This window comes from Chelmon rostratus, chromosome 16 (assembly GCF_017976325.1).
Source record: "Chelmon rostratus isolate fCheRos1 chromosome 16, fCheRos1.pri, whole genome shotgun sequence".
Lineage (NCBI taxonomy): Eukaryota > Metazoa > Chordata > Actinopteri > Chaetodontiformes > Chaetodontidae > Chelmon > Chelmon rostratus.
In genome coordinates, this window is record NC_055673.1 from 19,122,701 (window position 1) to 19,194,789 (window position 72,089).

At 44.5% G+C, this 72,089-nt stretch overlaps 1 protein-coding gene across 1 annotated transcript; it reads right to left on the reverse strand.

The window, feature by feature from the left end:
- Positions 1 to 46,326: 46,326 nt before the first annotated feature.
- sox4a (SRY-box transcription factor 4a) lies at positions 46,327 to 49,836 on the reverse strand. Its single transcript, XM_041955554.1, has one exon. The coding sequence runs from the start codon at positions 49,373 to 49,375 to the stop codon at positions 48,275 to 48,277; it is 1,101 nt and encodes a 366-aa protein (XP_041811488.1). The 5' UTR covers positions 49,376 to 49,836; the 3' UTR covers positions 46,327 to 48,274.
- Between the last annotated feature and the right edge of the window lie 22,253 nt (positions 49,837 to 72,089).

The window sequence follows — 72,089 nt, forward strand, 5'->3', positions numbered from 1 at the left end:
AAGGCCCAGAACGAACCTCCATAATCAAGTGAACAACATTAACACTATGTTCTGTTCATTTATTTAACTTTAATTAGAAATTCTTGTGTGTGCAGGAATATCTTTTCCCTCCTGACACTTACTGGACTCCATAGCCGTCAGTGTCCTCTGATTCATTTTCAAATGAAAACTACAAAATAAATGTTTTTTTTTCTATCAAATAATGCATTATCAAACCAATTTAAACCAAATTAATCTACATTGTCAAGCCTATGTTACCCAAATAGTGAGTCTCCTGCCATGAGGAAATTTGCATTTAAATTGGACAGCATCCTTTCATGTGCACAAGGGCGGCCGGGCTGCGGAGAGCAACGTTACCCCGAGAAGAAGAAACGGAATGTACATGCACACCCACTGGCAACCAGCAGAGTAATCCCAACATTTTGGTCATAAATGGAACAGTGCGCACGACCTTGTTGCCGGCAGCCAATGATGTGAGCTCCGGACAACATGACACCAAACTGTCTGTGCCACTTCTCACCACACTACAAGCCAGATCCCAGGAGCAGGTGAGGCATCTAATGGGGGCAAAGACTGTTGACAGTGAGTCAAAGTGACAGACAGATCACACTTTACATCAGCAGCAATCCCAAACCACAGAGCGCCAGTCCTCTGCACCAACACCTTCAGTTTCACTCTGGTGTCATCACCCTGCCTGCCCCTCCTCCCCTCACCTAAACTAACCCCTCGCCCTCTATCGCTCCTGCTTCTGCCTCCCAACCCAGGCTCCACGCACAACAGAGGGGGTCCGGGACGGGGGAGCACGTTCAAGAAGAACAGCATTTCAATGTTCAAATGCTCATGAATGTTCAAACACCAGGTCACCCGGGGCGGCGTTCTATCGATCGCTCATGATCAATGTCTTTTATTTCTTTTGTGCTTGAAAAAGCAGTATTAGGAGCGCACATTAGGTGGGAGAGTAATTAAACGTTCCAGCAAAATGATCTCGGTCTAATCACTGGCCCGACGCAGCCTCTTGGTATGAATACATCTGAAATAGTTTGTATTCATAAAATCATCCTAATGACCTCAACTGACTTCACACTGCGGTGAGGGGAGCCTCTGGGTGTTGCCTTCACTTTCTGCTTCAGCATTTTTGTGTGTTTGCTGCATGCTTTTGTAATCAAGTGCCCTGAAAAAGGATTCATCTTAAGTCTTGTCATGTTTCTGCTACAGTGGTGTGCTTTCTTTTGTTCCATTCTTGGTCTAGAAAAACATTCCCTGCTTCATATATATTGATAATCTATTCATATGCATGGTGCAGTGATGTAAAACTGAGTAAAATATCTGCATCCTCTTAAGAGTATTCATCACCTTATCTGGTTGTACCTGCCTTGGCTGGCGGTGCCAATAACATATGTTCAAAACAGAGCCGGTGCACTGGAGGTGACACATTCTACTCCATTTCACACGTCAGATCAGCAGCATAAGCCCGGAAATATCACACTTTGTCAGACTTCACATCTTTCAAGTTGTGCAATGGCTGATTCAAATAAACAGGCTTCCACACAGCCTTCAACAACAAGTCTGCCCTCTCATCTGTAGTCCTAACCTAATTTCTCTCACCTCTTCAAGCTCAAAAGGCAGCAGTGTTTTGATTTAAGAAAAATACATGTTCACAGCTGCGTATGCTGCTAAAAACTTAATAATAGAGGTATTTTTTTGTAGTGTACTTGAGAGTTTGCATTTTGCAACTGCTGTGTGAGCAACCTTGTCTCTGATTTGCAGTAGTAAACATAATACCGCCCAAATCATGTTTTTGTAACCAACATAATTAAAAACATTTTTTAAAGATGGGGTTGGTAACAATGGAGAAATTACGGTAAGCCCAATTTTAAGAGGATACAAGCGAAACTGCCATCCCTGCCCTCCAAAACCACCGCCCCAGGACACATGACCTGACGACTGCTGGAGGACGAGTCCACCAGAGAGCTTTCAGGAAAGGAGCAGTGATGAGAAGACCAGTTCTTTTAATAAATACATCAATAAACAACTTTATTAAATACCACAATCATTCAAACACTTGCAAAATCCTCATCACAAACGCACCTTAATTCTTTCAGCCCGGATAGGCAACCTGGCCTGGCTGTTGCTGCTCATTGCTGCGGGCTTGTGCTTTGTGCTACTGCGTTAGCTGTTGAACGGGTCTGCCGGCTCAGGGTGCGTGTACTGACTGCAGATGAGACTGGAGTTGTACTGGGCAGCTTCCAGGTGTGAATGTGCGTAACTGTGCAAATGTGATCAGTGAAACGTCCCTGAAGGAACACAAAGGTTATTTACTGATGGCTACCGGTCTGTGTGTGCGACCCCGAGGTTTTCAGCAGCCACACCTGGCCACCCCCCTGGAAAAACTCTGGGTCGGCACCGGCCCTCCACTGGACGGCCAGAAAGAACTCCAAAGGAACGTTTCGCCATATCAGTGTAAAAGGTGAGGTGAATATGTCGGGTTGTGTTTACAGCTGGTTTCTGCTCCCCCCAGAGTGACCAGCTAACGTGGGTTTAAGTTTGTGTGGTTTTGGTCAAATATCAAAAAAAGCTATTGACACAGGCTGTGTTTAGTTTTCCAATATTCAACTGAAACCATTTTTTCCCCCTAACTTTAATCAAAGTGCCTTTGTTACCTAAAGCTAAGGATGCCAGTCCTGGTGTGTGGTGCAAGAGCTTCCTGGACTGCAACAGAAGTTGCCACAGAACATAATCCAGGTGAGCCTGGTCTCATTCCCAGAGCGTCAAATACCTCTATGCACTTTGTCATGCCCCCTCATACAGATGCACATTTTACCCTTTAACGTCTTTATGAGGCGCACCAGGCTTTCAACTAACTCCACTGTAAATCCATCCACAGTGATATTAGATGCCCAGAACAAGGTGATGCACTATAAAGAGCAAAAAGTCCACAAATTGAAGGAGGTGGGGTGGTTGGATGGATCAAACTGACACATGACTTTCACCCAAGAGACCAGCGTTCATGTTCCATGAGGTTCCCCTCAGCGCCTGTATGAGACGCAGAGGGGCGTGACAAAGCGTTGGTATTTGACGCTCAGAGAGTGAGGATGGGTTGTCCAGCCAGCGTTCACGTGAACTTTAACATGTTTGTCTAACTATGGTTTGCGTGCTCATGTGGTTTCACTGTAAGAGAATGTCTGCGCAAGCAACTGCTAGCCTTCCATTTGGGCAGAGCCTAAATGTTGCATACCGTTATCTTGCAGCCATATCTGGTCAGCTGCAGTGTACGAACGCAGCAGTGCGGTTTATTTACACCTGGGATGAAAATGTTTGGAGGGGCTGTCATTTCAGAGATGCTCCCATGTAACGACAAGGCGAACCTAGGGTGCTGCTGATTTTTTCTGCAGCCAAGACACACATTTAGCTTTTGATTAACGCCGAAGAGTGATAGATGGGTGAATTGTCCCTGGCGTATGTCACCATAGCCTCCCTGCCTCCTGTCTTTCCATTCATCTCACCCTCCTTCCCCTCGCTTTTCTCTCCCACCCCTCTCTCCAGCAGCAGTAGGGAAACTGGGGATGTGAACACACACCTCTTTGCCAAGCCTCACAGCTCCCCTGGCACCACGCTGCAACATAACACCTTCCAAACCCTCCTCTTCCCTCCCTCGCGCTGCTCCCCTTTTCCTCTCTCAGCATGGCAGAACAGCATGTTTGATTTTACAGGAGCTAACTCTGCTCGGGTTTGACCTTTACGGGTCTTCAAGGCCGATACTGACATTTTTGGACGCAAGCTACTGATAGCAAAAAGTGAAGCACTTTCAGTTGCTGCCTCACCGTTTGTTGAGAGTGAAAAAACCTTTGAAATGGCATCAGACCATGAGAGAAGAGAACGCTCCACTAAAACTAATGGCATTCCCGTAGTGGATTCAGCAGCATAAACACCGCTCAAGGCATAGTGAGATACTTCAGTGATTCATTACAACTTTGATCAGATTTCTGAAGTTCTGTCCATCATTTCTGTCTGTGGACTTTCAGCTAAGACTGACGCTAAAACTTTCATAAAATCCAGACATATATGTGGTCAACTGGACAGGAAAGCCAACAAAAAAGCAAAGTCATGTCCGGGAAGAACATAACAATGGAAATAGTCAAGATGAGAACTTCCTAAAGAAGTAGTTGGATCCCCTTGATCCTAACTGACCTATCAAGATCTGATGGGAGGAACCTCTAATATCAGAGCCATGACTGGCCAATATCAGCCCAGGATATTGGTCTACACACCAAAGGTCTTCAAGCCAGCCGCCCTGACAGGATGTGCTCTCTCACTCATATTTTTCTCTCACTCCTCTCTCGCCCTTGCACCTCGCCAGCTGCCTTCAACAAGGTAATGACAGTTTTATCAGTTTAACCACGTTTGCCATCTCCAGGATTGGACTGCTCTCCGGTCCTGTCTGCTGTGCACTCAGGCTTGCTCAGCTAAAACCAGACGCTTACAAGAGCCCCTTGTATATCCATTATATCCATTATGCAGATTTACCGTAGCTCCCACTGTTGGCGTGCATGTGCTGCTGTGCTGTATATGTGTTGAAACCTGTCCAGGTTTTAACATATGGAACCCGCCTGCCAACACCTATTTCACTGACACCTAGTCTCTTCCAACTACAACCTGACGGTGATGTGTTCGGGGACATGGAAGCTAGGTAGAGGTTTAAATTAAATAGGGGGGGAAAAAATCACAATATAAATCATACAAATGAGCAGCACATTCGCCAGTTCTGCCAAATTGATTTTCAAGAAAATTCCAAGAAATATGAGAGGTTTGACGGTATTGCGTCATTGTAACAGAAAATTAACATTGCCTTAAAACCCACAGTAAACATTTTGCTCTGAGAGTAGGAGGCTGAATACCAAGTATAGTCCAGGCCAATGAAGTCTAAACCCTAATACTGTCTTATTACGTCTAGAAGTCATCACTAGATCTGAACCAGCATTCACACCGCAGCACTAAATCTAACCTCCCTCCCACCTAAAGATAGACTCCAGCACTTTTTATAGCGGGCCGAGCTGCAGAATTGCATATTCTATTTTAGACGGCCCAGGCTCACATCATTGTTTGTTTTAGCAGGCCAACCTTCCCCATGTATTTATAGGTGTCGAGGCCAGGAGAAAGACCACAGTAGCTCCATAAATAAGCTGCCGGGCCTCCAGCGAGCCTCCCGACCAACAAAAGCCCAGTCATTTCACAGGCCATTACCTGGACCTGCCTCGCGGGGAGGCTGGCCCGGCCTCCGAGGCGAGGGAGGGTCTCACGGCTTTGAGGGTGAGGTGCCCCGGTGGGAGGAAGGGAGATGTTTGGATTAATAATAAATATGGTGATTGGTTTTCTGTGACCGGAGTCTATGAAAATGCGACGGGAGTAAATGGAAAATAACCAGCTACGATGCGCTGCATCTGAGGCCGTTCGGCGCTGCGGCTCACGCCATTTTCACGTGTCTTTCATCCGCTTCCCTTTGCTTTCATCCATAAGCTGCCACTCTCTCTCTCTCTCTCTCTCTCGCAGTCTGTCTTTCTCTGAACTTTCGGCCCCAGGATCCTGCTGGAACCTCACCCAGATGCCCCTGGCTCTTAAAAACAGATTAACTAAAAAACATCACACACTTACACAGACACACCAAATCCACCCATGACGTCATACGTCGACAGAGTGTGTGCGTACCGTGTGTGTGTGTCACTGCTTATCTCTGCCTCCACAGACGCTGTGCAGAAAGCCAGTCAGCAGAGGCCACAGCCAGCGCGCTCTACAGCCTCTCTGGCAGGCAGACCTCGCCGCGCTGAGGAAACTGCACCCTGCAACACAAACAACCCATCAGCCACAGCAGCGCTTCAGTGCCGACTGCTAATCCTGGTACCTCCCTGCAAGGTACAGCGCTGAAACACCCACACAGCTTTAGGAAATGGATGTCACCCCCCCCCCCCCTCCGGCTTTAATAAGGCTTTTCAGAGTGATGAAATATTCAAAAGCATTGTTTCGCAGGGCTATTCGACAGTGGCATTTGTCCTAAATATTGCTGCGCTCATTTGCTGGGTGGCGACAGTGATGATTCCATAAAACATATGAATGGAGAGAGTTGTCACGCGGATGTGGCTGAACACTGAAGGCTCATGATCTTAAATCAGAGGGGAGCGCCGCTGACTGGCACAGTGGGGGCTCCAGCGGAGCGACTACAACTGCTAATTTGTCTCAGAATGGCCCTTTACAATTTCAAGGGCACCATAACTGTTAGATGAAGAGATGTTTTTTATTTTCCGATCGTGTCCCCGCAGCGTGCCGTGTGTGTGGTGAGGGAAGATAGCGGCACGACAGCCGTATCTTTGCTTGTTCTGGTAATATCTTCAGGAATACCTGCAATTCAAATATACTGCCTTTCTATGAGTGCACTGTTAATGTCATTGCCACTGTGATAGTCATGTGGCTAAGAAGACTGGCACTGCGCGTCTCCTTGCAGGGGACCATCCTTCATTAACCAGCTATGTAATGACCGCAGTCTTTGCCGTAATGTGACTCAAAAGATCACCTGGAAGAATGTAATTGAAAGCAGGACAAAGAACTACAAAAACAAGACACAGCTGTGGGTGCAGAATGAGAGGGCAGCCTTCAATGATTCATGGGGTCCAGAGCCGATGGAAGAGCAAAGGGGGGAGGCCAGTGGTCACCCTGGTAGTAACAAGCCTATCTACTGTGGGTTTTATAGTCAGCCCTTTTATATATGGCTCCTGTTGGTGTCTTTAGCTGCAGTACTGGGCAGTGATTTCTTTTTTTTTTTTTTTTTTTGGAATGTACAGTCTAAGGGATAACAATTTACTACTACTAGTAGTAATTTAACTATTTACCAGTCATGTTGCCTGAGGAAGTCACCTGATATAAAAGATATTCTGCCTAATGTGCAATGTCGTGCTGAAAGTAGCTGAAACAGATCTGTCTCAATCCCTTTCTGACAATATCATGATTGCTTGGACCAGCCAGCGGCAGGCTGTGGCACAGGCCGGGGGAATAAATGTGTTGTCAGAGACACACAACTCCCTGCGCTGCACTTGGATTGGTGTAAACTTCATCCGCTGCAAGAGGACGTCATGCATAACTCAATAATCACCATCCCATGGTTAGTAATGCCAGCTAATGTAGTAGAATGTGATGAAAATCAGCTTACACTTCAGAAAACTTGATATTATCAATTTAATTTTAGACCAAAAAGACTAAATTTTTGGTATGGCTAATCTGGAGTTGCAGGAAAGCTGAAGGCAATCAATGTGGGAAGAGATCCAATGCGGAGCAATCCTAATTCTTTCAGTTTAAAACAATAAAATGAGGAACTAGTGACCCACAGCGATCAGAAAAGTATTTTTCTGGCTGTAATTTGTGGCATTAAGAATCTTCTCATGGCTGTGACTTCTCTGTGGACATACTGAACCTACATTATATAGGATATGGCTTCACGGAGAAGATGGAGAGGTGATAGCTACCAGCACACACACACACACACACACACACACACACGCGCACACACACACACACAAGGCTTCAGAAATGCCAATACGCCCCACACTTTTCTTTATAGAGCGAAACAACAGCCATTAGAAGATGTAATGGATTAGCAACGGATAGAGTGAAGGGAGACAGAGAAGTGAGGGAAGAGGGGACAAACCAAGATCGAAATGATGGAGATTGGCAGATGGGTAAAATGGATTGGATAGACCGCTCTACGGATGAGAAGACAGGACGGGGAGCTGATGCCTACCGCCGCGGCGAGAGATAATGGAAACTGATTACAGAAAAAATCAACAAGGTTTCTCTCATTCCAGGAGCACTGCTCGAAAACGTGGCTGTAATATGATTGGCGAGGTCCCAGATCCTGGTTAAAACTGATTGTCACTGAGTTTGGTCCACGGCATCAACAAGTTCTAAATATAGCAAGAAAGAACCACAGGAGTGAGCAAGGTGACGGGGGAGTATAAATGTGAGCCAAAGACCCGAATGACAGGAACTGCGGCTGTTTTTAGGAGTTCTTTGTGCTTCTGTGCCGCCTTCTCCTCAGAAACTGCTCCTCTGTTTACCGCGCGCCTCCCTGGCTTATGTTCATCCAAGGGAGCAGAGGAGCTGCAGGAGACAAACAGGATGTCTGTGGGAGGACGAATGAGAGGGGGTAAATCTGACGAGGAAGTCTGTGTATGTGCCTGTGTCTCCGTGTGTGCATTAATCCCAGGAAGGACTTCCTCTGAATGGGAGCTGCTTGGGAGTTCTGTGGGAGTTCCAGACGTTGACACGGGAAACAGCAGAGGAAGAGAGAAAGAAGAAAAGAAGGAGGGAGGGAGAGAGAGAGAGGTACAAGGGAGTGAGAGGGATCAAGGGCAGCAACACTATAGAGTCCCACATACACACACACTCACGCAGAGGGAAACCACCCACAGAGAGAGCTTGCGATAACAGTGGCGGTACTGGCGTCAGTATGAGTTGATGATGATGAACACAGGCCCACCTCAATGACACGCAGCCTGAACCCACTCCAAACGCTTTTCCTCAATCAAAGCCACTCACAGACCTCTGACTGAACAAACACACCATCTGACCCGGACCCAACCGTGTGTGCAATTAACCCCCGACGTTTGTTTTCATCTTCTGGGTGTGCCAGGCGGGTGGGGATCATGGCGCAAGCAAGATGCTTCTAGTTAGAAAAATTACAGCACCAGTCGTGACGGTGAAATGTCCCAGAGCTGAAACGAATGAGATCCAAAAGATGTTTCGCCGCACTACAAGCGTGGCTCTCTGGATTTTGGCACACATGTTCATGTCCCCTTCAGGAGGAATTTTAGTAACTTTGGAGATCACCTGACTTTAAATGTAACATCATCATCAGGTCAGAATTTTGATGTCCAATACTTTTTATTACTAAATACCTGCAACCAATGCTGGTACCATCAGCCTGTACTTTATGTTTAGTGCTAATTAGCGACTATTAGCAAGCTAACTTAGATAGTGAGCATGGTAAGCATTACGTACTAAAATTCAGCATATTAGCATTGTCAGTGTGTGCATGTTAGCACACTGGTGTAAGCATTTGGCTCACAGCCTTGTTTATAAAGCATTCATGAGTTCACCTCATAATAAAATGAATGGAGTACATCGTCCTCTACCATTGGCTGCTTTCTTGTTTTAACTTGAAAGCATTAATGAAATAGTTATGAAGCTTCAATAAACCCATTAGTTACAACTTAGAAACCCAATATAAACTATGCATTATTGGACCATAATGTACATGCATTGTTCTCAGTGTAGGGGTTGGGGCCCTGGAGGGGTTTTAAAAATAAAATCAGTGGGTCACGAGATGATTCACATGATTTCAAAGAAGGAAAACATTCTGCAGTACATTTTTTTTGTGGAGAGTTTTGCCTCTTCACAATTCTAAAAACTATTAAAAGGGACACCGATTTTACATAGAAAGGTCAATTTGACTGGTCATAACCCTGATGACATCATGTTGACGTCATCAGGGCTTTCTTGAGTGAGGCCTGAGGCTTCAAACTTGTGATAGAAAACCTGCATTATAAACATGGAGGTTGACAAATGAGGGCAGTTAAGAATGAGGGAAGGCTCCGACTGACTCATAGTCAGGATTGAAAGTCGGGATATTTCAGCCTTCTTTTTTTTATTTATCTGTCTCCCATGAGTTCCCCTTTAAAATCAACAACCTGAGAAAGGTGTGGATTCCTGTGACAAAGGTGTGAGGGCAGGCAATGCTTACATATAACCAGCGATATATACCATAAGTGTCTGTCTTAAATATTATTTGATGCAGATAAGGAATATGTAGGAAAGTTCAGGTGAGTTCATCCTCCACTCTGTTCTTGAACTGTAATCATACCTATGAATTATCTGCCCAGATGTGTAACGCTGATTGTATCACTTCTTCACCAGGAAGTCTTTAGAGGTTACGTAACCGACAGAACCCACAGCTTGTCCTCTAATTAGACAGGGGGAAAAGTTTGGCCTGTAAAACGCTGTGTAATATATATTCCAAACTCCCTCATGAATCCCGCCTCTCAATTTCCTCATGGCCATGTGTCAGGCAGAGCTCTGGATACCACACACATACCCACGCCATCATATGTGTGCTTACTCATCATCACACCGCCACATCAGAGAGGTCTCATGCACAATACACTTGTCTGCCAGCCAAATGTGGAGAAACCACAGCGAGGAGACCAAAGAGACCAGAGAGGCCGACCCCCCCCTGCCATCCCAACACCCCCCTCCTTCCTCCTGAGTCATAAACTATCACTGCCTCAGAAGTTTGGGCTCAGAAACTAACCCTCTCGGTCTCTAACCCCGCTTAAAAGAATAGTGTCGCCACTCTGAATGAATCTGTCAGGGCAAAAACAATGATAAAGAAAAACACTAATTTAACACTTATCCTTGACACGCAGGGTGGGGGGGAGAGCGACATCAGATGGTGGAAAGCGCGTCGAATGTAAGAGCTGCGCGGTTGTGAGATGTCAAGAAGTATGACAAGGTTAATCAACGGCCGCTACTTTCTCTCCCAAAACGTTTCAGGGCCTGCGTGAACAACATTTTACAAAACCAATTATCTCTTTTGAATAAAGGGTGTTGGACTATCAAGAGTGAGCCCACTTAAACAGGGTCAAATACAATTCGCTATCACGCCACTTTCAAACAACATATCAAATTGTTGTCACTTCCATTTACGACAGTAATGTGTACCTAGTAAATTGCACTACTGCCTCTGACTGCTGACAACAGCTAATTGTAAATGTCAGAGTTATTCATGCGTGTCTCACCATGGTACGTGATTAAAAATCACCTATAGTTCTTTTCAAACGTGCGATCGAGAACATCTCATATAAAAGCTGTAAACATATATTTGAGGGGGAGATAGCGTGCCTGGGAAGAATCCCTCGTTAATTGCTGTGATGTAAAAAAAAAAAAAAAAACAAAAAAAAACAAAGCGGGAGGCAGCGTGGAGACTGGTGAGGATCCAACGGCGAGATAAAAGAAGACAAAGTTGCTCCCTTGTTACTCATTCTCCTCATTTAGTAGAAAGTGCTAGCCTTGCTACAGGCAAACACACTCAAAGAGAGGGAACGCGCAAGATTTGTGTTTTTGTATTCAGATTTTTGTTCTGTCGCCTCTGGTCACCCGATATCTGTCCTGACCAGGAGAGAGTGTGTGTGTGTGTGTGTGTGTGTGTGTGTGTGCCCACATGTGACAATGATTTGTTTTCTCTCATGACCGTGATTACAGGTTGTCAGCCATGCTTTTACTAGAGCTGATGGGTAATTTCACTCTTTAACATGGTTTAGAGTTGATGGCTAGATTGGCACACACGAACACACGCGACATATACCATACACACATGCGCACACACTCGAGCACCCAAGGGTACGCACGCAGCACACATACATACACACCGAAAGACAAACAAATCAAGTGCCATGTCTATTAGAGTGGACTAATCAGGCCTACATGGCCTGTCACAACTCACACAACAACATTATGGATAATTTGTGTCTATAACATTGCATACAATTATTCCTGCATACATTCCTGTGTGCATGGCGTTTAATGAGCCCGGCTAATTAAATATGGAAATTAATGAGATACAAAGGAAATAGGAAAAAGCCCAGTCCTGATGCATTTGAAGGAGTTGCTAAAAGGCTTTTATTACATTAGGGACTGGGAGGGAAATATGCCTTCCTCTAAGGAGACTATTAACAAACACAGTGATTAGCCAATGCCAGAACACCGCAAACTACTGCACTGTATGTTATTCTCAATACGGTGCACAGACATCATTTTGCACATTCCAAACATGAAATATTAAAAGTAAACTGCTTTTGCGCTCTTATGTTTCCTATTCATACAGTTTTCGGGGTTTTTTTTGATAATGAATCACCTCGCAGCTGGAAAATCAACATGAATCACCTTAATTACACCGTTTTCTTGTTTGGAAACAGGAGAAAAAAATATATTTCTTGGAGATCCACAACAAAGCCCAGCGAGATTGTTGTATGTGCTGCGGCAGATTCATTGTCAGTCGCGCAGTGAATCAAAAGCTTAGGCGGTGTGAATTGCTATTGTACGCTCGCCTCTTTTCACACGCCATTTCCTTCTGCGAGCGTTGCATGAGACGATGTGAAGCTCACCCTTCCGCCCCCCCCAATCAAAGAGGCCTTTCACTGAGAGGCAAGTCATCACATCATGCTGCAAGCAGTGTGTACCCCACTAGGGAAGCATTCTTGTGTGTGTCTGTGTGTGCGTGCAGTTTGCGAGGGGAGAGTCCTCCAGATACACAGGGTCAGACACAGTTTACAGACGGGCTGACTCCATCCCAAAAAAACACACGCCGTGGGACACGAGCCGGCCCCGAGGGCGCGTAAGCTCAGCTCGAAGCAAAAAAGGGGGTAACGGGAGGGCAGAGGGAGGCCAAAGTTCATTTCAAAAGGGGCTCACCCCTGGGGAAGCATCTGGCGGCGATGGGATGCAAGAAGTCGGTCAGAGTTAGGGGCTCTGACAGAAAGTCGCTCTTTATGATGACGTCATACTGAATGCTGCAAGGCACTCTGGGATTGTGCATTCATTTGAACGGCCTGCATCGTTTGCATGTAGTAGTTACTCACTACTAACAGACAACAACCAGCTCTATTCTACTGTATAATGGGGAGCTTGAACCAGATCTGAACCTGTTGTACAGCGTCAGTGTGCAGCGGCAGTAATTACAGCTCACATCCAGCTGTAGCTGACTGGACTGGACACTCTCCAGGAGTCTGTCTGACAGGACGATCGGTGCCCTGACATCTTTACTTACTTTGAATCATTCGAAAAACCCTCAACTCTCCTGAACACCATCAATGTGCTCCGACCCGCTGTGAGTCACATCACTTTGCAGGAATTATCAGAAATGGATTAAAGCATAACGATCATTTTCAAGATCCAATACAGCTCAGGTTTTTATTATGCCTGATTATACAGCGTGCTGCAGCCCTCTCAGCATCCGACCTTCCCAGTGCCCACGGGTGACCCACGGGCACAGGTCAAAGCAAACGAAGCAGAACGTCTTCACCTCTCAGGTCTTCAGTCAATTCCAAAGACATCGACTCTTGTTCCTTTCTATGAAAACAAACAGTCATCTGTTTAACCCCTGACCTCTCTTTCTCCTGATGCCACCCCTTCCCCTCTCACACTCGCTCCTCTTTTCTAATCTCTCCTCTCGTCGCCTCTCCCTGGAAAGAGAAGCGATGGAGGAAAGAAGTGAGGAGGAGGTGGAGGAGGTTGGAGGGGTTTAGCAAGTCGGCGCAGGCCTCTCCCATAGGGCTTACCTCATCCTTCTTTCCGTTCCCATCCCTCCCACCTCTTTCTCTCTGTCTTTCTTTATTTATACTGCACTTTTTTTTTTCCATTGCTATCCTTTTTCTTTCCCTTGCAGCAGAACTCTTGGCTGCATAGCTGACAGCAGCGATGTAGTGGTGCATAAAAAAAGAATAATCTCTGACCTTCTTCACCAGGACATCCTGAAGACCTGATCACGCCATGCAGCATTTAAAATGAAATCAATTCATTCCAGTGGAATCACCGCAATTAATGGATTTGGTCATGGGCCGGACTAAATCAGAGCTCAACTCTGGTGAACTCTGACCCACAAATTTGCACCGCTGACCAACAGCACTGACCTCTGAGGGAAGAGAGAGCCGGAGAGTCTAAAACGGAGGAAGCTATCACAGCTTATTAGCTGTGTGTCACTATCTAATTTATTTAACCTCCTCTGTCGGCGCATAAACTGTTGCACAGCAGAGATACATACAGCCCTGAGGCAGGAGTTGATGGCATGCATACGTCCTTTCCATGAACCGTATGACCCTATTGTTCCATTTGTGACCCAGCAAATGAGCTTGCTAAGTAGTCAGCAAACATATTTGAACTAATTGGTTTTAACTACTGCTTGAAGTTCAGAGAAGCTAATGTGGGTGATACACCGGCGCTAGCATGTTTTGACTTTGACTTGCAAGCATGTTGGCGGTTAGCTTGTAAATTGAACCAAATGTTTTGCAGATTGCTTTTGCCATGCCACTCTCTGGTGTGACAAGGCCTTTGCCACATAAACTGCAGCATAAGTCCATAACACGCTCAAAAAACTGGCATTTGTATTTGCTTTCCCCATGCTGACTCACTCCTTCTGCAAATGAACAAACTCGTGCACACAAAGAAGTGGCCTAAATCCGAGTTCAGGTGGGTTTATCCTGCGCTACATTCCTGGGTGACATTAATAACAATGATAGTAAGAGGAGAACTGCTCGGATAAGTTTGGCTGTGGTTGCACCTCTCTGAGGAGCTTCATTATCGGTCTTCAAAGAAAATGTCAACTACAAACAAAAAAAAGCATCATTAGTCTCTTTTTCTTTCTGTGGCAGGAAAAAACACAATCATTAGTGTGTTTCTCTATCTCTCGCTTTCACCATGCCTGCAAGACAGCTTTTCTTCTCAGCCTCTACTGTTAAAGGTATGTTGAACAACTCTCCCTGAGTCTCGCTTTTCGCTCACAAACACACACACACACACAAACACACACACACACACACACACACTAACGGATTATAACCATCACAAACTGCTCACATTTGCATAGATAGCAAAAACAAGTGATATGAAAGGAAAAGTTATTGCTGCTATAGCTTTCACCCTGACAAAACACAGAACGCTATATATGCTAATTAGCCATTTAATATGAATGTCTAATTAATAGTATGCAAATGAGACACCGCCATTATTGGACCTGTTTGATATGGGGATGGACGCGGTATTGAAAATCCTTGGGAAAACAGACATCCAACGCTGTCGCTCAACACACACAGGAAATCAATTTGGCTAATTGTCAAATATGCAAACATGTAAATTGAAGTCATGCATCGCCATGGCCGAGGCGCCTAACCATTGTCCCTGGAGCATGAGTGTTAGCGCGGGAGCAGGAACACACACAGCCGCGAGCACAAACACACAAGCACACACTCCTCTTATCTCATCAGCCCTTTAATGTCGTTGGTATTCAGTGCTCTGTCCTCTGACACAATGCATGCCACTAATTACCAATTCCCATGATAAGAGCATTGCCCATAGAATACATGATGGAAGATGAAGGGTCTGCCTGCTTGGCCACAGCTATTGAACATTCTGACTACACACCACTTTGAAAATTGGCTTTCAATCAACATAGTGAGGGCTGCTTAATTCCAGTTAGGAGCCCATGCTGTCCTCCCACAATGGCCCGCTGAAACAGCTGCCATCCAGGCTGCACAGACAGCTAATGGCATTGGACAAATACCTGACAGTCTCCTTCATAAAGTGTGAGGGCAAAACATTCTCATTCCCCCTGCGCAAGGATGTCTGGCTGCGCTCTGAACTACATCACCTTGCAAAACACCATAAAGCATTCATCAACAAGCCCGAAACAGAGAAAGCCACCGCATCGTTGGCATTCTCCTCCACTCACTGTGACTAAAATGAAGATAAAATGCAAGAAGAGTAGACATCACACTAAAGATTTGTTTTCTTTCCCTCTTTTTTTTTTCTTTGCAGTGAAAGTTAATTGAATTTGTATGTTAATGAGGGCTGTGCATAGCTAACGAGCTCAGTGTGCGACCCATTAACACGTTGAATGATTGTTATGCCCGGGGCTAAAATCACCTATAGGAGCTCAAACACGAAGACAAAGAGCCAGTCTGAATACATTATGGATGCATTTACATGTTCATCTACATTACATACATGATGCAGAGATATTTGTTCCTCAGTTCAATTATTGAGACCTGACATAAAAGATGTTGGCTCGGATGGGACGGCAGAAGGAAATGAAAGGAAAGAAAATAAACAAGGAAAGAAGGGCGAGAAGGCACAGCGGCCATTCAGAAATCCACTGAATTGTTTGTTCCTTACTCATTGAGTGTTTTAGCTCAATGACGACAAGTTCTCACCTTGTTCGAGATGAGGATTTGGTGTGATTCAGTCGCCCCTCTCATCACCATGACAATGTGTGAAGCACAGTGAGATCTCTCAGATATCATTACAATGAAAGCAACACTTCTTTAAATAGCCTCTCGCTGCAGAAAAACAAACGCATTTCTGTCTATGCAAAATCACAACCGCATATTACCACCACTGCCCTAATAAATATCAGGAAGTCTAGTAGCAGAGGTGTTATTTTGTTATCTAACATGTCATCAGTGTGGAGTGTAAAAAAACTAGCAGGGCTCACCTTAAGGTGGCTGGCAAAAGCAGGCTTAGATTTTGGCATATTTAACAAGAGGACCCTGCATTAGATGGGTTATTCAGGTGAGTGGATCGCTACGATATTCATGGTCAGATATTCATTGTCACCAGAGGATGAAGTGGAATAACTTTGCCGATTCCCTGACTTTTCCTCCAACGCCACCACGAGGTTGACAGTTTTGGTTTTCAAATGTTTCTACACCTGTTTGACAGAGTGCCATGAAATTTGCAAGAGATTTCCACAGACCCCAGAGGATGATCCAAGTGACTTTGTTGAAACCCTGACTTTTCATCTCTCAGCACCATCAGGCCAAATTACAGTTTGTTCAATACATTCAAACTAATAGCATTCCCATCAACTCAGCTGTAGCCTACATTGTATTTAATTCTAATTTACAATGCTAACAAGCCAGACTAAGTTGCACATTATTCCTTAACATCATTACATTAGCATGCTGATGTTAGACGTTAGTTCAAAACACTGCTGTGGAGTGTCTCTACAGACTCTTACTGTTGTACGAAAGCAAGACATTTCTGTATGTCAAAAAAGTTAACGGTCACTTGACTGGAAGAGACAAACAAGTCATTTTCATCAGACTTTACGTGTTTTGCCACTGAGTCACTGCATCACAGTCATTCTGTTTAAATCAAAGACCAGCACTTACAGCATAGCTGTCTTGTTTGTAAAGAAATCTTTACGTGATAAAAAGAAAATAAAAAATGAAGCAGTATCTGTCACTCTATTTACTCTACCCTCTCGTGTCCACTCTCGTATGTGATGACTTAACTGGGATTTGGCTCCTGGACTCCTGGACTGTTGCGTAAGGCCACTGCAGCAGTTGGATTGCAAAGTGAATATGAGCCTCTTCATAGTTGCTGTACTGCAGATAATAAGGCTTCCTCTCTGAATAAGTCTAGACATCTTTGCTCCCCTGGGGTCTTATTCATATCGTGGAGACATAGACAGGCTAATCACCACAGGCTTTCATAATGCACACACTCAAAGCACATCAAAAGGAATGGAGTACATGGAAAGTTCAGATCAACCTGGATGTATCATTCATTCCTCTCCCTTTCTCTCACACTCTCCTCCCTCGCTGCCTCAGCTGTTATATAAATTTGCTGTACATCTACCGGCTCTGCCTCCCTCCCTCCCAGCTCTCGCTTTTCCATCTTAATGGCCAAGTGTGTATGTATTGACACAACTCCTCAAAGCCACACAGCAGTGTGAGGGCAGTGCAGTCCAGCTGGGGGTCAGCTTAATGATAAGGTTAATGAGGGTAGCCAGGACTCAGGCATGCCTCCTTGAGCTATTACAGGAAGGAGAGAAGAGGAGAGGAAATGTGACAAGGAAAGGAAAGGAAAGGAAAGGAAAGGAAAGGAAAGGAAAGGAAAGGAAAGGAAATCAGAAGAGAAGGAGGAAAGGAGAGGGAAGAGTGTGAACACAGGGAAAGGAGAGGAAAGGAGTGGGGAGTAGAGGGAAGGAGAGGGGAAGAAGAGGAACATGAAGACAAGAAGAGGAAAAGGATGGTGAAGCAAAGGAACATTAATAGTGGAGGAGAAGACAGGGCTAGAAGAAAAGGCAAGGCAAGGTGAGGAAAGATAAGGAAAGGAAAGGAAAGACATGGAAAGACATGGAAAGAGAGGAAAGAAGGGGCAGGAGAGGGAAGGAAGAGGAAGGAGAGCGAGATGAGCAAGAATAGGACTGGAAATGAGACAACAGAGAAGAGATAAACAGAATGAATGGAAAGAGAAGTAGTGGAAGGAGGGCAGAGGAGGAGAGGAAAGAAAAGAAGAGGACAAGGAAGGAGAGAGAATGGAATGGAGAAGAGAAGGAAGGACAGGAAAGGAAATGAGAGGTAAGGAAAGAAAATGTGGGATGGGAGAGGGATGGAGAAAAGAGAAACAAAGGAAAGGAAAGGAGGTAGGATAAAAGCAAAGGAAATGTAGGGTATGTACAGGGAAGGTAGGACAGGGACTGATTAATGGTAGGGAGGGAGGAAAGGAAAGAAGACATCAGGGAAGGAAAGAGGATGGAAAGGAGAAAAAAAATTGAAAATGAAGGAAAGAAAAGGAAATGAAAGTAGAGAGTAAAAGGAGAGGTTGACGAAGTAAGGAAAGGGAAGGAGACAGGATGACAGGGAAGGACAGGGAAGGAGAGAAGAGGACAGAGTGGTCAAGTAAGGAAGAAAGGAAACAAAATTGGTGGAGATTAATAAAATGTAGAAGAGATGATGGGACAGAGGAGAAAAGAGAAACAAAGGAAAGAAAAAGAGAGGGAAAGAGATGTGAGAGGAAGAGAGAAAAGGAAAGGAAAAGACATGTAGGGTAGCAGAAAAGGGAAAGGAAGAAGAGAAAAGGACCGAGAAATGACGGAATGGGAGATGGGATGACAGGGAAGGAGGAAAGAGAGTTGATGAAAAGGAGAGAGGAAAGGAAAGAAGACAGCCGAGGAGGAAAGGGAATGGAAACAAGAGGACGCACACAGGCTTAATCATTCACCGATAGTAAATTCCCCCCACTATGCATGCCTTCCTGCTCTCTGCTTGTGGTTTATCTTACTGGATGGACAATAGAAGCCACTTAATGAGCACATGTGTTACTTAATCATCAGCCCAGTTGCTGGTAAAGAAGCTGTCATGCTTCCAGCAAAACGCTGGCAATCACAGCCTCAAGCTGACCGACACACACACACACACACACACGACCATTCAGTGAACATGCTCCTCTCCTTACAGAGCATATGCCCCTGCCCAGACAGCCCTGTAGGTGTAAATCCTCAACTGACAGACATATTGTAGGTGTGCGGGCAGAGATTAGCCCATTTCCTTCTTTAGTCTGGAAAAAATCCTGAATCAGCTTTAGAATACTGCTGATGCTCATCTCTAATAGCCTAATCTGCACTAAACGCATTCTGTGCATGTGTGTGTAAGCCCGTGTGTGTGTGTGAGCCTAAAGCTCCCCCTCTTTTTTTGAGATTAACCCCAAGGTGTCGGTGACGAGTTGTGGACGTGCGCTTCAGCTTTTAGCAAAAAGTATCTCATAGCGGCTTACTCTGTGGATCAGACCCGTGGAAAGAGTTCAGGGATTTCCTGTTTTTCATTTATTCACTTACGTTTACATTTAGGTATCTGGCTGATGCTCTTACCCGGGGTGACACAAAACGGGCAAAATCAGATTGGCAGAAAAGTTATAAGCAAACAAAAAGTACAAACGGCAAAGTTCAGGACATGAGTGGCATTGTAATATTCCACAATTCAGAAAAAGGATGACTTACAGGAAAAGAACTACTGTTGAATAAACTCTAGTAAAAATCTTGAATTTCATTTAAGCCGGGAAAGGGAACAGAGCTGATGTGAGGTACGTCCTGATAAGATTTTGTAGCCGATGTGGAATCTTGGGAGTAAAAGCTGCTTTTACTGGTGTACACATTAACAAGACAGCTATGTACCCAATCACAAACAGGAAACAGTTAATTAAGAATGTCCAGTTATTTCTAATAAATGGTTAACAAACTCACTGGCTGTGGCTGCCCTTCCTTGTCTTACAGCCAAGATGAGTCAAGCTTGTCCATGACCCCAAGAGCCACAAATGACACTTGACTTCCCATTGAATGAAGCACAGCATGCGGGTGTGTCACACTGTTTCTATTCGCTCACTGTTGCTCCTTCGCCTGTATTATGTGATGAAGATAAATGACTCAAAATTTGGAAATCTATTTTAAAGGCATGGTATTCAATTCATTATTTACCGACAGACAGAACAGGCTTATCTGTAAGTTTACAGGGCTGATAAGGTTAATGGTTTTCCAGCTGAGTCAATTGGGAAAGAACCCACTCTGATAAACAAAAGTATGATAGTGTTACCGACATTTCAATTATGTCGGGGTAAGAGAGTGAATCATCTGTTTATTTCTACATTGTCATTGCTGTTCCTCGTTTCCCTTTTTCATCCATCTGTCATGCAATGTCTGAAACTGCTGCCCAAAAGGGTCCCCTACAATTACAGGTCAGTTCAAGGTGACATATTGCTAACTGACTGACACAGAGAGGGATTGCATCACACATGGGGGATGACGTGCTTGATGAATGTGTCAGTCACGCATGTGACTCATACACAGCACCAAGTTCGAAGCTTATTTGGGTATGAAGGCTGAAAACATGAAATCTGGTTCACATAGTCAGTCTTAGAGGAATCCGTGCAGGATGTTCATGAGACTTGAGTTCTCACAGGCACGCTGAACTGTCCTTGCCTTCGGTACATCGTATCTGGGTTGTCAAGTCGACACCTCGTAGCTCCACGTTTGGTGTTTTTCCTAATCATAATGTCAGATAAGGGACTGCATGGCCATAATGTGAAACACTTTCATCATAGTTCTTGAAAACAGTGATAAAAAAGAGGCTTCAAAGTCAAACTGACATTTGACTTTTCCTCACTTTTTGTGTGAGGAAGTTACACGATTGGCTATATGCCAATATTTTTTCAGTTTTCAAAAGAGGATGCTGTCATTCTTGGACATATCTGTAGAACCAATGTCTGAGTTCAAGCCTGGGAGGGTGTTTCCCATGGCAGCGATTGTGACTGACAGCTAGAGTTGCTAGGAGATGCACCATCAACTTGGTAGCTAGGCTTTATAGCTAGCTTGCCTACATTAGCACATTTTACCGCATTACTCTGACATTAAAGGAGGGGTCTAGTTAAGCTGGCAGATGTGGTGATGGCGAATGACTCGTCTGTCAAAGCTCCCAGCAAGGCATAGTCCTGTAAATACAGCATGTCCATGACCTGACACTTGTGAATGTGTCCTTGAGCAAGGCACTTAACCCCGGATCACTTAGCTGCTCAGGGCCCAGAAATGAAATGCACCAGGAAGCTGCCATGTGTGAAACATGGCGTGGCTAAAATAATAATAATAATAATAACACTCATGTCCAATTCACTTGGAAAAACTTTGATCGGACCATTCACCATGCTACCAAATGTGTGCACAAGCCTGAGTGACCAGTCTTAATGCCCAGGCGCACTGGATTACACACATCACTGGTCTGCTGGCTCCACAGCATTGAAGAGATAATTGAGTGTGCGTACATGGACCCGTATATGGTGACACTTCATATGAGCAAACATAAAGCCTGATCAAACACATGAACATGGCTACACAGAATGCTGAATGGCTTTCTATTTGTGATCTTCTGTGTGTGTGAAAGCTCTGCGTACCATGGCGCTTTAAGCTTTGCAGGTGTTATGGGACTTGCTGATTAAATATCCTCTGATCGCTGGTTGGGATATGAGAGCGATGTGAAGTCGGGTGACCCTCGTGCATCACAGTGTTCACTGCCATCTGTGTCTGCAGGGAGGAAACACGTGCAAATTTGTTTTTAGCTTTATCTAATGAGGGTGGATTGCCTCCTCTGACATGTGCTGCTACACTGAGAGCTGCCCAGGACGATCGCAATCCTCGTCCAGTACCCAGAGCATCTGCCCTTAGAGCTGAACTGAGTTTTGACAATAATGTGACAGCAAATGACCAGACGGTCAAAATTCACAGCAAAGGTTATTCCTACCTCAGCGCTTGTGATCGTAGTCACAACACAGAGTCGTGTGGGGAGTTCTCAAAATCGGATGGAACAATTAATTAACAATTAACAGTGTGGGCCCCATGGCTGGTTAACTTCCTGTGTGGCCGTTGTAATTTAAGAGATGTTTTTAGCGACCACCCACACATATACTACATCAATCATATTACTAACGCTGTCAGTCCAAACCAAAATTCACCCCTACTGGAGAATGCAGGGGGCGCTAACGTGGCACAGAAATAAACAGAAGTTAAATTTCTTCTTCTTTCTTTTTTGTTGTCACAGTTTGACCAAACATAAGTCAAAAACATACATTCATTGATTTTTTAGCAAAAAAATGTACGTTAGTGCACGACCCCCATGTACAGTAAGTTCATGTAGCACAATCCGATGAGAAATAGGAAAAGACGGTCTGGGTTACAGAAAAAAAATAAAGGAAGAATTCAAATATCCTTCCTGGGTTGGAGCTTCTTGTTTGTCCGCTACTGTCAGCGACAGGATATGACAACATAAACCTGATGTGTGAAACCGATCCTGCCTCATCACACCGCTGCTGAGCTGCAAGAGCTGGATGAGTGAGCTGGATAAATATTTTTGGCTCCATGACAGGGCCCATCCTGCTCACCGGCCACCGGCTAACGGGGGTGTGAGGGTTTAACGTGGGAGGAAAAGGAAGTAAGAATAATTAGTGTTCCCAGTCAAAAACTGGATGAGGGGACCAATCGAGACAAATTACATCCTCAGGGATTATTTCACCCCAGCCTGGACGTGGTGGCATCAATTTAAGCTGTTATATAGACTGAGAGGAGGTAATTCAGTCTGACCCGGGCAGCCAGAGGATGTGGAGTGGCTTCAAAACCTTCAGAAGGACAAAGACAGAAGCATAACAACACAGCATAACACAGCCTAAACACAGGGCGAGAGATAGATGAGGAGAGACGGCGAGAGAGAAGGAGGTGATGAATGGTGTTGTTTTTCTCTGTAAGGAGGATAACTGTATCCTCCTCTGGGAGCAGCGGAGACGGAGAGCGTCTGTGAGCACCAGTCATGTGTCTCGGAGACAGCCAATGGAAATGTGGGGATTTGGTTCATGCGCGAGTTTACTGGGTCAGAGTCAGAGCAGCGGAGGAGGCAACAGCCAATCGAAATACATAGCAGCGTCTGAAGGATTAGCCAATGAGGTTGGAGTCTGGTGTCTGGTACCAGTTGATGTCTGACAGTTAGACAGACTGTATCTAATTACCACAGCCAAGGCTCAGCATGGGTCTGTGTGCACGTACGTGTGTGTGTGTGTGTGTGTGTGTGTGTGTGGGTGGGTGTAACTGAGGAGAGAGGGAGTGAAAATTAGAATTAGAAAGGAGGAAGGTGGTTTGGAGGTTTTGGCAAAAGTTGAAAACAAGATATCATATCTGGAAAGCTGCCACGGGAAAATTAAATTGTGCCAAAAGACAGTTTGAATATAAATATACAAGCCCTGAATTCAGAAATGACTTATTAAATTAGCCATATTAGGTAGTGATACATCCCATTGCTCTACATGCCTATTATTAAATAAACTCATATCTGGTACAGTGTGTGAACAAAGGAAATGTGTAAAGGCTGGGTGTGTGTGTGTGTGTTAAAGTGTGTGGCTTTCTGTATATTTCTCCATTTCCTGTATGAATGAATAGACCATGAAAAGAGAGTCCAGTTTCCCACAGTGTAATGTCTATTATTGTCTGTAACACATTGTTCTTCTCACTGCAGGCAGCTTCACCCCATTCACCCACTCTATTAGTGACTGGACAAGACAGAGACTGCCAGGTGTTAATGGCACACACACACGCAATGTACACACGTATATGCACAGACACACACACACTCACACATACTGTACGCACATATATGCATACGCACACTCATGTACTCAACCTCAGCCAGAGGTGAGCGGGGGTGACAGACAAGGGCAGCTGGTTGGTGGGTTTTTCCTGTTTTTCCTGTTTTGACTGCTTCTGTCTGAGCACAAAATACTTTATACACACACACACACACACACACACACACACACATACACACGTTACTGTCACACAATGGCATTGTCTGGAGGCTGCCTTGGCCTGTTTTTCCCTTCTGCTCACTTGCAGGTTTTTATATCTGGCTCCTCAGGAAATGACGCTTCATCAAGATAGAATGAGCTTGCTCCACATACCCTGCAGTGGAACTACTAACCTAAAGGAGTTGGGGATACGCTAAGTTCATACAACAGTATCTCATCTGCTTAAACCACACCAACCACTGAACCTTTGCGGCCTTTATGTTCCAGGCTGTTTCTTAGCTGACAGAGGCAGCCCGAGATGTCAGTGGGCTGATTTTCTGTAGCCTCTCTACTGTAAAAGAAGGGAAAAGAGAAGAGGCGCATAACACAAAATTGATAAAACTCCGAACAGCAATGGAAAAAACACAGAAACGTGGTGTTTGCCTGCTAAGAATCTTTATTCTTTCACCAAACTGTGAGCTGAACAATGCAAACATTTTCAAATGTGGCAGCAATAATAATGAGAGAATCAAACTAATGATTTGTAGTAAGCCGACCTCCCTCCAAAGTATGACATTATATCCCCAGTGAACATGAATACAAACATAAGTTCAGGCTAATCAGAACCACATTTAAGTATTCCTTCAATATAAATGCCGTTTACGTTCTAATGTCTGTATTTCAGTTCTGTTATATCAGTTTTCCTTCAAATTCTTGTAAGTGTTGGTGATCGTCTCTTTGGAGTAATAGCAGATGACGACATAACTCAATGTACCGTAACAACAAGCGTATTCTTCAGTGATCAGTTTCTATTGAAATGTATTAATGGACAGCCAGTGTGGTCTATTGGATAATGTAGCAGCTGGCACAGCTAACAGCGGTCACCCGGCCCAAAACATGCAGATTAGCTTGTAGCGGCTCGCTAAGACTCTCCTGTTTCCAGTCTGAAGCTAACTGGCTGCTGGTTGTAGTCATATCTAACACACACGAGAGTGGTATCAATCTTCTCAACTAACTCTGAGTGAGAAAGCGATTAAGTGCATCTCCCAAAATGTCAAACGATTGAGCCTCCATTTGGGAAAAGCTAATCTGATGCCTCCGGGCAGTTATGACAGTGACTGGTGTAACTATCCGAGGCACTAACTAAGAGGGGCGTGTTCAAACGAGGAGGAAAAAAAAGAAAAGGCCATGTGCGAGCGCACATTCATGCGCTTAGGAGCATGTGTTCGTTTGTGTGTTCTGACTTTGATCGCTGACAGTGTACAGAACAACCACATCCTACCGTGACAATGCTCAATTTGTTTTGGTGAAGTATAATTAATACCAGCTTGTCTTTTGCACATGCTGTCCAGTATTGGCATCAGCACACAAGGGTTCGAATCCATCTGGCCAAAGACCTTCGTGTAACTCATCTCTCCTCTCTTCCTCTCTCTAGGATCTCTCTCTTCCTGAATAGAAACTTGGACCATTGCACTAAGCAGCTAAAAACCCTGATCGAGGACCAGTATTAGAGAGATGAAATAACAATCCTGTGTTATCCATTCAGTGGAGAGCATCAGTACTGGTAGTGCTCCAACCCGGCAAAGGGCTGTTGTTGTTATTCTTTGATCAGACCAGCAGGAATAACAATCTATAATTCATAATGCTCAGTCTAGTCTGGGAACACTAGGCACTGCACCTTTAATTATTGATCAAACAGAACAGATTTAATATCAATCACTGAAGCATAGGCAGAAGTCTGCAAAGTAGCAGAAATGGGGGGGATCTCTCGGGCGCTGCCGTCTAACCCTCTAATGAAAACAAAAAAGAAATACAGTACAGCTAATGCTGTGGTGGTGGTGTGCAAACAGGAACTCAGGCTTAGCTCGGACACTGATTCCCTGAGACTACAACTCACAGGACTTTGAAGGCTGATACTGATGGTCTGGGATCTGAAGCTGCCAATACTCAGTACTTTTACAAATCATTCTACATCATTCTTCAATATCTTCCATGAATTTTATTCCAAGAGAAGTGTAAAAACCTCTGAGGCAACACCGGCTCCTTCCACTGAAAACATAGTAGCACTGCTAATACTATTACTACTACAATTACAACCACTACTTGCCTATGACTTAAACTACTAAAGCAACGGTTAGTAATAGTACTAGTACTATTACTAACCGTTGCTTCTACAACTACCACTACTTCTTTTACCACCATTGCTACTTTTGCAGTGGTGCTATTAAAAATATTCAATGTGCTACTAGTGCTACTCATAGTACTAGTAATTATTGCCATTAATGCTATTTCCTTTGCAACAACTATTATGACTACTAGTACTAGTATTAGGAGTATTACCATTACTGCTATTACAATTACTAGAGTCCAACAAGGGGGCATCAATTATATTAGGTTGCAGTGGTGATGATGATGATGATGATGATGATTATGATGATGATGATGATGCTACTTGCAGCTGGTTTCACAGGTTTGGGTCAGTCAGTCTTTAGCAGAACTGAATCTTTGCAAGAGTCAGTTTTGAAAAGTGCTGCTCACAGTAGCAGGTTGTTGCTTTGCAGCAACCTGCTATGCATGTGTTGCATTCAGGGACTGCTCAGAAATACATGTTAGTCCACTATTTTGTCTTTTTCTTTGTGGAAAAGGCCTGAAATACAAACATGCACACACAGGAAGTGCAATGCAATTGTGGGGAGAGAGTTGCATGTCTACAACTGCAACTACTGCAGTTACCAATGCTACTACAAGAATAATCTCTACTGCCATTACTACAATTACTGCTACAACCTCTGCCGCAACCACAATAACTACTACAACTACATTTACTACTAGAATTATTCTTACTGCTATTATTACAACTATTACACCATTACTAATACTACTACTATGCCACTGCATCTGCAACAACTATTACCTCTACAAGAAGCACTAACAGAGCTTCTATTATCACTATCACTGCACAACTACTACTTCTCCTCATATTACTATATTGGTAGCAGGACTAATGCTACAATTACCACTTGAAGTAGTATTACATTACTACTATTACTATCCAAATAAAACAGTTGCAACTGCTGTTGTGGTATTACAGTATTACAACAGCCACAATCGCTACTGTTACCTCTACTTGACTCACACTAGTGTGACAACTTCTAGTATTGCTTCTTTACTGGTACTACTACTACTACTACTACTACTACTACTACTACTACTACTACTACTACTACTGTCTCTGTTCATGTACCTAATTACTACTACTACATGGACTGTACATGCACTACTACCTCCATGTGTACCTTTGCAGAATCCAAAGAATGTTAGTTCACATTGAGAGCTGCCACAGTCAACCAGATCAATTACTCCATAACGTATTCTGTAATATATACTGTGGGTAAGAGATATAATGTAAACCTTCATTTCAGCCAACAGTACTCCAGTGTACTGCTTTAACTCTAAATTGAGACATCAGGAGGGAGAGTAGCAAGGCAAAATGGCTTTAGTCCACTGAGTGGGAGAAATGTGCAGCTGAAGTATACTGATTACACTGGGCCTGTAAGGGGCTTGCAGCTGTAGAAGCAATTGAACACACGCACGCACACACACACGCACACACACAACGCAAAAGCCCAACATACTTGCAGCTTCCTGCCTTTTACTGTCTATTGTTATATTTAGTGACACAGCTCTCACAGACCACTTTCAACACTCAGGGTGCAATTAGAAACGGGCAGACATTTTCTTACACTTGCACACAGTTTGACACACACACACAAACACAGGAGAATTCCTGCAGCGTGAAGGGGCCCTCGCCTTCCACTCAGTGCAGGAATGCAAGGAGAGAGAAAGAGAGCGACTGGGACTTTCCCCAGGATCTCAGAAAAAAGGAGGGAGAGAGGAAGCAGACAGTGGGAGCGACGGAGGACAGGAACAAATACAGGAGGAGGGAAAATGGATGGGTTGTCTTGTGTATGGGCTCGTTTCTGTTTCCCACAGTGGAAATGACCCACTTATTACTGCACACTGTGTGAAAAAGGCCTTACAGCATGAAACAGAAGAAGATAAAAAACCATGAGAAATGAAACGAGAGATTGTGTGACAACTTTCCGTCCACTGTACTGAAAAGCTGGGAGGTTGGAGGAAGTTGTCAGGAGCTGCAGAAATGTGTCTCTCTCTGTCTCTCCCTCTGCTGTCTCTCTCCCTCTGTCAAGGTTAATGGTGTGTCTCCAGAGCTTACTGCAGTTGCCACTGGTGTTCCCATTGATCCCACACACAGCCACCAACGCTGCTCCCCATATGGCACCGCTGAGGGTGTGTGCATGTGTGTGCGATAGGGATCAGTAGTCTTGATTGTGACTCAGTTTGTGGCATGTGTGTATGAGTGAGTGTGTGTGGTCTTCTCGGCGAGCCAGCTGCTGGCATTCAGGGTGTGTGTGTGTAAGAGTAGAAGAAAACCTCTCTGACATTAGCAAACTTGCCATGTCATCTCAATCCAGGGAGGCCTCACTATGATAAAAGAACAAGGAATCCTTTCACCCCAGTGTGTGTGTGTGTGTGTGTGTGTGTGTGTCCACATTCTTGCATAAAGATGTGTGCATCTCAGTACATCTGTCTGCCCTTAATTATGTGTATGTGCGCACATTTTTGTGTCTATGCATGTGCATATCTACTGTACGTCCAGGTGCTTTTGAGTGTGTGTGTGCGTGCAGGTAAGTCTGTCCATGTATGCGTTTGCCTGCATGTAAGTACGTGTGTCTGCCTTCATTGAGGGTGGTCTCCACCTGTGGAATACACTGCATAGGCCTGCGTGTAGTTGCAGAGGCACTAGAGGCTTCATTTCTGTGCAGAACACATCCTTCCCCTGACTAAATAAAAGTCCAAACACTGCAAGTATGTTTAAACTAAGGTATAGCAGCTCAAATGTCAGAGAAGGACACAGAGAAAGTGAAAAGGAAAGGAAAGCCCCTCATTCTGCACATACTAGTATATCAGTTTTAATCCTGTTTGACAACTTTAACTGATTATAAATCAACTGATTCACATAGGAATGTGTGGGTTAGCTAGCGGTAGCTAGTGGTTTGTGTCTTGGGTGTTCTGCAAAGATGCAATATGAGAACTGGATACTATGTCCATTCATTCCAGTTAAATTTGATCACCCACTTTCCGCCACTCATGACATATGCTCATTAGTGTCTTCCCCTGGCCCCACTGGCACGTCCCATAGAATTGCATTGTCATGATGTCATAAACAAAGAGAAGACTTTTCTAGGCGCTATGGAAATCTTGCTATGTAAGTTTTAAATCTTGGTTAAATGGCCTAATTTCCACAGTGATATTCAACCTTGTCTGCCCTTCAAGGTGTCCTGTCAACAGACTTTTATAATGTCTGTCTATGTGGAAAAAGCTGTGGGGGCCAAAAGAGATTGGTCCTCTTTTTAAACTAGAATCTGTTCTACTTGCCTTTATAGAATGACAGATTCCTTCCTAATAAAACCTCCACAATGCATATTTTAAATTAGACATTGTTGACATCCATGTTTTTTCTAGCTTGCCTTTGTTGGTGCTTTAGTACATATCCATGTTCCTACATTGGGGATCTATTGATCTGGTCATCTATTGACCTTTACTCAAGGTCCACTTGAGTAAAGATAATTTTTCTTACTATAATTAATTAATTTATTACTTTAGCTAGCTAACTACCAAGGCTTTCAAGCTTCTGAAGTGGACCTCGACATTAGATTGCTTTGTCAAACTGAATAAAACTTTCACAATCAAAATTCAGTCTTTTATTTTGTTAAAAATATAAGGTTTTCTTTTTCTTTTTTTTTTTTTTTTACCAGCCATTAGAGATACCAGATTAGCTCAGACAATAAAATCCAAGAATCACAGTTCTGCTTTTTGTAAACCATGATGGAAGAGACCGTCTAAGAGAAATTACATGAAGCAATAAAAGCAATAATAACAGAGACTGACTGAGAAGCTTAGGCTTTCTGTAGAGCTTGACTGAGAAAACCACCATCATTATCATAATGAGGGTATCATCCCTGGCCATGGGGTATATATTTTCGCATTATTTTATATTATTTTCATGATAAACCATGTCAAACAGTGTCAGAAATAACTAGTGTGGTGTGGGAGCATTTACCCTGCCTTAAGAGAAGGCTAATCCACCTATAAAACTGCATTAGGAATATAGTTGTACAGGAAATTTTCTTGACATTGAATATGTTACATCAAAAACTGAAAAATGTCAAACCAAAAATATCAGTATTGGCCTTCGAAAACCCATATCAGTCTAACCGCAGCTGGCGTGTGAGAGAGAAAAAGAGGGAGACTGCAAACCACATCTTAGCCTGCCAAAAATCACATTTCCCCTCTACAGTATGGCTGGTTTACATTAAATCTCACACATGCATGGCGGAGATCGAGTCCGCCCACTTCACATTTCATTACCAAGAAAAGCTCAAACTGTTACACAAGCCCCTCCAATACAGCAGAAATCTCTAATGTGATTTCATCAGAACGTATGATGAAAAAGAACTGTAAAAAGTGGTAGTTACATTGTGGGGAGAAGGTATAGGAGGGGAGTGAACCACTATAAATTCATCCCATGGGATTAGGAGCTATGGAAACCAGAGAATCTGGGGTCAAACATGGCCCCTACATGTGTGATCTATTGGCCAGAGTAGTACAATACTAATGGCAAGGGAACAGCCACATATCACATGTCCCTACTGCTGAATGTTCACTTAATGAAAGTTGTTCTTTAGACTTGCAGACAGCAGAAACCCTCTCTAAAGCTTTGGTAAATTTTCTAGCTGCACTTCTACATTTTAGTGATGTGAATGCTTTGGGAAAGTAGAAACTCCACAACGGTGCCTTTTGCATTCAGCAATGTTAAAGGGGCAACGTACCCTATGACCAAAAACCAAAACCCCTCAGAGATAACCATGATGACGTCATAAGGGAAATAACCCCAGATAATATCATCAAAGTTGTCTGAACTCAGGTTTCAGACTTAAACTATACAAACCTGAGGTAGGAGTTTGACAGAAGTGAACATTTACCAGACACGCAGAGTCTAACAAAAGACACTATTGAGTTGCATTAGGGGAATTGTAGGATCCAATTTTTTTTGGACTTTGACCCATATAGCTGAGTAAAAATCATGGTATCTCATCTTCTGCAGCTTCAATTATGAGCATTCATTTTTAAATCTGTCTCTCACAAGTATCCCCAACTTAAAGACACCTCCACTCAAAGGAGTGCTCCACTTATTGTTGCTTCACTCAATGTTTGACCCTCACTGTGCAGAGTTCGACATCTTTGGTTTCAGGTTCATCCTCCGAACGTTTCTCTGTGTTCACTTTAAATAAGTTGAAGACGCTCATATGTGCATGATTTTGTAACATCACATCTAGCTTGGAGCCAGCTGTATATGCAACTTGCACAAGTGTGATGTGGAAACGTCTTGCATTCATACCATTCTCTCACTGTCAGCAATGTTATCTGATGTTACTGGTTCTGAAGAAAAAAACATACTTAGGACTAAATTCATCTCCAATTCACTGAGAATTTATTTCATACATACTGTAGGTGCGGAAGTGAGTGAATCCAACTTCTGAGTGATTTGTTGCTGCGGTAATGCTAGTGCTAATGCTGGATGAGCAGGAGCAACAGAATGAGCTAGAACTAGACTGAGATGGGGAACCTCCGGCCTTCGGGCCGTATAAGACAGTTTGATCCGGCCCGTGAGGCAGTTCACAAACAGAAAGAAAAGTGATGTCTTTTTAGGGATAAAGACAACCTACAATAAAATGGTAGACTTAACACGTTCTTTCGAGCAGTCCCTGAACGCAACACACACGTTGTGTTGATACCATGTCAACACATCATGCTGACTGTCAACAAAACAAAAGTAGTTTTGTTGAAGTAAAAGGCAAACTAAGTTAGTTTGCGGGGATGTGTTCATAATGATGATAAAAGCTAATCTCAGCATCGTTTGATCTGAAAACGTGCTAAACTGGATGAGCTGCAAGGACAAATGCACTTGAAGTTGATGCTTTTCGGTGGAGTTTGGATGTCCATCAAGCAGCTTTCACAAGACTAAGAAGCAAGCTAAGAAGCTAAAACCTCATTCAGAAGGAGAGACTTGTTGCTGCTGGAGAGCTGTTAGCACCAGACAAAGTAAAATTGTTCTAAAGTGTCAGTTTGTCAGGAATAACTCATAGAGATGAATGAAAGCCTATTGTGGAAACTCAGTGACAGCAAGTGTCTGTGTGCTTTGTCCTTCATGGTGCACATTAACCAAGATCATCTCAGAGCTGAACTTCAAGCAGCAGCTTCTCAGCTTTCTGCTTTCAGATGATGAATTGTTCGAAGGGAAATTTAAGCTGTGGCAACTGGAAAGAGGAAACACTGCATGTTCCTGCTCTGCAAGAGCAAAAGCTGCTGTGACGTCTGAATATGAGTGTGAAGACTCCTTCAGGCATTTGGTGAGAGGTTTCAGGACATGAACAGTAAACAAAAGGAACTGAATATATTTGCTGTTTAATGTGGAACCAGCTGATGTTTCTGACAACCTACAACATGAAATCACTGAGCTGCAAAGCAACAACCTGCAATCTGACTCTCGCAAAGACTCAGTTCTGCTCTAGACTGACTGACCCAAACCTGGAAAACCAGCTGCGAGGAGCACCATCATCATCACATCTGACATCAGACACCTCACCTGCTAAGTACTGGTACTGCTAAGGGGGGCAAGGTGGGCTTAAGCGAGCACCCCCACTCCCCCCGTCGTATATGCATAATAAGCCTTTCAGGTGCAGCCCAGACCAAACAAACATCACACACTACGTGAAAAGAGGTGCCTATTTGCTTTTGGCACTATTTTGTATATGTTGTTTGGAGTGATCCGAAAAGCCCTCTCTTGTTCAGTCTTCTGTCTGTTGTATGAATGTAGTCATGTCCTATATTGGCCTATGTTTTAATCAGAAACACTACTGCCAAGACAGTGGGCGAAACCTAATATTCCAAAGCCAGCGTACACCAGCTAATACTGTACTGCAATATTTCAAACTGTATTAAGACGATAAAGTCTGTTTCTGGAGCTCCATATGGATCAGTTTAAACACACCCTGGTTTGGCCCACTTTCAGAATGTCACAGGACATTTATCTTTATTCCCTTCTTCCTTTCCATACCTTATAGAGAAATGGCTTTTACAGATGTGCTCTCTGCACACTCATCTACCTCTCTTTCTCTCTCTCTCTAGCACTTTGCTTACATGGTTTTCTGCCTTGTGCCTCACACTGTGCCTGTGTACACTTATAGAGCTTTCCATCTGGAAAATATATCCTTCCACTCGACGTATAGAAGCACAGGAGGAGAGGGCTTTTGTCATCTTCATCCTTTCATCTCAGTGCCTTCTCTTCCTCTCCTAATCAGAGATGTAGTTGAGGGAAAAGCGACTAAAACCCACTTGCCAACATGTGAGTTTTAATGGGTGTACCCAGCTATGATATGATGATAAAAAACATGGTGTAAAATGGTTTGTAGTGTGAAACTGATATACAGGTATCAGGATTTGCAATGCAAGCAAGCATTAATTAATCATTTTCTGATGGAGGAAAGGGTATTTAGCGTAATACTATTATTACACGGTTAATAATAATACATGGAAATATAATAATTAGAATTGTCTTATAATAGAGCTTGAAGAAAAGAAGAAAACACCATACTTTCTATGAATAAAGTACTATTTTTCCTCCAATCTCTCACAGCAAGTGGTGACTCAACCTGTAGCCAGTTCATGAAAGCTTTTTGATGAAAACACCTCTGGCTCACATAAAGCGATGTGTTTTGCTCGAGTAGAGGCAGCGACAACGGGGCGTTGAAAATGAGAGCACCACCTCCAGAAATGAAGGGCTCATCAACAGGAAACACAGAAAAGATGTGAAAATGCTGCTTCATTGATCAACCGTCCCTCATAAGGCCACTGCAAATGCACCATTGCCACTTTAGCAACAGAGAGGTTGTAGAAGTTGCTCTTTTGCTTTTAATTTCAGTATGTACCATTGGTATTCTAGGATAGATTCCCAGAAGATATGAATGGGTTCTGGGGGAAAATTCTCACCATTAAGGTTCATCCAAGCTAAATAAATCTAACACCGTTGTCCATTAGAATCTTTTATTTTCACAGTCATTTTCCTTTAATGAAATCCAATCAATGCACAACAGGATGAGTGTGGCCTTTCTTGACCTCATCTGATATTTTCCTTTGCATAATATCGTGCTAATCTCATGTCACAGTTTTGCATTGATTATTTTTCACACAATTTAATTTATCACGCCACACACACTTTGCTGAAGGCCTCTTTGCCACACAATTAGCATTTCACTAGCAACGGTCAATAAAATAAGTAGTTTAAGAGTGAATGTTCTCAAAGCTGATGTTCAGATTTTACTTCAATGAACAAACAGGACATTTTCGGTAAGCCTATTAGGTGTGAGGGTCACAGATTTTATGTTTTATGATTATTTTTTTAACTACACCCCAGTTTTTAGATTACAAAATTAGCACCCACTTAGCAAGGCCTATGATGACAACTTTACCAAAGGATTAAACCCACCAAGATAGAAGTTAATCTCATTTTCTGTTACCCACAGATATACTTTCACAAGAACATTGAATTTAAGACAACTCTGAAGTGAAACAGTAGATCTTCTGATGTAGCCTACAGGCCAAAGACATTTCAAGCAGCGCAACAAGGCCCTAATGACCAATGTCTAAGCCATGAAAGCACATGGAGATGCTGGTGAGAACAGTTCAACACAGCTGAATTGTGTTTTATTACCAGCTGTACGCCTCACAGTGACCCTTCTGAACTGGAGGTCACAGTCTGGCCTTTTTCTTTATCAGCTACATCCTGCTCATACCCAACCTGAACGCCCCTGCTTCTGCTCCCAAACTCATCTCTAAAAACAAGAGAAATTCTGAAGAGAATCTGTGTCAAGTCTCGTAAGTTTGCCAATATTCGACCTTGATCAGCGTCTAGACGCGCCGTGACACACAAACAAAACCTGAGCGCTTCTCCTGAGTGCACTGTTTCAGATGCAATGACCCCACCTGACTCTGGTCCACTTATATAAGGAAGGATTACACAAGCAAAAAAACACCGCGAGGAGCAGACGAATATAGCTCAGTGAGGCTCCGTGTATATTTGATCAAGCGTGTGAGCTACAGTATATGTGAGGGGAGCAGTGGAGTGTGTTTGAAAGAAAGAAGGATGTGCATGAGTCTGTATGTCAGAGAGGGGTGGAGGCAGACAGACAGCGATGGAGGGGAAGGCGGCAGGGGGGCTAGCACACATTTTCTGGGGTTTGGGAGTAAGAGAGCAATTTATCATCTCAGCGCAGTTTGAATGTATAAACTGTTTGGACTGTTGGAAATTTACATTCTATACAACTACTTTGACAGTATTGTTTCTGATGAGAGCCACAGCAGTCAAGTTAATGCGCTGAATTAGTGTGAGAACAAAAAGGGAGTTGGGAGGAACAGGAGACAGGAGGAGGAGGAGGAGGAGGTGGTGGTGTGGGAAGTGGAGGTGTGGGTTTGACTTAAACAGCAGAAGGACTGCTGGAGCTGCTTCCACACTTCAAGGGCTTCAGTGACAGGGAAGCTGCTCTGTTCAGCACCGTCAGCAGTTTTGTACACGTGTGTGTGTGTATGTGTGTGTGTGCGTGTGGTACATGTGTGCCTATCCACAGGGAATGAAAACTCGCCGTGTTGTTCTTCCATTAAAGCAAGGACACTTTCCTACACAGGCGCAGAGGACGTGTATACACACACACTGCACAGCCACATACTGCTCAGTACACTGATGCATGGCTGAGCTCATCCACTGCACTGATACGGGCCCCTTTCTCAAATTCAGCCGCTCATTTTCATTCAGCTAAATATTTCATGTGATATTATTCAATACTTCATCGGTTTAATGAACTCTCATGTGGCATTTTGATTGGATTCCACACAAGTATGCATGAATACTGTATGTACTGCTAGACCTGCAGTGTTAGGCTGGTTACTTGAAACATTTAATGGATTTCAAATGACACTGACTCATTGAAGACATCACTTATTTACTTAACAGCAAAAGCAATAAGTTACGTTACTCGTTACTCTACTTTCGGTACTCAGCCCAGCTCCATCCAAACACCATCTAAACTGCCGTTTAGTTTTCTATGTGCAAAAATAGAAAACATGACATTGTGGTTTGACAGCCGGGTATTTCCTCGCCATCAAGCTTAGCCCTGATGACTGACCGCTTGCTGACTCCAGAGAAGCTAAAATGACACAACAAGTAAATAACACAACTTCTAAGTTACAGGCAGTTGCAGTTCTCCACTTTTGGTCGTTGTTAACTGATTCGCCCCACAACTCCAGCCCCTAAGCAAGAGACAGGATTAAATCAACCCTCAAAATGGTCAACTCATGAAGGAGAATGAGGAGATAATTGTGGGGTGTAGCCAAATAAGTGTCATCTTCTTTTTTCAAATTCGGGTTTCATCACACAGAAAAGATTTAAATGAATACATAGTAAAAATCTGTTGGCTCCAATCCAGAAGAACCACGCTGGTTTAACTTTACCTCGTGCTCTATGCGAGTACACATGCTGCAAGAGACAAACAGCCACCAGGAGAAAATCCCCACTGTGCACTGTGTTGTCAGACCCACACCGACTGTTACTAAATGATAGCAAAGGACCCATAAAAGAGCACTTTGTATCATTCAGGAGGCTGTGATGAGTGAAGAAAAATGAACGTCAAAGCACACACTCGAGTCCGTAGTAGGATGGCACGGTGGCACCCAGCAGTAAAGTGCACCCATCCCTGGCTGGCACATAGGACACCCATTCACTCAGTGACAGGGTGTCACACCACATGATTTATGATGGGTAATTATGGTTATGGAGGTGACATCATATCCTACTCGCTGGCTCCCGCATGTATCCGTGCTGTGTATATGTGTGTCTGTGCATGTGTGTGCGCTCGCATGTGTGTTCGTGACTAATTAGTTATGCTGTCTGGATCCAGCAGCGACTGTCTTTGTTTTTCTACAGAACGGAAGACAAGGCATGTCACAACAACACATCTCGCAGCTCCTCCAGACGTGCAGCAATGCACACGCGTAAACGCACAACGTTCGCACACATGGGTCCACCAGAGACCGCCGCTACCCCGCTTTCATGTTCAAATTTAAATGTTTTGCTCGATCCAAGAACAGGCTGGACTTTTTTTTTTTTTTTTCACCGAAAGGTGGGCCAAAAGTAGCAGGAGAACAGGAGCGATCACTCACATTTCTTGACAGAGCTAACCATCAGTTTACCACGGTCTGAAATTGGCGGCAGTGAGAAGCATACAATTAGAAATCATTACTCTGCACCTAACTGCTGCTGACAGGCATGGGCACGACAAATGAGAAAATGGAAAGATTATAACACAATTTCTCTCTCCTGTGCACATCTGCTAATTCACTTGCCAGTTCTAAATAAATGCATTCATTTAAAAATGATTTGACAAACCATGCCTACCTCTTGGATTACTGAGAAAAAACGCTATATATTTACAGGGGGGGCTTTGCACAGTTAAATTAAATCCATCACCAACCTGGAAGGTATTTTTTAACACACATTTTTCATGTTTTCCTCAGTCTTGACAGAGCACTTTCATGTTGTTTGTGGAGTTTGGAGGCTAACAAACTCTGCACAGGTCACTTCCTGCACTTAACGTGCAGGGGTCACTGCGGGACACACGTGTGTCCTTAATAAGCCAATTTGGTGGAAACAAAATAATGCAAAAAAAAAAAAAAAAAAAAATAGATTAGACTCTCTGCCTTGAGTCACCATAATGAGTAGCATTACTTTTTTTTTTTTTTGTGCTGTTGAGTGGGCTCATTTCAGTATTCACTCAGAAGCATGGTCATAGCCACAGGGGCCTCATTTAGGAATGGGCTTCAAAAGTCCATATTTGAACTTTAAACTGCTATTACGGCAGCGCCAGAAAATCAAAACAACCTATTCCTTTTGAAAGTCACCACAGATCAACATTTAGATTCTGTGTTAAAAAAAAGAAAGAAAGAAAGAAAAAAAAAATCTCTTTGCTCCCTGACCCTGCAAATATTTGAACAAAAGTGACCTTTTGCAGCGTTTCACCCTTGGCTCAAGCACTGATGAAAACTTCACAAACTCCCTGGCCCTCACTACTTTTGTTTTTTTTTTCAGCCAGGGCAAGTTAAACAACGCACTGTCCTGAATTTAAATTCACAAGGTCATAAAGAAATATTATTCATATAGCACCAGCTAGGCTGATGTCCAAAAACCTTCTTTTCCCTCCCCTACATTACCATAGATAAGTTGAATATTATAATTACATCACACACCGTAAGAACCACTCCACTGTACCTGATCTCGTCTGGTCCGTCTGTAGGCGGGCAGTGTGGCTCCTGGTATAAAGTCGGCACTTTGTATGCTTGGCTCTCCACTCTCCTGCCCTCTCGCTTTTGCGCTCGCACAAAACGCTCTGCTCTTTCCCTTCCTCTGCTGCCTGAGCATCAGACTGTGCCTCCCGCAATGCTCCCGTCAGGCTGCGTAGTTTTGTGGACGGCACAAACACTGAACGGTTACTGGAGCGTATAACACCTCGCTTGAAGCCGGGCTCCCAAGCCATCACAAGGCATGAGCAGACAATCATGGAGAGCACACAGCTGCAAGAGCACACAATTAACAGCATCTTATTTATCTAAACGCACGCCTGACGTGTATCTGATTACTGCATTGAAGGAAAGAGACACCACATATGCTTTCAAGGGCCGTCCATTTATAAGAAGGAGGTGGACAGTCTCTCGCCATGGGGGAAGAATAATAACTTAAGAGCTGAGCGCTGAAACCGGCAGGAAACATGGAGGACTGACTTCTGAAAGAAACCGCCTGCTCATCATCCCTTGCAGATGAACGGCTCAATAGTGAACTCAGCCGAGTCTGTAATGTTTTGACAGTCCACCATCATCCCTCACATAGCATGAGAACATCTCCTAAAGCCCAGCAGAGGATTTTCTTCACGAGGGCCCCGCAGGTAGCTCAGAGCCTCGCAACCAATTCTTAGGTTTAGCAAAAAAAAAGAAAAAAAAGCGTCTTCACATCCTCCGTTCCTGTCTGCCTCTGCTCTAAGCCTCGCTGTATTGCCGCTCAGTGGGCAGCCAGCTGAAGGAAAGGACAAAAGAGATTGTCATCACGTCTCCTATTGCTGCGTTTCACGGAAAACTTTCATCCGGGAGACGGCGCCGATCCACTGAGAGCAAAACAAACCACAACACCTGAACAGTTTGCTCAGGTGTTAGTCTGTCTGCCTCCGTCTGGTATCGACAGCCTTCCAGCCACCTCGTGCCCCTGCGGAGCTGCGATCCTGCTACTGGAGCTGTTTAGCATATCCTATTTGTTGGTAGTCTGCTTTCACACCTTACTGCCTCCTGCTTAACTGCTGCCTGTATTTGAGTTTATCTCTTCCAGGGTGTAACTCAGAGCCGACCCCGCAGCAACCCGACATGACAGAAAGGCACATTTCTGCAAAGTGACAACAGCAACGTCACCACATGTTTGATTTGTCTGACTCCGACTGCTAAAGCCTCATATTAGCTTTGCCCACCATCTCTCACTGTACAATGGAGCTGCTTTACCAAGGGATGTGTTCACAGCCAGTGCGGACAGGAGGGATCATTAAACCCACCAATAATTCATTAGATTTGTGTATGGACGTGTGATTATTGTAATACTGTCAGAAAGATTACCTAAAAATGTATCGTCCCAAAGCTGGAAACAGAGCTATTGAGCTGCAGACATGTCAGAGATATGAGGAGAATGTTCAAACAGCCACATGCCGCCTTCGATGCACAAGCAGTCACCCGCCTCTCCTTGTCACCTGCAGAGCTTTAACAGGTTCACACAATCCACAGCCACATTCACAGGCGCGCTGCTGCATGCAGTCGAACCAGAGATTATCCGGACTTCACCCGGCCCGCTCCCAAGTGCACAGTCTGCGTAATGTGTGATCGAGCTCATGTGTGACTGGAGCAGGTCATGTCAGGAGAATTCAGGTAGCGGGCGTGTTCATCACTTTGCTTTTCTGCACACCTGCATGTTGCTTCCCACTGTTTCGCCGATACCGCGGATGCGTCCAAGCACATGTAGTATTGATACTGGTGTAAAAACAGTCATCATCACGCGTGAGTCCTCCTCCTCCTCCTCCTCCTTCCGCACGCTCTAACCAGGCTTCACCCCCGCCAGAGCCAAACGGAGTATTTCCAGCAAGTGAGAACATGTCTGACATGGACAAATGTGCTACACGTGTGACCTGATTCTCCAGACATTGTCCAGAGTTCACAGGTGATAAGGACATCATCTCTTACTAACTTCACACACACAAACACTGCCAATGCTTTCCATGGGAGGCGCTGCCAAGCTACATGTGCTGCTGTGGAGGATTAAACACAGGCCTTTCTGCTAATAGCTACAGTACAAACAAAGTTTCTGATGCACAAAATGTTTTGTTCAAATGAAACTGAATTGAATCTGCTTAAGAAGTCACGCTTTTTCCTTTTTATTTCATTATTCATCTTTGCTGTCCTCCGTGCTGGCACCGGCTCAGACAAGCTGAGCGCCGAAATTATGACAACTGTCCAAGGAGATGATGTAATTTAGGTTGTGTCACAGTAACAATGACACATTCCAATTTGAGCATTGAAATTCAGGCCGCATGTAGGTCGCCTGTCTCGGGATGCAGCTCCGCATCTCAGATCCATATGATCCAGATCGCAACTGGAAGCGTAACATGTCTGTGTCACGTCTGAGGAGATAAATACATACATGATTCAGCCCGTGTCAGTGTTACCTTACGCAACAGTGCTTGCACAGTGTTCTGTTCTGTACAAACCAGACTGTACACTCTGCCACGTAAGCCTTTAGAAATTATGATCCAAGCCTCAGTGTTCTCAGAACTTGTCCCTATCTTTTCAAGCATACTACAGTACAACACCTACCACTATGACTCAGAAATCCTCCATCATGCTAAACTGTTTCAGCACAATGCTTAACAATGAGTTCTGTATGTGTTGTACACAGTGTGCCACGATGGCTGAATGCACACCGAGGCCCATGTCTGGTTGTAGGTGGAGTGGCACTGTCTCTGCAGCGCTCATGGACACGTATTGTGAGGACCTGCTGCAGTTTGCCACTGTGTATACTCACAGCTTCCACCCATGTCGCCAATTAAACTGTTATGAACACGATGAACTCGCAAAGTGATTCAGACCCTGAGGCAGTAAGGGACTGTGTGAAAATGATTAGGTGGGAAGCAGTGGTGAGAAAAGGAGGGTTATGTATTGGGTAAAGAGGAGGTGGTCTGAACTGGAGCCAGTTTTCTTTCTCTCATCTTACGAAATAAAAAAAAAAGGTTCAAATACTTAGAGAAACACAGATAAACTGGATCTTTATCATCCCCACCATCACAAAAAGTTCTATGTGTATATAAAGCTAACCCGTGCTATAGTATCAGTATAGCTATCAGTAGAAACCACAGTAGCTTATTAAAAATAATAAAAAGTTGATAATATAATATTGTTAAAGCAGGAGATGGCCTTTTTCTCTCGACACTCACAGCCTGTCTGTGGGCTGTTCGGTGCTCCGCTCGGCTATATACACTAATGTTTTGTTTAAATCTGTGCTCGTGCCGCACATCTTTGGAAAGCTGAGATTCTCCGACTGAGGCAAACGACTTTCAGATGCAATCACAACAGCAGGCACAACCATCCTCCATAACTAACCACTGATTATAAAACTGAGGTAACTCACCTATGAAGTCACATGAAGTCATCCAGCGATGGACAACACTCCAACAAAAACGGTCTGGCGTTGGCAAAGGTCCACATGATCCAGTCCAGTAAAATATTTAGTCCAACACACTATAACAATCCACAGAAAGCTGTTTGATCATCTCCAATTAGCAGACAGGTGTGCTCATCTTCCACCGACTCTCTCAGTAACTCCAGTTAGCATGTACACAGACAGCATGCTGCTATAAAAATGGCTGCTGCACTCTGACCTTTTGATTGACATCTCACTTGACCAATAAGGACTTTCCAAGATATAAAGCCTAAATATGAGTATGTATATAAACCCATATGAATATAGATTGCCTAAACATTGATGGCTGAATATAAATATTGATATTTATCTAGATACATATAATAGATAATCATTTTTGCAGAACATTTCGACATACAATTAGAAAAACAACAAATATTCAGCCTCTGTGGTCTTTTTTTATTGAACTTTGACTGGGGAAAGGCTTCGTGCTGCGGTCCTGTTGTGTTTTCCAGCTAATAAGGCCCAGGTATAGTCACCCGCAGGCATATATTTGCAAAAAAAAATTCAAGCAGGAAGAAAAAACTTTTAATTAAGTGTGTTCAGATTTACATGACTCGATGCCTGTAGCACCTACAGTAATTCTGGATGCTGGGAATGAGTTAAATAAGTTCAGACTGTCTTTCAAAAAAAAACAAAAAAAAACAAGCACATACTCCACATGGTTGAAGAACAGCTTTATGCCTGTAACAGGCATTTTAGGCTCATTTTACAGGACTGGGAAGGGATTTTAAAAAGCAAAAGAGAAGTTCAGTGCCCCCTCCCCAGCCCGACCATTTTTGTACAGTCCCTAAATCAACATCACTATCAATCACTGAGCATCTGGTGCTGCAAGCAGAGAAAGCACCAGGATTTATTTGAAGTAGCTCTGTTATTGACAGACATGCTCATAAACGACATGTCATGACGTGTGCGTGCGCTGCAATGACTTTAGGGCTGATACTGTTTGTTATGAGTGGCAGCCCACCACTGAGGAGCCGCAGTCATGTGTTTACAACTGCTGCAGCGCCGTGATTTGCCAATTTGTGTCAGTCCACAGTTTATCCACTGATGGAAGTTTAATGGGGGCACTACCCTGTTTACCCGGCCAGGAGCCCCGGGGGCAAACATGTCCTATGCCCCCCCTGCACTGCCAGACATCATTTAACCCTGTCCTGTAACTGTCCACTCTATTGGATTGTACTGTAATGTGCATTGTGCATCTGTCCACTCAAGTCACCCCATCAGATAGGTTAGGCAAACAAGCTGTAATCAGTGCTCAATGCACAATTGTTTTAAAGACACACACACACACACACACACACACAGCCGCTGTCCAGCCCTGGCTGTGCTGAACCTATGCAGTCAGCGTGCAGTCCAAACAGCATCTGATTGACACAACGATCAGCTGAACTGGAGTTTGCGGTGCTTTGTGGTCCTGGCTGCAGCTGCTGAAGCGCGCCTGTCACCTTTACGGCGCAGATTTCGCGTCAGGCATTCTTGGATCTCCTTCAAACTACACTTACAACACTTTTCCTGCAACAATAAACCTCCTTTGAGAGGAAATGTTTCCTCACTAACTCCGAAGCCGGAGAAACTTTTAATCTTTAAGATGACGGCCGTCTCTGCTGACAGGAAAAATAAAGAACATATGAACGCATGGCTTTAAAATCAAAGTATCATAGCACGTTATTAGTGGCAGATAGGAGCGCACAGCCTACCTGCCAAAGTCCTGCTTGCGTCCAACTCTTCTGGGTCCACTTTTCCCGAACCTGACGCATGAACATCCCCGGCTCGGCTGCTGCTCCTTTGTCTCCACTCCGAGGATAAAAGTTTCCTCTCACTCCTCAAACTTCTGGTCTCCACACTTCGAGCTGACGAATCGTTTGCTCGACCATCATTTTTGTTATATTCGACCCTCCGAGCTGCAGAGACGGCAGGAGCGCAAGCGGTCGCAATCAATGAAACAAAGTTGGGCTGCATGCCATGACAGCGGTGTTTGTGTATGTCTTTGTCTGTGCATGCCTTATGACTTAGTGTCCCGCCTTCAACTTCACCGGCAGCGTGCGGCAAAAACACAATAAAGCTTCCATATTATTCCTGCAGGGCCCGTGAACGCGTCTGTGATGTTCAAAAGTGCGTTTATATGGACTTAATGACATTCCTATCTCCTCTACTATCAATATAACATTCTATATTATTCCTGTAATATTTCCACAGGGACTTGCAGTGCATCAGCTCAGCAGTGAGCAGTGATCTCTTCTCACTTTACGGTGTGTTTATCTCATATGTTATCACTGTAATATTTCTGGGGACTCTGATGTGCTACTTGTGTAGTAACCGCACAAACTAAACCTTTTTTCTGCCCCCACTACAATATAGGTTACCTCAGGAAATTGTATAGTAATGGTATAAGATTCAGCGGAGGCATGATAGGAGTATATGGTGACAGAATTTCATCAAGTTCACTGTTGTTGAATACATGTGGAAGTAGTCAAGTCATTCATTCAAGTAAGAGCCCCAATGACAGAACTCCATTACAAGTAAAAGTCTGCATTTAAACAAAAGTGCATCAGCATTCTTATTCAAATGTGAAATGACTCGCTCTGCAGGGGTATTGTCCCTGTCACTGATACATTATTACCCATGATATTTGTTGCAGACGCAGGTGATTTGTTGCTAGTTTTATTTCAGGTAAGGTTAGGGAGTTTAGTGTGGTTGCTTCAAAACATAAATATGCGGTGGGTGGGGCCATGGGATGATAAATGGGATAGAAAAGAGGAAAAAACAAAGTTTTGCTACACAAATATGGATTGATTTTAATTTAATTAAATTTATTTATTTATTTATTTTTTTTGAATTTCTGAATTGTGGTGGAGTAGAGGAATAAAGCTGGAAACACTCAAGTGCCTCAAAATTTAGTTTAAAAAAGTAGTGTAACTAAGTGCATGTAGTTTTCATTGTTGGTGGACCAAAACACACCATCAGTGTAAGAAATAATGTGATTTAGGCTTTTGAAAAGGAAAACAGACTCTAACAAAATTCCAGTTGGACTTTTGATTGTTTTGTAAAGCGAACTGATTTCATATCAAACCTCAAACGACCCTGTGACCGTTTTTTTTATTATTATTAATAAAGCACACTCACAGAATTGTGTTTTTTTTTTTAATCTTTGCTGACCTGATCTTTGTCAGACTCACACAAGTTAACACAGGAAACAAATAAGCTGCTGCGATCAACCGTGAAGGTCAAGTGAACGGTGCCTCCAGTCCTCGTGAATGCATCTGCCTGCATCCACTCATGCATGCGCCTTTATGTGGGCCACTGTGTGAAAGTGTGTGTGAGGAGAACATCGACATCTTTTCTTTATCTCGAGGTATCCATCAGACTCTGGGGGTGATTGGATTTTTCTCCCCCCCCTCTAAAAACAGGGACACCTCAAACACACCTCACACACTATTTCCTGTGTGATGTCAAGCTTATTGCAGCCATCTGGGGGCCAGCGTCTCGTCGTTGGGATGGTGTGTGTAATGACCATGCCTTATCTTTCTCATTACCCAGCCTGACATGTCAGAGGAAAGCTGGAGACGACCCTGCTCTCCTGACAGAGAGAGAGATGGAAATAATTACCAATGTCTCTTGTGGAATAGGGCGTAAATTGATACACACTAAATACTGTACCTTAGGGGTCTCTCTCTTTTTTTTCTGCCTCTCCTTCTCGTCAGATGTACTAGACAAATGAATGCATCCAGAAGGAATTAATTGGATTTGGGAGCAGTCTCTTGCACGATCCACCAGGACAGACAAACACCCCCCTCTGCACCCTCACCTCCCTCCCATTGGCACCCACAGACAGACACACACACACACACGCCTCCTCATCCTCCTTTATTCCAGTCATGCCTTGCAGAGATGTCTGACGCCCCACCTACTCCACCCCACCTCGATGGATCAGTCTGTGTCCCTTATCCCTCACACACACACACACAGTCACACACACACATTCACAGTGGCACAGTGGATTGCAGCCTCTCTCTTGGATACAGTGTTTCCATGGCAGCCACGTTTTCTGCACGTGTAGAATCAGACGGAGTAAGAAAGAGACCACTCCAATCGATTCACTGGCTGGCTATTGATTCGCAGTCTGCAGCTGCACACTTACCTACAGCAAACACACACACGCACGCCTGCATATTCACGTGCACGCACAAACAGAGTGTAAACATCCGACATCAGATTGGATCTTTTGAAAAAGGTTCAGCTATGGAATGTGATGATGAAAGCTCACCTTTCTTGAGCATGCTTTCTGCTGAAAGGGGACTTCAGTACCTGTGACTGCTCCAGTTATCCTCTCTATATTTTCCACAGTGCTACATAAAACTGTTAGGTAACCAGTTGATGGTACTTACTTTAGCTCTTCTGAAAAGGGTCAGGGAATGAAAAACCACAAGAGAAAAACACTGTACTTTTCAGTTCCAGCTGATTTTATTTCCTTCTTGGAAGAAAAGAAAAACAAATAAAAAAACGACAATCTGTACAGAGGTCTGAGAGGCAGTGATTGACCCAAACATTGGCTGGTTTTGAGCTATAAACATCAAATGATATTGGCATGATTGGACAAAACATGATCATACACAGCATATTGCACAAATGAAAAAGAAAAGGGACGATCAAAAAGATGTCTTGAAGGTAAAAAATTAAAAAAAAAGAAACTCCTGGACCACAATCATCTTCAACATAAGGATATCCAAAGATGGCTGTCCTAGTGCCTGTCGTTGATCATCATCATACATAAAACACACAATCTTTGCTTATAGTACAGTCAGTTTACATAAATATCTTCATGTTATTATTCTTTTAAAAATCTTAAACACAACAGCTATAGCTACATATACCTGAATCTGAAATACAAATGCTATTTGCCATGCCATAATATAGGAAAACAATTAGCCTGCTATACTTAGCCAACAGGTACAGAAAGGTTAAATACTATTTTTTGATGCAATTTGCGCAATAACAGATGAAGCACTTCATACATCTCCCTCCCTCCAAAGTCTAGGCAAAGTGGAATGAGTGTGAAATTCCATCCAGTGGTTCAAATAAAACTTATCTTGATAAAAAGCACACAGAGGTATTAGCTCTATCCAAACAGTGACTCTCTGGGATCTTTCACTCATATACTTTAGGTCTATGTGTACTGGAAACAGTCACCACTCAGACTGGGAGCCTCAGTGGTGCTTTGTTTACTTGGCTGGTGAAACTGGAGTCACTGTGCCATTAAGAAGCATGTGGGTAAATACTGTAAACACTGTGTGAGGTCAGATTGTGCCAAACAACCCCCCCTCTGCACGTCTAAACACCAATGTAGATCCAAACAACAATGTTGTAGGCTACCCACTCGCCGGAAAAACCCCCTTTCTATAGATTTTGTACAAAAATACAAGTAGAAAATCATGACACACTCAAATCTCCTTAAAAGTGAGAGACGTCAGACATTTTAAATAAGATACACTTCTAGCCCTTCCGCGCTGGATACAGACAGGTGTATGTGCACAAACACAAACGGGACCTGTACGAGGACAATACTTCTATGTATAAAAAAGTTTGGCCGGTATAAATACATCGATATAAAAAACGTCATCTGACACAGAGGAACTACAAAGTTGAAGCACTAGGCAGAAAGGATGCGCGTCGGGGAACATTGGTCCTGAATTGTGCACTGAGTGTTTAAAAAGATTTCAGAAAAGGGTTTCTGAAGTTTGAGTCAGTCTTTGTTTTAAGTCCTGCCGTTGAAAGAGAAGCTGGTGATAGTGAATTGTGTCCTATGGTCACACAAATTGCGTAATTACGCAGCAATGAACATTTTTACGCATTTAACAACAACAAAATCCTCCTTATCTCGGAGGGCATGCGTGTTGATATTGAAACTATTTTGAGTTTGGAAAGAAAACTACACCTGAATAGCAACTTGATGGTCAATGTGAATTGGCTGTATCTTAAACAAAACCCAACATGACGAGCTCTCCAGTAAATGCCCCCCTTTCCCGACCCGAAATAACATTAAGATTCAAAGTTCAGTCTCAGTCCTCATCCTCTGCGGATTGGGTTGAACATTTGAGCTGCAGTCCGTGTGTTTCACTGCTCTTTGCTTACATTCACTCCTCCTCCGTGTCCAAATGCAAACTAAGCATTTCCCCCCGTCTGCGCGTTCCCGTCAAGCACACCGAGCGCTGTCCAAGTCTGTGAGCGGCGCGTACCTGGGCTTCAACGCGCACACAGGCCACCTTTTCTTTCCTGTTTTCACTCTCCCTTATTTAGTGAAAGAATGGCGGAAATATTGTGGTCTGGACGCCTGTCAGGGGTTGAACAGTTCAAAACGTGGGGGGACGTCGCGGTTCCTCGCCACCGTGGTCCTTTTCAGTAGGTGAACACCAGGTTGGAGATGGTGGACTCCAGCCAGTCTCCTGAGATCATCTCGCTGACCTCTGGGGTGCAGTAGTCGGGGAAGTCGAAGTGAGATCCCGCCCCGCACTCCCCGAAGCTCCAGTCCAAGTCCCGGTCCAGCTCTGCGTCGGAGAAGCCCATGCCGCCCAGGGACATGCTCTCAAACCCGGGGCTCGGGTTCAGGTCGAGCCGCTCGTCCTCAAACTCTTCATCTGACGATGAGGATGACACGGATGAGGAAGAGTGAGAGGCTGACGGCGTTGGAGAGGAGGCGCGAGCGTACCTGAGGCGCGCGGTGTGTGATGACTCGCTGGTCGCCGGGCTCTGCTCCTCGTACAGGCTGAGCGGGTCGCTGGACTCCGCCGAGCTGCTCAGGGTGGGACTGGCCGGGACTCCCACGGAGGGAGGCCCGCTCTCCAAGCTGCCCGCCCCGCCGAACATGTGGCCGCGTCTCGCCTCTCCGGTGCGTTTCTCCGGGATCTGTCTCGCCCCAGACACTGACCTGGATTTGAAGAGCGCCTGGTGGTCACCGGGAGACGCATATTCCAGCCCCGGAGCGCTCTTCACGCCCCCCTGCTTGTGCGTCCTGCTCACTCCTTTGGACGCGGGGCTTCTTTTCACACCGGCTTTGGCGCTGCGCTCCCCGCTCTTCTCCCCGCGGTCCGCCTGCTTACTCGCACCGCTTCCCGACTTGACTTTCTTCCTGGGCCGGTACTTGTAGTCTGGGTAGTCGGCCATGTGTTTGAGTCTGAGCCGCTCCGCCTCGCGGATGAACGGTATCTTGTCTGTGTCTTTCAGCAGCTTCCAGCGCTTCCCCAGCCGCTTGGAGATCTCCGCGTTGTGCATGTCCGGCGACTGCTCCATAATCTTCCTCCTCTCAATCTGTGACCAGACCATGAACGCGTTCATGGGTCTCTTGATGTGCCCCGTCGGAGTTTTGCACCACGCCAAGTCGCTCCGCTCCCCGGAGGAGGGGGACGCATCCATCTCCAAGTCCATTTCTCCCGTGTCCGTGGAGTCCCCGCCGGGGGAATGAGCGTGGGCGCTCTCTGTCTGGCTGATGTGCTGCACCATCCTTTCCTCCAAGTGTCTGGAAACACTGTTCAGTGCGGTGCTTTCACAAAGTTCAAGTGCGCAAAAATACCTATCAGGCTCAAAACGAAGGAAAAAAAATCCTCCACTTGTTCTTATTTGAGGCGCTTTAAAGCCACACCACTGCTGAAAGCAGCTCTAAAAAGTTCATCCAAGTCTCTTCTTTTCAATTCAGCCCGTTTTGGAGACGGCCGGTCTTTCAGTTTTTACCAGCGCGCTTCGCGGAAACAAAGAAATAAATCCCGAAACTAAAAGCAACTTTCAACTGCCGGTGCGGCTGAAAACTCGCCCTGCAAGGTTCAAAACGCGCCGCTGTGGGCAACAGCAGTGCAAGTCCCTTATGTGAACCTGGCTGTCTGCAGCGCAGCTTGTCTGTGCGGTTGAGGAACCATGTGGTTGAATGGAGCGGCTGCGCTTTCTCATAGTCTCCCTGTTTCCTGAGCGCTCTGTAATATTACTGTAAACACAACAACGAGAACCTCGCCGTTTTATACCCTCATCGCGAGATATAAAAGCCAATCAGCGTCTGTCTCTATCCTGATTTTTCAGGCAAGCCACTCCCCCTGGCCTCCCATTGGCTGAATAAAAAAAACGGGTAATAATAATAATAATGTGCAATGAGGATCGGTGTGTCTGACCTCATTCCTGTCAGACTCCGCTGGAAGAAAGACGAACTCGGCGTGTGTGCGTGAGTGAGTCTGCGCGTGCACGCGCCCGTGTCCGTGTCCGTGCTTGTGTCTATGTGTGTGTGTGTGTTTTAGAGGAACACGGTGTCCTTTCCCCTGCTGCAAGGGGAAGCTTGCAAGGATATACTTAGAACCTCATTACTTTCATGTGGATGAGTATTGACTAAATTTAGATTATGTGTAATGGGGGGGGGGGGCAAGGAAATGCTGAGAAAACACAAAAGCAGCCACAACATGTTGTGTTAGTCAGACTGCAGTGTGGCGAGCAGGGATGTAGCAGAGAGTAAACCCACCCAAACATAGCTCACCCAACCTGTTATTTACAAATCATTACAACACCAGCTCACATCATTACATCACTGCAGTGGGCAGTGTAAACAGATGCAAGTGAGGTGTTTTTATTTACACCCTACATCGGTGCATTATGGTAAACCAGAGAGCTGAAAACCGATCATTATGAATATTATGGAAGTGTGTAGAATTATGTATCAGGGCCACACAGAAATAACACAGTCACCCTCGCTCCAGCGGCTTCCTGCTCCATGCAGCTCCACAATGCACACATTCCTCCTCCTCCACAGCCCCATTATGTTAACACGGCCGTGTCATGTAGGATCACATTACAGCCTGTGTCACTAGATGTCAGGCTAGAGCCAACGGGAGCTGATGGGGTGTACGTTGTGTATATGTATGTGCATGTGTGTGAACATGTACGGCAGATTTATCTCCATCCTATAATCGGCTGCTTTGAGCTACCATCATTAAATCAGGCAGCTGATGCCATGAGCTGCCGGTGAAGGCCCCCACTTGATCCTGCAACACAACCGACTGACACGACTGTTTTTGGTGCTAAATAGACATCTGCCAAAGGGAAATCCGCCTCCAATAGAAGCAAACACGAATGAAGAATCTATTCATTTTATCGGATCAGATCTTCATGTGGTCTAACAAAGCATCGCTTATGCACTTAAATTATGCCAGGATCTATGTCAGGCTGAAACAGTCATAAACTCTTTAAAATTTCACAACTCAACCTCTTTACCCCCCTTGGTGCTTACATAAATCACACACATAAATAATAATGAGCTGCTTCATCAGTCTATATCTGTAGCTGCTCCAATTACAAGCATACACCTGCCACTGGATTAGTTTGCTATCTGTCTCTATCTCCTCCACATACACACACACACACACACACACACACACACACACAGAGAGAGAGAGAGAGAGCAGCATGCACGCACACAGGTTTGTTTGAACAGGTGTAGCAGGTATACCTGTAATCTTATCTGATGTGTGAGAAGCAGCTGTCAGTTAGCTTTCCACTCTGTCACTGGCAGATGTAAGGCTCTGGCAGCGCTGGGACGCCGAGCCCCATCACGCTGGCCTATCGCTCTGTCATCTTCAGAGCTGCCGGAGCCATGTGTTTACCCCAAAATACACCGGCGCTTTGTCTCAGCTCTGTTGACGCCTAAAGGGATAGAGTCATTATGAGAGTGCTGTAGGAGGCTGGAGCTATTACAGAGACTTCTTAAAAGTGTGTGCGTTGCAAGAGTTAGACTGCTGTGGGTTTTTTTTCGAGGATGCTTATGTTGATATTTCTGGGTTAAATTTTGAGTGCTTTCATGAATAAAAGTGTCACACACACACACACAAAAAAAAATGGATGGGTTTTCACAGTGGAAAACCTGTGAAATAGCATTTTGCTAACCTTGGGATACTGAAACACTCCATTAAAAGCAGTAGTAGTCAAATCATTTTATGGCGGCTTTAAAAAATAACATTAAAAACACATTTACTAGGGCTGCAGCGAGGTAGGAGCCGCCATTATTTCAGAGCTGATTGACACCGTGTTTAATATGCGATTTTTAATAAAACATAAACATTAACCCCATATGCCAGGCCAACCCTAGAGCCAACTGCAGGCAAAACGAGCATGTGACTGTGTGTGTGTCAGTCTGCCTCTTTGCAGGGACTCGAGTTTATTATAACCAAGGCTGAAAAAAAAAAAAAAAAGGAGCACAATCGTCACAGTGTGTCGTCAAAAGCGAGGGGTGAAATTAAGAATCCAATAACAGAAGGCAAAGATGGAAATGGAAGACGCAAGGAGCGAGCTGTATGGAGGGGCGAGTGCGTGAGTGTCTCAAACAGAGGTACTCATTACCACGTACTTGGCTTTTTCAGCGGCCTAGCTATGACGTGCCACTTTGACCTCCCTGCTCGTCATGCGGGGTCAAACACAATGAGGCCTTTGTGTGTGTGTGTGTGTGTGTGTGTACACATGTGTGTATGTGGGTCCAGCCCTAACTGAATTGGAGCTTTTCCAGGGATTGAAAGTTTGAAAAGCAGTGGGAAGTCCCCTCCATGCAGTTAAACAGAAAAACTGTGGACTAAGCACTGATTTGCATACACACACTCTCTTTCTCTTTCTCCCGGTGTGTGACTCATCTACAGGCAGTTTGTCCTCTCTGTGTTTTGTGTGGATGTGGCAGACAGTGCAGGTGGCCATCTCACCATATCACCCACCTACTGCTGTCAGTCCTTACACAACTAGCAAAGTCAGTTATTTTTAAGTTGCCATGGAACATACAGTACCTAATACTTCCTTGTTTCCCTCTGCGTCTTCCTCGTCTTTGACAATCGGGGCTAAAAACAGATCAGAGATAAGTGCTTGTAATCATATTCTGAAATGGGTAAGTGGACAAAATAAGAGGAACATTACAATGTAGTGCAATCAAATATAACAACCCTGAAGCAGGAAGTGCTGGTTTACCTCCTTTGCAGTTTATGAGGCCTAAATGAGGAGTTTTGTTGCACTAGATTGCATTAAATATTATACAGGTGTTGCTTTGTTTACCTCCCCAAACCCTTTCCTTCTCTACGGTTTGATAATCAAGCTTACATTTTGGAGATACAGAAGCACAAAAAGTCGTTAGAGGAGGAGAAACAATTCTTTATTTTCTCCTTCCATTTCCATCCGTTCTTCCTTGATCCCTGTGCCCTTCATTCCTTCCATCACATTTTAAAATCCTGGACACACAGAAACAGAGAGAGTGGTACAGAGCAAGAGCGAGTGAGTGCCACAGCGATGCCAAAACAAAAAGAGGGAGCATCCTTGATGGTGCAAAATGAACAAACCAGAGGCGAAACGAGGAGTGATTGTAAAGCAGGAGAAAAGAGGAGGCAGCAAATAAGGAACTAGAGCGATTTGGGAGTCGCTGCGTCCTCACTCCATCGCCGCTGTAATCCAGAGGATTCGGTCAAGGTGGGGGAAAAAAGCGATGGGAGTCGGATGAAGGGAAACGGATGAATGAATGAGCACAAGACGGAGGTGTGGTCAGGCCGGCGACGCCACGCCCAGGGAACTCCCAACATCCCTCGCCCCGGAGAGTGATGACGAGGCAGGTCAGATGATTGCTGTGTCACAGCAACGCAGACGAACTTGCTTAAACACACACACACACACACACAAGTCATGAACATGCAGAAAGTCAGAGCGAGACAGAGCCAGCTAAGTAGTGTACCGCTGCAGGACCCAGACGTGCTGCAGAGTCAAATCGAGAGCGCGGACACACACTCGCTCACGCGCACACACACCAAACTCCCTCACAAATGTACACACGCTAGCTCACACGCACTCAGCTACTCTCACAGCTGCACTCTACTACACTCAGACACTCTGATACAACGATCGGTTTTTTGGGGGCATTGTCTAAAAGCCAGAGGAGTGGGAAGGAGCGGAGAATGAGAGCAGAGGAGAAGGAGGGGGGGACAGGAAAGTAAAGGAGAGCAGAATTAGGAGATGGAGAAGTCATCAACAGAGCTTTTTGCCCTTTTGCAAAAGTCGTCGTCCTTGCGCTCGTTGGTCTCCATCAAAGGGGCATTCGACATACGAAGAGCAGAGGACGGACACCTTCGATATGAAGATTTCCGGATCAGACCTGGATCCTTTGGAGCAGCACAGCAATGGATATACTGCAAAAGAAGAACGAAACAACAGTTTTTTTTTGCTTTCGTTTTTTCTGGGGGGGGAAGTCACATCAGAGTTTGGAGTTTCCTGGGTCGCTGTGGTTTCGACAGAAACGTCGATGGCTGTGGACGCGGAAGAATTGGGTCTGGGGAAGGAGACAGAAAGCATCATGAAGAAGTTAGGTAGTGAGTGGAGACAGAGGCAGACAGAGTGTGCGTGTGGGAAGGGGAGTGCGGAGGCAATATTGCATGAAAAATTTCCCCAAAAAAACCTCACCGGAGTGCTGCATATCAGCGAGGAGTTACAGACGACTGCAACGCCTATCTCCCCTCGATGTCCTGCATTTTTACCAGTCGCTCTGCCTCTCCCTGCCTCCATATATGTCTACATGTTAGACCCACATGCAAACAACATACGCTGACTAAGCTTTCGATGGTACACAGACACCTCATATCACCCCAACCCCCTTCCTCTTTCCCTCCTCCTCCTCCTCCTCCTCTGTTGCAGGCACATCCTCCTCCAGGCAGGTCAGGTCAGGCGGGCTGGTTCTGTCCTCACGTAGCCCAGGGAGCGGCGTCCTCAGCTCGGGCTGCAGCTGCAGGGGTCGGCGAGGACCAGGCGTGGAGCTCTGAGGCTCTCTGCAGCTCCAGACAGGCTCCAGACGCACTGACCTACATCAGCCTCAGTCAGACTGGGAGAGAGATGGAGAGAGAGAGAGAGAGAGAGAGAGAGAGTGAGAGAGAGAGAGGGAGAGAGGGATGGGCCGGGGATGGGGGGTGCAGAGAGAGAGGGAGAGCGAGAGTGATTGAGAGCCTGGTAAGCAGACAAACGGATGGAGAGGCTCGGATGCTAAAATAAATAACAACATCTCTCCAAAAAAGTGCAAGACTGTGGCATGATGCGAGGGGGGAGGGGATGCAGAAGAGAGAAAGAGGGAGAGAACTGAAATAAAACTAACTCTCAACCCTCCTTTCACACTAATAACGCTTAAAAGATCCTTTTTTTCCTCATCAACCTAATCTTTATCCTCGCCTCACTTTTCCCCTTTTGCCTCTCATCCCTCCTCAGGCAGCCTCCCTCATCCTCTCTTTCTCTGTCTCTCCCTAGCTTGATTTTCATCATATACCATCCGAATCGTCTCTCACTGAGGGAGGATTAGTCCGTCTCTGGCTGCCTGCTTATCTGTCTGCTCTGGCTTTCGGCTGCAGAGAGAGAGAGGAGGGGGCGGAGGAGAGGTGGTGGAGGAGGAGGTGTGTGTGTGTGTCTGCGTGGTGGAGGGGAGGGTTTGGCATCTCTTGCTCAGTTGTTGTGGCTATATGGGCTCGACTCAGCTTATTGCAAGTGTGTTTGTTGCTGGAGCGGAGCAGGAGAGGCTCTGCAGTGCGGCAGGAGTAGAGAGGGAACATTTTGTACTACTGTGCCTGTGTGTGTGCACATGTGTGGCAATCCAGCATGCATCTCCTTCCATGCTTGCAACGACTGTGTCCATTCCTGCAATGCTGCGGCGGTGTGTGTCTGACTGGCTGTGCGCGATCATTACTCCCCAGTGCCAGGATCGACACTAAACACGGATCGATACCAATAGTGAAGCAGACAGATCAGGCTAACGTTAGCGTGGCTCCCCTGGGACCCCATGTGGCAATGGAAGTCAGTCTCTAAAGCAACATACCTCAGTCACACTAACAATGTCTTTATCCTGAGGTGAACATCTATAGGCCCTGGGGAGCGAGAAAAAAAGGCCAGTATATTAGAAGGTACAGTAAAATCCAGCTGGGTCAGTGTATCCTGGTAAGGTCAGTGCCTCACAAAGAGATTTGAAAATTGAAGATGGTCCAGGCATTTAAAGGGTTAGTTTAGTTTTCTTCTCTCAAGCCTACCTGATTTATTGGGAGCTGTCAGTCCTCGCAGTTCATCTATGAAGGACTAACCCCTGTGTTATGGCTGTGGACATATTAAAAGAAGTGGTTTGGTACGATTGAAGAGATCAGGGGCGATCAAACAAAACATCGGTGGACAAAATCCTCCATCGGCACATATACACAGTTTCCTCTGACAGTCAGTCACACAAGAAAGCCTTAAAACAACATTTTCACATAAACCATCCAATAAAAGGCGATTTGTTGCTGGAATCAGGCCAACAATCGTATTTTTCTTCGTGACTGGCACAAACTGAAATGAAGAATGAAATGAAGAAAGTAAGAATGACAAGTTGTGGTTTTACAGGGGAGGAAGTAGGTAAGGTTGCCAGGCAACCAGCAGAGACTTAAGCAAGCTACTGAATCCACAAGAAATAGTCACAGCCAGTAACCCCTCACAAAACCAGAAAGTGTCATGTTCACTTTTCTGTTTCTGTCCGGATTAAAAAAGAGATAAGTGTTGAAGGTGAGCTTTAGAGGTGCTGGTAGGCTAGCTGTCTCCCCATGCTTCCAGTCTTTATGCTAAGCTAAGATTAGCTAATCACCTCCTGGCTCTAGCTCCATACTGAGTCTAACTCGTGGCAGGAAAGCGAATATGTCCGACCATTCCTTTAAAGTTACAATTTTAACAGTGATATAACCAAATAACACATCATGTTTCTTGTTCCAACAAAAAACTAATCTGAGTCCAGGGGATTGTGGTCACACCAAGAGTGAAATTTTGAGCGCAAATTTATTTATTATGACGGAACTTCCATGATCTATGGATTCGCTCTTATAGGAAAAAAAAAAAATTTGCAGGGCTTTTGTATAAAGTTCTAATTTGATAAAGTTTGACACAAATTTGCATCTTTGATTACTAGTTATTGATCGCGCAGATCTGCAAAACAAAAACAAGCAAAACTAGCCACAACCAACGGCAGCCTTTGCGTCACCATGCTGTGCCACTTTCTGTGCAACTAAGTTCTCATTGTGCAGAAGTTTCCAAAACTTCAAGGATCTGAAGGTGCTGCTGGCAGCCATGACAAAATCAGGAAGTGCACCTTGAAGACAAATTTTATTTAAAACATGAATGCCTTGTTTGAATTAACAAACGGTGGAATCTAACGTCAATCCACTCAAATCCAAACAATGGTGCCAATTCCTCTGGGGTGGATAGAAAGCAAGCTCCGTCCGTGTCCATGAAATGTAAACCGTCCACTTAAATCACAAAAACAAAGAGCAGCTTTAAAAAGAGCACCGGCCCATGCTGTAGCTTATGTGCATGTGTCTATCCAGGATGGCGAGGAGTGTGTTGCTCATTTCGCATGGCACACTCCCTGCTGCCTGATTATGGATGAAACTCTGGGCTGCTGCAGCCAAGTTTTAAAGTCAGTCCAGATAGAGACAGATAGAGATGTCACTGACTAGATCTCTTTCCCATTACTGCTGGAGAGGGAAGTTATGAGGTCCAGATGCAAAGAAAAGTGGGTCACCACACTCAACATGTGCCAGACCCTATACTTCCCCATATGTACAGGGACCCACTGCTTACACTAGTGCACATATGTACACTTGCCAAGTCAGACTGTTTTCTTCCCTATCTCCCAAAATAGCACAGAGCAGACTCAGAGTGTGTGTGTATGAGTTTATCTGGTTCCATCTGGTGTATATCTTACATCTGCACATACATCCCTGCCTGTGTGCACGGTTCCCCAACAGTAAATCTCGCAATTTTATCATAACTACAGGGTGTGTTTCACATCGGCTTTCAAGTTTGCCTGTCTCCCCGCAGTCTTTTGTCTTAATGTCCTTCTCGTATGACATCCAAACTAGTAGCTGCCTTAAACCCCCAGACCCTTTCCTGCTGTGTGTCTGCCATTGCAAACAACAGCCATCTGACAGCGGTGGAGGAGCGTGGTTTGGCCCACAGATCTTTTAATGGGGAGTTTACAGGCGAACAAGCAGATTTATTTTTTTTTTACAGAGGGACTTTTCTGTGCTCCAGAGGTCAGGAGGAATCTGTTGGGACGAGGATTCGGCATGTGAAGCTCTGGAAAAGGAACTACAGTATATCATCAGAATGGCTCAAATAGCCTCAGGCAGAGGACTATTTATGAGCATAGATGTATTTAAGGCCAAGAGTGCTCCGTCAAAGCCCTCGCAGACTTTTCCAAGTATTGCCCAGCTTGACCTTTTTCTCAGAACTAAAATGCTGCAGCACCCGAGCAAGATCCATGACACACTTTTCTTCCCTCCTGTTGCCTTCAGCTTTTTTTTTTGGCTTAACATTTTACAAGAAGTGACAAATTCCGTTGCTGTGTGTGCTACAGAATAACAGCAATATCTCGATGAACCCAGAGCATGTAAACACTCGGGCGCAGACAAACACACCGCTGGGCTGGCTGGGAAGGGTAATATGATTGGACTGGACAGCGAGTGTCAACCCATGGGGCAAATCAGCTGTGTTATGATGCGTAATCGGTCAGCTGTCGGGGGAGGTGTGCGCCTGTGTGTGTTTGTGTGTATGTCACGCTGCCACACACACGGGTCATTCACTAGCAATGCCCAGGGTGCATTGCATTGATTAGCGTCTGAGTGTTGGTCACATCTTGAGCCGGCGATGTAGCGCCGTCGCTGCCATGACAGGGGAAACCTCAGAGATGCTGCGTGTTGTGGAGTCCTTTGTGCTTGTCTCCCCTCGTGTGTGTGTGTGTGTGTGTGTGTGTGTGTGTGTGTGTGAGTGTGTGAGTGTCATATCTGTAACTCAGCCGTCCAATCATGCCGGTAAATAAAGGTGTAAAGAATCATTCTGGTTCATTATAACTTGCGAACCAGCAGTCAGACAGTGTTGGGGAAGCTACTTTGAAACTGTACCTAGTGTAGCTATGAGCTACTGTTCAGAAGCAGTTAAAGTTCCTCTCCTGGCATCGATTAAACCCCTAAAAACTCATCCCTGTTCATCAAAATTACATATTTATAAGTTTTTTTCAATAACAAAAAAAAAAAAAACCCTGAGGTTTTATATTGACTTAAATGTTCTGCACCTCTACACTCTAACTTGGCAGGCTAACGTTGGCTGACATATCTAGCAAACTGCGCATCTGTTTGTGGATGATCAAAAAGAAGATAAAATAAACAGACCAGCATGGGTCGTACTCACTGTGTTCCCAGGATTAATGGATGGAACAGCGTCGGGCCTCAATGTAAGTTTTGTGGTACAACAGAGCTCTTTAAAAAGGCTACTGCAGGCTACAGCTTAGCTTTCGCTTTTTCAGATCCTTTGGCAGTACATGAGGGCTCAACATTTCTCCTTTTGCAACTTTGCAACTGAAAACGGTCTCCGCTGGCTGAAAAGTGTGAAGCTTTCAAAATACCGATGTGTAGCTACACCTGGCTTCACCTCTGACACCCCTCATTTCACTGTAGCTCCACTCCGCAAGGTGATGGCATTAGCTCGTTAGCTATGTGACATTTGAAATCCTGACCCTCTGAATCCATGTTTGTGAGACTGTCACTGGTCCACAGCAGTTCCTGACTGCTTATTTTGCTCATGATATGTCCTGTAGCGTATAAAGAACACCATATGGTCGTGTTAGCAAGGGTAAAACTTGATTTTCGTTGGAGGGAGCCTTTAAGCTACCTATCAATGCTACACTTGTTGAAAGAAGCTACACTACGAGCTACTCAGAAAAAGCAACTTAACACATCAAAGCCACAAAAAAATGTTTTATTTTACTTAAAGAGAAAAAGAATGTAAGATTGTAGTGTTTAGTCATGCTACCCTGCTATCTGTTGGAAAAAATAACGCTGATGTTTTGCTTACAAGGTCACGTGATTTTGAAAATGGCTGCCCAAAAGCTTCTGGGAAATGTAGTTAAACTCGTAGTTAATACATTGCATTGATTAGAGCTCCAAGGTTCTTCACTGAGAATGAATCCTCTTTTTGAGCACAAGTATCTTGTGTTTAAATTAACTCACAACTAGCTTGGCTAGTGACTGTTGTGAATAGAGCAGCTGACAACAAGGGAAAGACCATGTGACTGCTTGGAAAGACAGCTGACAGGAGGGAAAAGACCCCACAGGTGCTGGTATGGGCTAGCAACCCATGGCAGCAGTGGCAAGCCTTAACCTTGCTACAACCAGACTTAGCTACAACCAATATAAGGAAAATACCCCAAGAGTCAGCGAGAGCAGGGGTGGAAGATGACTCACAGGTGGATTGCATGGTAACGAACAGGATAACGGATATGACTATGCCTTGGATACATGACTCAGTGAGGGATGGGGGCACGGACCCATCTCTTAGGACCAGAGGTAGCAGTACTCAGGTGACAGGGAAGGCAACTAAGGAGAGCAAAAGTTGTGCAGCAGAGGATAAGAAGCTTCAAGTTTGCCCATGTGGCTGGCAGAAAATAACATCAATCCGAGGCCTTAGAACCCATCAGGGAAGGAGGAAGTGTTTAGCGGTGGAAGGGCAGAGTGGCCGCATCGACCAGTATTTCTTGAGAAGTCAGTCGAATCAGTCGGATGAAGTCCAGCGACAGGTAGAAAACCACAGTTCGCAGGATATCAGTAACACTATCCCTGGAGAGGAGGAGGTACGGAGAGGGGATGCAGTTGGTGTTGAGGTCAACAGGCCAGCCAAGGAGAGAAGCATGGAGCAGAAAGCTAGAGTTAGGTGGCCGAGGGCTAATGATAGCAAAGAGTGGGAGGCAGTTGATAGAGATTTATCAGTCATATTAAGCAGGCTTAGAGGAGATGTAGTGGAGAAATTGGATAAAATTGGAGATGTGATCTACTCCTATGGTCGAGAGAGATTTGGCGTGCTTGTCAAAAGGAAAGGCGAGAGGGTGCAGGTCGGCAAGTCTAGGCGGCAAAGAGAAATAGAGAAGTTAGTAAAGGAAAGGAGGCAGTTAAGAAAGCAGTGGAGGAAGGCGACAGAAGAAGAAAGGGAGGGAATTAAGGTGTTGCAGGAGGAACTGAGAAGCAGGTTAGCAGTACTCAGAAGGGCAGAACACCTTAGGGAGAAGAGAAAGAAGAAGGAACGTGCAAGGTCAGCATTTTTTAGGAACCCCTTTAATTTTGTGAAAGGCTTGTTTAATCAAGAAAAAGGAGGGCAACTTAAGGCAACGAAATCAGAGATTGAACAGTATTTGAAGTCGACGTATTCAGATTCAAAGGAGAATAGGAACATAGGTCTTCCACCTGACATGCCACCGTTAGGGGAAGTGGAGCAGGAGATGGATGTGAGCCCACCTAGGTGGAGAGAAGTGGTGGAGGTGGTTAGGCGTGCAAAGGCTTCTTCGGCCCCAGGGCCTAATGGAGTCCCCTACCGTGTCTATAAGAGTGCACCTGGCATCTTAAGGACACTATGGAGATACCTGAGAATAGTTTGGGAGAAACAAAGTATTCCAAGAGCATGGCGCAGGGCAGGAGGTGTCTTCATCCCTAAGGAGAAGGAGTCATCGGACCTTAGCCAGTTTCGGATGATTTCTCTCCTAAATGTTGAGGGAAAGATTTTCTTTAGTATCGTAGCACAGAGGCTGGCTAAATACTTAGAAAGGAATGGTATGATAGATACGACAGTGCAAAAAGCAGGGATACCAGGATTTGCGGGATGCTTAGAGCATACTAGCATGATTTGGCATCAGATTCAGACAGCTAAGAGGGAGAAAAGAGACTTGAATGTTGTATTTTTAGATCTGGCTAATGCGTTTGGGTCAGTGCCACATAACCTTATTTGGAGTTCCTTTGACTACTTTAAAGTGCCGGAGATAGTTGTTAACTTGGTGAAAGCATATTTCCAAGACATCAGACTGTGTGCAAGTATCGCAGAGCTCACAACAGGCTGGCAAAGATTGGAGGTTGGTATTATGGCAGGATGTACAGTGTCCCCGCTAGCTTTCACAATGGCTATGGAGGTAATTATTAGGGCTTCCAAGTGGGTCGTAGGTGGAGAGAGACGGCAGAATGGAATGCGTCTTCCACCAATTAGGGCTTATATGGATGATATGACACTGCTAACTTCAACAGTGCCATGTACAAGGAGGTTGTTAGATAAAGTCAATCAGAATCTCAAGTGGGCTAGTATGAAGATTAAGCCTAGTAAGTCAAGGAGTATTTCAATATACAGAGGGAAAGTAAGTGATAGAAAGTTTGCTATAGATGGTGAGGAAATCCCAACAATTAGGGAGAAATCAGTTAAGAGTCTAGGACGGTGGTACAATGTGGACCTGAATGATGTTGAACAGGTTGTGCAATTTAGAAAGGATGTTGCAGAAGGGCTGGAGAGAATAGATAAATCAGGGCTCCCAGGAAAACTGAGGTTGTGGTGCTTGCAGTTTGGCTTGTATCCTAGGTTAATGTGGCCAATGTCAGTATATGAAGTCCCATTATCTGTAGCAGAGAGAATGGAAAGGCTAGTTAGCTCTTATATTAGAAAATGGTTGGGTGCTCCCAGGTCCTTAAGCAATGTAGCTTTGTATGGGAAAGGAATGCTTCAGCTGCCAGTATCCAGTCTAACAGAGGAGTTTAAATGCACTAAGGTTAGGACAGAACTTTTATTATCTGGGAGTATGGACATGTTAGTTAGCAATGTGGTTCCGAATCCTTCTGGGGGGAGGAAATGGAACCCAAGGGCAGCAGTGCAGGAGGCAGAGGCAGCTCTTAGGCATGCAGAAATAGTAGGAAATGTTCAATTTGGCCGGGGAGGCTTGGGGCTTGGCCCAGGCAAACCAGTGTGGAATAAAGCAGGTCTAAAGGAGAAAAGAAAGCTTGTAGTGGAACAGGTGCGTAGGCAGGAGGAGTTGTTAAGAGGGGCAAAAGCAGTTGGTCAAGCCAAACAGGGACAATGGTTGAATTGGGAAGGTGTTGAGAAGAGGAAACTTAGTTGGAGGGACCTGTGGAATATGGAGGAAGGCCGTATTAAATTTCTGATAGGGGCGACATACGATGTGTTGCCAACCCCGCAGAACCTAAGTCTCTGGGTACAGGGCGATCAATCGTGCCCACTCTGCTCAGGTACAGCAAGTTTAAAGCACATTTTGTCAGGTTGTAGAATTAGCTTATCACAAGGCCGGTATACATGGCGGCATAATCAGGTGCTGAGAAGCTTAGCCGCAGGCATTGAGGAGAGAAGGAAGCAGGTGAATACTGGAAGTTCTAGAAAGGAGAGGTTAGATGTGCAGTTTGTTCGAGAGGGGGAGAAAAATAGAGCTGCTAAGTCAGGGAGAAAGCAGGTAGGTGGCTGCCTGGTAGGGGCTGATGATTGGCAAATGCAGGTCGACTTGGGAGGAAAGCTAGTTGTGCCCCAGGAAATAGTTTATAGTAATCTGAGGCCGGACATTGTCTTATGGTCCATGAGTAAAAAGACTGTGTATTTTATTGAGCTAACAGTCCCTTGGGAAAATTCAGTGGAGGCAGCTTATGAAAGGAAGAAGACTAAGTATGCAGATTTAAAGACAGAATCTGAGCAGAGGGGATGGAAGACCAGGGTCTGTCCGGTTGAAGTGGGGTGTAGAGGTTTTGTTGCAGGGTCAGCTGTTTCACTGTTGAGGGAGCTGGGAGTGCATGGGCAAAATTTAAGAAAGACAGTGAGGGAGATGTCAGATGAGGCTGCTAGGTCTAGTCAGTGGATATGGATCAGGAGAAATAATAGTAGTTGGGGGGTGAAATAGGGACGGTGGGGGGGGGCAGAGGACATGCGTGCCTAACCCGGCAAGAGAAGAGGTTAAAGTCTGAACAAGACACCTCTCCTCTGCTCTGCTTTCCCTGCCCCATCTTCTCGCTCTGCCAATAGGAAGAGAACCAGGAAGTTTAGATAAGGTGGGGGTGTGGCCAGCTAGAGTCTCTCTTTGGGACCATGCGGCCTGTTCAGGTGAGTTTGCGTGGTAAGATACAGAGTTGGCTTGTTTTTTGATCTTTTTGGTTGTTTTCCTGTTTTGTTTGCTTCTTGAAGGAAATGTTAGGGTTTGTTTTCCTGCTCTGTTTGCTTTTTGAAGGAAATGGTAGGGTTTGCTGCTTCTTGAAGGAAATGTTAGAAGAGGCTGTCAAATCTAGTCTGTGGTTTAGGCCTCCACCTTCAGCACCCTCTAAATTTTCCACCCCCTACCCGAACAAGGGTCTGTATCCAATCCCTACTTCCATCTTTTGACTCTACCTCTTTATTGTCTATCCCCTACCCGAACCAGGGTTTGTATTCCCACCCCGCTTTTTCTTGGTGCAGTTGGTGAGAGGCAGGGGTAGATGATGGTAGTGTGGCAATCGGCAGTTACATGTGGCATCTAGGCCTGTGGTAGCATTGTAGCAGCTAACAATAGCTAAAGCGGTGAGAGTATGATAGTATCATAGCAGTTAGTATTGGTAGCTAGCAATTAACATTAACAGTATAGGTGAATCTAGCTTTATTGTCTTCTTCTGTTCCTCTTAGCAGGTAGCGGTTAGCACGTAACATTAGCTAAATGGTAGCATCGGAACTGTATTGTCTTCTTCTGTTCTTCCTAGCGGTTAGCATTAGCATTAGCAATAGTTAAATGGTAGCATCGGTACTGGCCACTACCTGGAGCATCTCTGGGTCAGTTGAACGTGGCGGTGCTGTTTGGATTGTGTAGGAGCAGTGTGAACTGGCACTAGGGGGGGTGACTCTGGGACGCCGGAGTTCACTGCCTAACCTCCTGGAGGTGTAGTGGGACTAAGTAGGCGAAACACTGTTGAAGGGAGGTTTCCACCTGATGACCCCCAGAGACGTGTTAGGAATCACTGCTCTTTGGCAGGTATAGAGGCAGATTAGAGCTCCAAGGTTCTTCACTGAGAATGAATCCTCTTTTTGAGCACAAGTATCTTGTGTTTAAATTAACTGCTACTTCCCAACACTGACTGAGATGATCAAACTGGTTGTAAACAAGCCAGTTTAGCGTGAATAACTGCTTTATTTTGAGTAAATCTCCGAATCTGAGCAGTTTCAAAACCCCAGTGATAATCTTTGATTATTCCACCATCTCTGTGCTCCATACCCTCACACCATGAGTGTTCAAAGCAAGACAGGAAGATATGCATAGAATTTGTGGTCAAGCAACTAAATTTTTAACTACTTTGACCTACATAGAAAATAAAATGTGGCAATGTTGTACTTGCTTAGGCCACCCTGCTCCTAGCATAGCTAATAGCTTGCCACTGAAAACATTATAGTTATATAACATTATATTTTAAAATAGCTATATGCTACCAAAAGGCTTCTGGTAAGATTTCACTTGTTAGCAGTGAATCAACTCCACTTCATAATGTTGTTCCATCAAGCAATGTTACGAAACATGAAACACCTTGTTAAAGTGGGTATTTGTCGCTCAGCTATTGGCTTGTTTTCAGAAAGCCTTCCTAAAGCACTGAGGGAATTGCAAATTTTTTGCTCATTAATTTGACCACTGCAGTGCTGTGTGTGAGGTGCTGATATCAAACAATTGCCAACATGAGCAACAGTGAGGAGTGAGTATATCTGTTTGTTACACAACACTGAGTCAACGGTGTGGAGCTGTATGTACAGTAATAGCAGAGTGTTGGCACACAGAGAGAACAGGTGGAATAAACACTTTTCTGATGACAATTTACATGCATGAGTGTGTGTGTGTGTGTGTGTGTGTTAGAAGGAGAGGCAGCCAACTGCTTCATGTCGGCCCAGACTGACCGAACAATAATAGTAATACCATAACGACGCAGAGGCCTCCAGGGATCCCACAAATAGAAACTTTTGAGAAGAGATGAGGTGGCCACAGGGAGAGCACGGATCAGATGAGGGAAAGAAAATGGGTTGTCTGTGTTTGTCACCCACATATATGTGTGCGTGTGCGAGTGTGTCCGCATGTTCATCGCTTCAGAACAGCACGTTCTGGTTTTTGCCTCTGTACTTTACCACTTGCTGAATATTTCTGCGTGTCAGTCTCTTCTCCCCAGGCTCTTTGTTGCTTTTATAGCCCAGGCAGTCTTATCTAACCAGGTCTCCTGAGAAAACCAGAGACAGCGAGAGAGAGAGAGTGGAGCAGAGAGGCTGCAGACTGTGCGGAGCATGCGAGGGAAGCGAAGAATTGAAAATCATGTCAACAGCGCTGCTCCGCACTCCAAAAGCATCCATCCTAATGAGTCACGCAGTTTACCTTGAGCCTTAAAATGTTATTTCATTCCTTGAAAAAACAACAATCTTAAAACCTGCGCAAGTCAGAATCTGCTTTCATGACACAATTTCTTTTCTCAACATATTTGTGCTTATTTGTTGCTTTTATAACAAGTGGGATCAGGTTCGTAGGGAAAATGAGCCAGGTTAGTAAGACATTTTAAAAGAGGGGAATTCTAGGATGTGGCAATTTCTCCGCTTTAAAAGGTGAATTGTGGTGATTATGTGCACTTGTTGGAAACTGACCAATCGGCTCGAAGCTAACTCTCCACCTGTGTGGCTGCCAGTCACAGCGGTAGCTCATTAAAAAAAGCTGCTTATGCAAAATGGCCTGGTCACACGCAGGTGAGAGTGGAGCCCTGGGGCCGTGCTAGCGCTGCTGAGTCAGACTGTATTAGACCTCACTACAGAGGTGGCTGTTGTTACAGCTACTGTAAGAGCCAGCGCTAAATCCATCTTTCTACTTTGGAAGAAGCTGGTCAGCCACGATAATTTAATAAGTATTGGCATGCACATTAGAGCTAATTACTGTAAACACAGGATCTGATTGGTGATCCTCTAATGCAAAGCTTTTTTTTCATGAAATTGTGGTTATACTTTTCATGGCCACATTACTCAAGGATCAGTCCAATGCAATCACCATCTCCCCACATCTGCAAGGTACAGCAAAGCCCATTGATGAACAGCCCAAAATGTATGACAGCTGCGACTGGAGGTGCTAACAAACGTGTGAACATGAGCTGATATAGACAATAAGAATGCAGTATAAACAGAACTGTGCCCCTGCCTGTTTCCCAGTATATCCGGCCCTTTACGGTGGACATAAATTGTGCAAAACTCAGCTGAATGGAGATTAGATACATTCTTAATTTGCTATCCCTGGACTCATCTCGTAACCCCACAAGTGTACTTTGGGACTACCTCATGGGCTCTGTTTGTAGCTCTTGACAAAGTGCAAGGGGACGCTATCCGCCAACTCACCGCATTAGCCAGTCAGAAACATGCAAGTACACAATTCAGGTATAACACCTTATATTATTCCTCAAAACTTCAGCGACACTTCCAGTATAATGAACAACACCATTGTTTTATTATAATGAAGTTCTAATAAAGTTTTTATATCACAATCGAGTTGTTCTTTGTTTGTCCCTTCTCCGTACACCTCCCTACTCTATCCCTACTGATAGCTTGTAGTGTCACCCTTGTTCCTTTTGCTAATTTAGGCATTTGGTTAGCTTGCAAGTGTCAACATGGGGAAGAAAGTCAGTGCTGCAGTGATACATTTCCAGTCCTGCCTCAGAGTCTGCTGTGGAGCCTCTTGATGCCTGATAAGCCGATATATTTAACATTTTTAAATGAAAACACCATCTAGAGTCTGTGAAAGAGAAAATACTGGTTTCGATAGTTGCTGCGTTTACTAATACAAGATCACTGCGTGATTGGTTGCTTGTTTTGTTTTGTTTTTTGTCAGCGAGACCAGACTTTTGCGGAGACTTTAGCCCCCTTGTTTGAAGTAAAAGATTAGGACTGATTGGTATTTGGCAGTGAAAGGCCATATGTGTGTGTGTGTGTGAGTTGTGGAGACAGGAAGTTCACTGCAGGAGTAATCAGACAGCTATCACATGCAGACAGCTCGAAATATCCGCATGTTTCCTCCTCCTCACGCTGAGATGCACATTTATGTTAATGCCACACTACTGTACGACAGTGTTGCCTCAGCATCACATTACTGGAGCGTGATGTTCCCTGCTGCAGGGCCAAACTCTCTGACTCCCTCTGTGTGTCTCTGTGTGTGCATGTGTGTGCGTGCGTGCGTGTGTGTGTCTCCAAATCTGTTTGCAAACTGCTGAGTACAAGCCAGGGAGTGGGTTCACACTGGATTAGCTCTGAGTTGGCTAAACACCAGATAGTAGAGATAACAGTGTTTGTGTGTGCGTGTGTGTGTTTGTCTGTGTGTGTGTGTGTGTGGGTAGGTGTGGACGTGTATTACTCATGTTGTGTGGACATAAATCTGTTTACACAGTCACATTGTGGGGACTCGCTTTCCTTATGGGGACAAAATGCAAGTCCCAGAATGTAAGTCATTAAATTTTAGGGTCAAGACTTGGGTTTAAGTTAGAGTAAGTCTCCAGGAAATGAATGTAAGTCAATGTAATGTCCTCTGAAGTGGCTGAAACACAACTCTGTGTGTGTGTGTGTGTGTGTGTGTGTGTGTGTGGTGGAAGGGAGGGGGGCAGCTGATATCAGCAGGAACAAGGGAAAACACTGATAAAGCTTTTTTTTTCTGCAGTTAATGGTCATGACAGTTAGGTGCTAACGAACATGTTTATTGACCTTTATTGTAAAGTCGTGTTTACAGAAAGCAAAGAAGAAGGAAGGAGAGGATAAGGATAAGGATATGGATACGGATAAGGAAAGAGAGCGACAGAGAAGGAAAGGATGGAGTATAAAATGATGGAGGGAAGGATGGGGAAGTGAGGGAAGACAAGAAAACAACAAAATAACATAATAAGGAGGAAGGAGGAAAGAAGACATTATGAAAGGGAAGGTAGCAAAGGAGAATCTACAGAAAAAAAACAGAAAAAATAAGTAAATAATCAAGGAAGGAAAGAAGGAAGTAGGAGAGAATGGAGAGATGTAGGAAAAAAGAATGGAAGGAAGGGAGTGAGGGAACATATAGAGGAAATAGATGAAAGAAAGGACAGGAGATAAGAAGGAAAGAGAAAGAAAGAAAGAAAGAAAGAAAGAAAGAAAGAAAGAAAGAAGTTACCAGGAAATCAGGAAATACACTCTCACTTCCCAGATTTCTTCTTTTTCTTCCTCCCACCAGCTGGAGAGAAACCCAGTGGGAGGAAGCCGTCATCTTCACTTTCCCTCCTTTGTCCTTCCTCTCTTTCACCTTTCCTCCATCTTTTCTCCCCAGAATTAAACCCATCAAGATGGGCTTTATCTCCTCTTTTCGTAGGAGGGGAAGGTGAATCTATAAAGGCTTCGCCTGTTCCCCTGTCGATCGATTGATGTTTGAGTGTTTAACTCACAAAGGGCCGCATAAACGGCTCAGCAGCCCGCGGTTCATGCAGAACACCAGGCAAATCTTCTACAGGACTCCATTGATGTTGCTTGTTTTACCTGAGAAATAAGACACTAATCCCCTTGATGTGCACCAAACGGAGAGGAGGTGATATCTGTGGGGGCGAGAGGGGCGGACCTCCTGTCTGTCACCTCCAAATACAACAAACAAAGCTGTCTCTGCTTCGCCTCACAGCTGCATGAACCAGAGATACCAATGCCAGCAGATCTCCCGTGAAACCCTCAGTACTGGAACAGGAGAAACATCGCTTTCAGAAAGCCAACATATGACAACACCAATGGAGCTGTTAGATATCCTTACTGACGAATGATTATGGTAAAGAATTTATGGCACTACACTTTTAAACAAACAGGAGCATTGCTAAGAGGATTAGCTGCCTGTATCGCCCTTTACACTGCATGTAATGCACACCATACTACACATGTCATTAACTTTCCTTTAATAGGAAATCTGCAGCATTGACTCACAGCAAAAAAGGGAAAAAAACTGTTTTGGGGGAGCTTTTCCGCTAGAAACACAGCAAAAGGTCTCTTAAAAAGCCTGTTTCAGTTCAAGGAACTTTTCCAGGAACCCAGGAACCTTTTCTGGAACACAGATTAGATAACTTGGCCCCAATAAAGGCTCTGCTCTCGGGACAGCACTCCCTGATGGAACTATTGGGGCAGTTTGCAGGGTGTAAAACACGAACACAAAGCACTGATCAGCCTGGCTCCAAACCCTCCAATCGTTCTGCATCTTTCTGTTTGTGTGTGTGGCTTTTTTTGCCAGTTGGAGGAACAGACAATCAATCATCTTCCTATACAGATGCTAACTAACTAGCCTGGTTTATTGGCCTAAAAATAAACTAAACTATACCTCTTCTTCTGTGATGAAAATTTGCTCTATACAGCACATAACGTAGTAAAGATTTTAAATTGGCTTTACTGTGATGACAAGAAGAACAAAGGCTGTTCTCATTGAATCACAAAATACATGTTTTCACCATGAGGTAACATGAGGGAACTGATCAACACGAATGGTCTTTACAGCTTCCTGTAAGATCCAGACAGTAAGCTGGATTTTTGTGCCATTTAAACAAAACCCAATTTGTGGTCCTTATAAAAAGACTGTTTAACCTTTTGCTCTATGACCACGTTCACGCGGTGGCCATTTTCCTCTAAGGTCACGCTCAGGGCAGGAAGCTCAAATGCTTTCCAGTTGCTGATCAATCGGGAAGAAGTGGAATGGAAACAATTTGTCAGACTCCCTGCGTTTAAACGACTTGCAACCTGGAAGACAGCAGTACGACATTATCTCTTTGATAACGGCCTCCCACCCTGAGCAATATGAGAATACCGTCTGGGAAGCTGTTTTTCTACGAGTGGGTCTTTTCTTTATCTCGTGCACACGCACAAGGACACGCACCTTTTAGGCAACGTAGATGAAAACTCAACTTGAAGTAAAGCGCCTCTGTTGTGCTGTTGTCTTAAAAAAAGGAGAAAATGGAGAATAGATCAGTTAAACACTCAGCAGATAGCAAACGGTTTCGTTATTTAGGTGTGAGGCCTGTTGGAAATGTAGTTTTGAATCAAAAACAGCAGCACTGCTGGCTTCCAAGGGCAGCTGAAACTGTACTTGTCACCTTCAGACACACACACACACGCACACGCACGCACACACACAGACACTCATCCTCATGTGTGAGGGGTAAAAGAGAACGTTTGAGTCTCCACCAAATCCCTAAAAGCTGTCATTGACTTCAAACAGTGTGAATTCTTCACAGTGGAGTGCTTCTGCCGAGCGACAGAGCTGTCTGTCTTTACTTTTCTATAGGATCCTTTTGATATGGCCTCCGCAGTCCAGACCCTGCGCTCTATAAGGTAAACCGGGGCTCTTTCAAACCATCTGAAATGAGCTGAGAATCCAGAAGTCTACTTAATATGCAAAAACAAACTCCTTGCTTTTAATACACAGCTAAAGCCAGTGCAATTATATTAACACCTACTCAGAGACAACTTTTAAAGAATTCCTTAAGATGTGAAAACATATAATAGTGAATGCTGAATATTCATATGGCAGAAAGAGAAACACTGCTGTGTGTACATTACACATCAGGCTACAGAATGATCATTTACCAACTTAAACAGTACATTAATTTTCATGAAGCATGTGTAATTTATGAGTGGTGTGGGACTGCATGTATCTATCAGTGTCAGAGTGACATGTGTGGGGTGATAATCTATTCCGTGACCCAAATTTATGTGTTGAAAGGCTACAAAAGCGCACTCCAGCCCTCCCATCCGATTTCACAGCTCATCACTGTCAGTACGATACGATGTGTGTGTGTGTGTGTGTGTGTGTGAGGGAGAGAGTATGATAAAAGGAATGTGTTATCCATCTTATCCAGAGGAGATGTTTTGAAAGGAACTCTGTTATTAATAAATGCATGAGAGCCAACAGAAAAAGGAACATTCTGCGGCTTTGCAAAAATAAAAAGAGAGAGTGCGAGAAAAAAAAAATCGCTCCTTGTTAGCATTCTCTCAGACGCTGCCTGCGCTAGGAGCTACATCCTCAATGAGAGACATATTATCTCTGGTCAGCTTTCCTATCTATTATTCACAGCTCTGTGAGAAACACTGGTGGCGAGATCAACAGCAGTCACTTACAATATATCCCCGAGCAACGCCGTCCTATTCATGTGCAAAAGAAACCTTAATAACGATGGCTGGAGATAGTGAAGAGGCTGCAAAGTTGGCAAAAGCTCGTGGAGGAACGGGGCTTTGATTTCCAGGGCCGGTATGGATTCAACGCAAACCAGATTAAGCAAAAAAAAAAAAAAAATCACGTGTTTTGATGTATTATTCAAAAGCAGGTAATGTATGGGCGTTGTATGCTGGAGGAGTTCAATAA

What these genes read in the sequence shown, in the direction of transcription:
- sox4a (XM_041955554.1), bottom strand. Translation starts at nt 49,375, where the DNA reads ATGGTGCAGCACATCAGCCAGACAGAGAGCGCCCACGCTCATTCCCCC.